At 41.8% G+C, this 72,089-nt stretch overlaps 2 protein-coding genes across 5 annotated transcripts; both read right to left on the bottom strand.

The window, feature by feature from the left end:
• Nucleotides 1–33,765: 33,765 nt before the first annotated feature.
• LOC139420403 (phosphofructokinase, platelet a) lies at nucleotides 33,766–63,770 on the bottom strand. 4 transcript variants are annotated; one of them, XM_071170466.1, is made up of 22 exons: nucleotides 63,498–63,770; nucleotides 54,340–54,413; nucleotides 52,930–53,010; nucleotides 52,562–52,751; nucleotides 51,729–51,894; nucleotides 51,580–51,624; nucleotides 51,310–51,418; nucleotides 50,509–50,604; nucleotides 49,373–49,465; nucleotides 48,544–48,669; nucleotides 48,075–48,139; nucleotides 47,356–47,425; nucleotides 46,779–46,925; nucleotides 44,804–44,874; nucleotides 42,316–42,403; nucleotides 38,002–38,154; nucleotides 37,235–37,399; nucleotides 36,809–36,870; nucleotides 36,508–36,619; nucleotides 36,290–36,389; nucleotides 35,255–35,360; nucleotides 33,766–34,775 (listed from the first exon to the last, which is right to left on the bottom strand). In XM_071170466.1, the coding sequence occupies exons 1-22, from the start codon at nucleotides 63,592–63,594 to the stop codon at nucleotides 34,616–34,618; spliced, it is 2,376 nt and encodes a 791-aa protein (XP_071026567.1). In that variant the 5' UTR covers nucleotides 63,595–63,770; the 3' UTR covers nucleotides 33,766–34,615. The 4 variants fall into 4 exon arrangements, with proteins under 4 accessions (XP_071026567.1, XP_071026565.1, XP_071026564.1 ...); XM_071170464.1 differs by lacking the exon at nucleotides 38,002–38,154 and adding an exon at nucleotides 39,692–39,844 and having other exon boundaries at nucleotides 63,498–63,756; XM_071170463.1 differs by lacking the exons at nucleotides 38,002–38,154; nucleotides 50,509–50,604 and adding exons at nucleotides 39,692–39,844; nucleotides 50,913–51,008 and having other exon boundaries at nucleotides 63,498–63,737.
• Nucleotides 63,771–66,412: 2,642 nt separating this feature from the next.
• On the bottom strand, nucleotides 66,413–67,529 carry LOC139420559 (uncharacterized). The gene is made up of 5 exons (XM_071170751.1): nucleotides 67,416–67,529; nucleotides 67,200–67,277; nucleotides 66,808–66,937; nucleotides 66,615–66,697; nucleotides 66,413–66,514 (listed from the first exon to the last, which is right to left on the bottom strand). Exons 1-5 carry the CDS (start codon nucleotides 67,527–67,529, stop codon nucleotides 66,413–66,415), a joined length of 507 nt encoding a protein of 168 aa, XP_071026852.1.
• Between the last annotated feature and the right edge of the window lie 4,560 nt (nucleotides 67,530–72,089).

The following is a 72,089-nucleotide window of genomic DNA, read 5'->3' as shown; positions in this document are numbered from 1 at the left end:
ACCTCATACACTCTTTTCAACAAATTGAACTTTTCACATGCATTGATTCCTAGAATGGGCTGTACACTATTTTCCACAATCAGCAGCTGCACTCTGAACTGTTTTCCTTTGTGCTGTAAAGTTACTATGCAGCTACTTTTTTCTTTTTTTTTGACTGGTGCGGGTGTATTTTGCTCTTCACCTTCAGTGTTTTGTAGGCATCCAGCGACAACAGGTTTACCTGTGCTCCAGTATCAAGCTTGAATGGTATTATAGTTTCATTCACAGTCAATGGTGCAAGCCATTCAGCATTTATTGCATTGCATATTTCCACAGAATCAACAAACAAAGAATTCTTCAATCTCCTCCTCGACTGTGTGAACCTTTTTCTTTGTAGCCTCAGCTTTGCAGCATTTTGAGAAATTATTATTTTTCCCACAGTTGTTACATTATTTGCCATATGCAGGGCATTCTTTTGTTGTCTTGTGGATAAATCCACATTTTCCACATGTAGTGTTTTGATTTCTCTCTTTTGCTTGTTTTTGTTCTGTAAGGCGTTGTGTGTGGTGCTCCTCTCTTTTTATGGCTCTTTAGCGTGTGCTCTGGTGGTTTCAGCTGCTCGACACATATTCACTGCTTTATTCAAAGTTACATCTTGCTCACGCAGCAATCTCTCCTTGAGTCCATTATCAAGTATGCCACAGACTATCCTGTCTTTCACTAGTGAGTCTTTCAGATTTTCAAATTCACACGTTTTGCTCAGTGTGTTCAGCTCAGCCAAATACTGGTCAAAACTGACTCCCTGTTTCTGATCATGAGAGAAAAACGTGTATCTCTCAAACGTGACGTTCTGGCTTGGTACAAAGTACATCCTCAAATTTAGCCATTAGCACAGTCAATGTCAAGTTTGCCTCGTCTTGCTGAAAGCTATTGTAAATGTCCAATGCATCCTCTCCAATAACATGCAGAAAAAGTTTCAATTTGTCATCATCTCCCCCTGCACCACTGGCTGCTAGGTAGATATTGAATCTCTGCTTGAAACGTTTCCAATTGTCAGCTAAATTGCCTGTTAACTTCATAGGAGTAGGAGGACTAAGCCTATCCATGACGGAGAACAGGAACAGTGTCAATTTCTCTTACTTCAGTATGTTGCTCATCAACTTGCTCGTCAACAGATTCCAATGCAGCCTCGCTCTCGCTGCTGTCATTCTCGCTGCTGCGGCTCGTTGTCCTCGCTCTTGCAAGCTAGCATCTTCGACTACTCACCTCACTTGACTTGTGGTAGAATGTTCAATTTTCATCAGGAGATTTGCAGAGTTACTCCTTTCTTTTCTCTGTCTCATCATAGCGACTACCAATCTGACACCATGTTATGTTTGTTCCTTATATAATGACAAACCGGGGCGTAGGTTTAACTACTTTTAATGAACATATACTTCAGCTAGAAAACTCCATGTTTAGCCATGCAAGGCATTCTTGAACCATTTGCCTCCCGCATAGCCTGCTGGGTAACGTAGTCTAAATGTTATTAACACATAACAACACAGTATGCAAGTATAAAAACCATGGGACAACGCAGCCGCCATACCGCTCAGGAAGGAGACACGTTCTGTCTCCTAGAAATGAACGTACTTTGGTGCGAAAAGTGCTAATCAATCCCAGAACGAAAGCAAAGGATCTTGTGAAGATGCTGGAGGAAACAGGTACAAAGGTGTCTATATCCACAGTAAAAATAGTCTTATATCGACATAACCTGAAAGGCCGCTCAGCAAGGAGGAAGCCACTGCTCTAAATCCAGACTATGGTTTGCAACTGCACATGGGGACAAAGATCGTACTTTTTGGAGAAATGTCCTTTGGGCTGATGAAACAAAAATAGAACTGTTGGGCAAAAATCAGCATTTTTATGTTTGGGAGGCTTGCAAGCCGAAGAACACCATCCCAACCATGAAGCATGGGAGAGGCAGCATCATGTTGTGGGGGTGCTTTGCTGCAGGAGGGATTGGTGCACTTCACAAAATAAATGGCTCATGAGGTAGGAAAATGATGTGGATATATTGAAGCAACATCTCAAGACATCAGTCTTCCAAGAAGTTAATGATTGGTCGCAAATGGGTCTTCCAAATGTACAATGACCCCAAGCATACTTCCAAAGTTGTGGCAAAATGGCTTAAAGACAACAAAGTCAAGGTATTGGAGTGGCCATCACAAAGCCCTGACCTCAATCCTATAGAACATTTGTAGGCTGAACTGAAAAAGTGTGTGAGCAATGAAGCCTACAAACCTGATTCAGTTACACCAGCTCTGTCAGGAGGAATGAGCCAAAATTCCCCCAACTTATTGTGGGAAGCTTGTGGAAGACTACCCAAAATGCTTGACCCAAGTTAAACAATTTAAAGGCAATGCTTTCAAATACTTATTGAGTGTATGTAAACTTTCAACTTCAACTTTAGGTGTTCCCTTCGTCCGGGAAAAAGCAGTGTGGAGTGCAATAGAGATTGCATCATCTTAGGATCTGTTTGCGAATTGGAGTCTGTGGTTTGGTATGTGGTTTGATGGTGTTGATGTAAGCCATGACCAGCCTTTCAAAGCATTTCATGGCTACAGATGAGTGCTACGGGGCGATAGGCATTTAGATATGTTGCCTTGGCGTTCTTGGGAACAGGGAGGTCTGCTTGAAACCAGTAGGTATTACAGACTGGGTCAGGGAGAGGTTGAAAATATCAGTGAAGACACTTGCCAGGTGGTAAGCACATGCTCTGAGTACGTGTCCTACTTGTCTGCCCTGCGGCCTTGTTAATGTTTAAAGCTCTTACTTTAGTGGCCTTGTTAACCTCTTACAAGGTCTTACATCGGCTACAGAGAGCGTGATCACAGAGTCTTCCAGAAAAGCTGGTGCTCTCATGCATGGTTCAGTGTTACTTGCCTCAAAGCGAGCATAGAAGGCATTTAGCTCATCTGGTAGGCTTGCGTCACCGGCAGCTTCATAGTCGGTGTGGTAGGATTTGTCCTGTTCTGACGCTTTGCCTGTTTGATGGTTCGCCGGAGGGCATAGTGAGATTTCTTATCAGTGTCCAGATTAGTGTCCCGCTCCTTGAAAGTGGCAGCTCTAGCCTTTAGCTCAGTGCGGATGTTTCCTGTAATCCAAAGCTTCTAGCTGGGGTGTGCACGTACGGTCAATGTGGGGACGACGTCGTTGATGCACTTATTAATGAAGCCGGTGAATGATGTGGTTGTCACGCCCTGACCTTAGAGAGCCATTTTATTTCTCTATTTGGTTAGGTCAGGGTGTGATGTGGGGTGGGCATTCTATGCTTTGTTTTCTATGTTTCTTTATTTCTATGTGTTGGCCGGGTATGGTTCTCAATCAGGGACAGCTGTCTATCGTTGTCTCTGATTGGGAATCATACTTAGGTAGCCCTTTTTCCCTCCTTTCAGTGTGGGTAGTTATCTTTGTTAGTGGCACTATAGCCCTGTTAAGCTTCACGGTTGTTTTGTTATTTCTTGTTTTGTTGGCAACATTTTATATAAATAAAATAAAAATGTACGCTCACCACGCTGCACCTTGGTCTCCTTCCAACGACGGCCGTGACAGTGGTAAACTCCTCAATGCCATCGGATTAATCTCGGAACATATTCCAGTCTGTGCTAGCGAAATATTCCTCTAGCTTCAACAACTATAAATGTTTTCAGTGCACCGACACAACAAATACTAAATTCTACGTGATCCTTTTAGCGGCTTACCTTCCCTGTTGTGATCTGTCACCCATTACAGTTGGAAAAGAGTAGAAGAGAGAGGAGGACTTTGGTTTATTTCAGACTCTCACTACTTTATTTTGGAGCAGCCACCTGATATTTAACTCCCTTCCCATACTGGGAGAGGGGGTGTAGCCAAAATGGGTTTCCAAATGAAACTATTCTTTGCTTATCTCCTTTTCAGCCCTGCTTGAGTAAATGAAGAGTTATATTCTAAAAATGCTATATTGTGGATATCCATTTTTTAGAAATGTTTGTCAATTTACTATTTTTGTTAAAATAACTTTTGAAAGAGATAGGTGTATTTTTCCCCATCTAATAAAGGATGGGTTGTTAAATGACAAACACGTACACTACCGGTCAAAAGTTTTTCTTTAAAAAAAGGGGTTTTCTTTATTAAAACTATGAATTAACACATATGGAATCATTTAGTAAACAAATAAGTGTTAAACAAATCAAAATATATTTTATATTTAAGATTCTTCAAATAGCCACCCTTTGCCTTGATGACAGCTTTTCCCACTCTTGGCATTCTCTCAACCAGCTTCATTAGGTAGTCACCTGGAATGCAATTCAATTAACAGGTGTTCCTTGTTAAAAGTTCATTTGTGGAATTTCTTTCCTTCTCAATGCGTTTGAGCCAATCAGTTGTGTTGTGACAAGGTAGGGGTGGTATACAGAAGATGCCCTATTTGGTTAAAGACCAAGTCCATATTATGGAAAGAACTGCTCAAATAAGCAGAGAAATGACAGTCCATCATTACTTTAAGACATTAAGGTCAGTCAATGTGGAACATTTCAAGAACTTTTAAAGTTTCTTCAAATGCAGTCGCAAAAACCATCAAGCGCTATGATGAAATTGGCTCTCATTAGGACAGTCACAAGAATGGAAGACCCAGAGTTACCTCTGCTGCAGAGGATAAGTTCATTAGCGTTACCAGCCTCAGAAATTGGCACCCAAATAAATACTTCACGGAGTTCAAGTAACAGACCCATCTCAACATCAACTGTTCAGAGGAGGCTGTGTGAATCAGGCCTTCATGATCGGATTACTGCAAAGAAACCACTACTGAAGGACACCAATAAGAAAACGAGACTTGCTTTGGCCAAGAAAATGAGCAATGGACATTAGACCGGTGGAAATGTGTCCTTTGGTCTGGAGTCCAAATGTAAGATTTTTGGTTCCAACCACCGTGTCTTTGTGTGACCCGGAGTGGGTGAACGGATGATCTCCGCATAGTGTATTTCCCACCGTAAAGCATGGAGGGTTGAGGTGTTATGGTGTGGGGGTGCTTTGCTGGTGACACTGAAGAATCTCAAATATAAAATATATTTGGATTTGTTTAACACTTTTTTGGTTACTACACGATTCCATACATGTTATTTCACAGTTTTATGTCTTCACCATTATTCTACAATGTAGAAACCTGTAAAAAATAAAGAAAAACCCTTGATTGAGTAGGTGTTCTAAAACTTTGACCGGTAGTGTATCTGTTTAAAATCTATCACTTTGATGGTTTCACTCAAGGGAGACAAGAAGTCATATATATCTGCCTCACTCACAGAGAAAACAGTTAGTTTTACACAGTCAAATGTGACAAATAATTACAATTTACACATGATACATTATGGAAATCAATATTTACATATATACATATATATACATACATATAAAACATATATATATACAGTAATATGAGATCTGGGCTCTGGTCAAAAGTAGTGCACTATATATATGGAATAGGGTGCCATTTGGGACAAGGGCTAACTCTAACCAAACCCTATAGCATGAGGCTAGATTAATGATGTGATGAATTTATGTTATATAAAGGATACGAACATTCCATTCCAGCAAAAAAAATGTATACGTTGCTCAAATCTATTAATAAATAATCTGAGGACAGTAATATTTTACACACACATGAAGGTGTCCAAACACATATGTAAACAATGTGTAGATATAGCATCTTATAAATAAACAGAAGGAGATCCACACACCGCACCTGTAGAAATACTTAAAATAACAAGACTCGGCTATGGCTCCTCTGTAGCGTTTTCTGTTAAAAACCAATCCATGTTTTACTATCATTGATGAGGAAAAAAAACGTTTTAATCATTTTAGAATAAGGCTGTAACGTAACAAAATGTGGAAAAAGTCAAGGGGTCTGAATACTTTCCGAATGCACTGTAGATAAAAGCAGCTAAAGCGAGACAACAGCCTGCTAGGTCTCCTGGTGCAATGCATTGAATACTTTCACAGCTGGAAAACAATACCACAACAAATAATGCATGAGGGGCTATAGCGGAGAGAAGGGGGGAGTGCTGTGCATGCAACACAAATATAAATGATTCCTCATACACAGCCATTCAATGAGTGAGACATCCAGCAGCATCCAGTGAATATGCAGTGATGTGCCTAACAAGTCAGATTCTGTAGAATACCAACCAAACCGTTTCCCTCTCTGGGACATGGCATATCCCCCACTCCCCACTCTCCATACACACAAAACAGATGGGGAACCAAAACATGGTACTTTATCATAAAGATACCAGGCAGTCAGTGAGAGCCAGACTAAAGCCCATTTTCTTTACAGCTGAGAAATTATTCAGCCGGACAGACGTTGTTTTTATGCTCAAAAAAACTGACATGCTTTGCTTTTTCTCCTTCCAACCTAACTTTCTTGATAGGCATTATGCGTATGACAAGACTCAATTCTGAGAGCACATCAATCATGCTATGCCATTAGCCGTTCAAAAGGCCAATTATGAAATCTCCGAAGCACTCAGAGTTACAAACGCAGGGCTTCGATTGGAGCTTGACCTCGCAGCAATTTAGCCTGCACAGCTAAGCATCAAATAATACAAGATCTTTAACATAATTATGTCTTAATGGGTATCAAAACCAGCCTGTCTAAAGTTGATCTGCAGACCTCAGGAGCATTTAAGGACAATTTGACAGAATGCATTTATCAACACTATGCTAGAGGGGGGAGGCACCAGTCTCAACTGTGAGGTCTGTGTTTCCTATCAAGCAATTGTGTCCAGTGAAACATATAGTACTCAGAGAGGATTCATATTTAATCATGTTTCTGCTACTCTATTGACAATGCTAGATTGAGAAATGTCCAAAATGTTGATCTCGATGATTGCCAAATTTTCATGTTGTTGGCCTCTAGTTAAGTAGGTAGACTCAATGCCATCCTCTCAAGGTGACCTAAAGTGTGCGTGTGTGTGCGTGTGTACGCATGCACACGCGTGTGCTCCATTTAATGCTTCTAGAAATAGTTTTCCTGAGTAAACTTCATTAAGTCTGAAATAATTGTGTGTGTGTTCTCCATGGTGAATATTTGATATTCTGTTTGCCCTTTGCCAGCGTACAGACCAGAATAATCATTCAGGCCGTCTGAATGAAAGTAGTGGGCAGACAAAGCTGTCGGCCTTGTGCTTTATGGCCCAGTCACCCGCCAGACCAATTACTTTATTAATTATTAATTTATCATAAAGGTCGCCCTCCCCTCTATTATCCTCTTGAATCTGAGCACTGTAATGTCACAAGTGTTACAGGTCAATAACCAGGCGTCAGAGAGCTAGACGCAAGCAGCACACAGCACAGAAAGGCTGTCTGGAAAAAAAGGTCACAAAGGTGCAATTACCTAAATGCATAAATACAGAAGACATTGAGGAAGTGTGTCCATCAATCTACAAGACTTCGGTTACTATGATATGCATGGAACTGTCCCTGAACCTCAATGCAGAAATACAGACATTGATGGAGTTTACATTTCAGAAGAAGAAGTGCCTATCAACCTCTCAATGTTATTTGATAGCAGACAGCCCATGTATAGTTTACCATACAGCCCTGCTACAAAGCATGAACACAGTGTAGTAATGTAATCCTGCTACATGGTTGTGCCATTGACAGTGGGGCAGTTTGTAATGTTTAATGTGTCTTTTGGGTTGACCTTTAGCTAATGGCGTTGCCACTCTTTAGGAAAGGTCACACATGGTTTCTGTAGACCAGGGCTGCATTTGAAATGGCCCCTATTTCTTATTCCATATATAGTGCCGCCAAAGTAGTCGGACACAGGCGATTCATTGAGATGCACGGTAACCCACAACAACCATCTCCATTTTAGCCCCCTAACAGCGAGATGTGACATGAATTTTAGCCAATATAGAAAATGACCATTGATTTATTTACTGTATATGTACAATACAGAAGGTCACCTGTCTGTATAGAACAACCCTAACAATTGCTACTTTCTTGATGCCATATATATTTTTCATTTTAAAAAGAACACATACACATTTATTGAGTATTGTGTAGTGGGGGTTTGGGGGGGGTTGCTAAGCTTTTTGATGAATGTTAATGTAAATGCATTTTTGCGATTCTTATGCAATGCATGTTAATCTGGTCCTGGTAAATTATGATTGTCAAGGCTGTCTTCATTTAAATCAAATTAATAGTCGTATTAGCATTAAGTGCATAATTAAATATGATTATGGATAATTATTCACATAAATTAGATTTAAGCCAAATGATTAGTCGAAAAGCACAGTGAAAGGCTATTTAAGGAATAACAAAATGACATTTTAGGTGCATTTTTCTTTCATCTACATTTGCTGTTTAAATCACAAACAATGTTGGTGACAATCATTAATATTCTTTTCCCATAATCCCCTCTGCTCAACAGTTTAGAAAGTCCTTAGCTAACTTTCTTGTGTCATAGTATCATCTTTTAACATTACAGTGTTATTTGAAGGAAAAGTATTGGAGCTCATTTGATATCACTATCTATTCTTTAATAACTAACCAGAATTCATTTCTCAAAAAAGACAAATCCAAGATAAAGCATAGCCTAGATCAAGGAGAATTGCATTTTTGTCAAAACAATATCGACATAGACGATTCAATTTCTTCAATCCAAGGAAAGCGACAAATAATCACACATTTCTTTCAAGTGCAACATAATTTGTTTCATTGTAAAACCAGGAGGAAAAATCACCTATGAAGAAAATATTTGTGGTGTGTCAGGTTGTCATGGCGATGCTAAAAATACATTTTAAAAAAGACAACAAAGTGTGTCTCCTCTATTTGAAAAGTGTTTCATAGTGCTTTTCTTGACTGGGTGGGTGAGGAGGTGGATAAGCTTTAACGAACAAGGGGTAAGAGAGGAGACAACGGTTGGCTTTTAAAACAAAGCATTTCCCCCTGCGTCTGTGTGAAACTGCTGACTGATGAAATGTGTGGTTTCTTCAAGGGACTCACGAAACCATGAAAGCATTTGATGACAGAGTCTGATGCATGCACTGAATCACTCAAGAACACACAGTCTCTAGCTAGTCTCCCTCCCTACTGCCTTGCAAAAGCGACTGTCGCAGATGGAGACACTTTGGCTACAAATTGCCTTGGTGGAGTGGAAGCTCCTGAAATGGTGAGATGCAGTTTAGAGATAGAAACTGTGAACTACTGTGGTTTTAAGCGTTAGCTTTAATAGTTTTATCTCACTGGAGTACAGCAGATACTGTCTGTTTCTCTCAGAGAATTGGGTTCTGCTGATCTGGGTGGTTTACACATTAGTACCAAGCCACCAGTTTGGACAAAAAAAAACAGCATAAAATAAAAAATGAAATTAAGCTTCATATATGTTTTTGTACACGGACGCATAGCATTTTTGCTTGTTCACTGTTTTTCACGCTTATTTTGATTAAGAACACCAACTGATAATTGTTTTAATATTTCACCTTCATTCAACTAGGCAAGTCAATTAAGAACAAATTCTTATTTTCAATGACGGCTTAGGAAGAGTGGGTTTGAACAACAGATTGTCAGCTCAGGGGTTTGAACTTGCAACCTTCCGGTTACTAGTCCAACGCTCTAACCACTAGGCTACCCTGCCACCCCAATGAAATCACTGTGGCTCTAAAAGATTCTGACAAATTTGAGCTGAGCTGTTTTTTCTCATCTTGATCCGCGGGACTTGGGTTCGATGTTGTTTCTTGTAGCCCATTCCAGCAACCCGCCCTGTGAGTTGAGAGTTGAAGCCCGACACAAACACTGAGCCCTGGCTGTAACATGTAGCCAGGAGATTACCCCCCGGAGGAAATGGGAGTGTGTAACAGGGGTGAACCTGAGGTTGAGTCAACTTGAGGCCACAGTGAACGGCTAGTTGAGGAAGGATGATTTCCAGACCGGTTTTGTGTTACCTGGGATTGGTGTCGGTATGGATAGTACAAGCAATCATGTCTCCTAAGCCTTGTAAATAAAAACACTTTGGTCTTTGTTTTTGTTACCTGGCTGGCATTGATCTTACATTAAGTAAACCCATGAGCTTTGTGAAATAAAAACATAACACTAACCCTTTGGTTTGGCTACTATGAAAGGAGTATCTGTGATTGTTATTGTCATGGTGTTAGCTAGGCTAGAGCCTGGCTTTAAGCAATGGAACCAGGTGCTACTTTGGGCTGCACATGCTGATAGTGCCAGTCAGCCACCAAATTTCCAATTACCCTGAATGTAGCTAACGTCTGTACAGAGACATGATTGCTTGATTGGCAGTTGTTATTTCCGTAGCAATTATTTAGATTTTGATTATGTCAATCATTTCACTCTACCAGCACCATGTGGCATCGCCATCAACTAGACCTGTTCACCTGATGATGTGTCTGGGTGGCTGTTTAGAGGTGGATTCTGTTTTTTACAGCAGTGAAAACTTTAAAAAATTCATGGGTCTGTTCGCTGCCTATTACCTGGGAGCTCTGTAGCTCTCTAGTTCATTCTCACTTACTAATGGGTCTGTATATTGTTCCTATAATGGTTATTTCATCTCCATCACTAATGCAGTGCACTGTGATTGCTAGATGACGGCAATTTCAGGCAATTCTCTATTCTTATTTTATGTCCCACGTTCTTACATTATTAATTGCAAAAATCTTTGACTGCTACTACAACCACCATTTAAACTACCTTTACTCCTATTAGATGATATCTCCATACTGCTACTACAGCCAATAATAGTCATCATTTCCAACATAATCATCATCACCGCCACCGTCATTATCATCTATTTACTACATGATGCGATTAGTGTGTCGTCAGATAAAGGTCATGGGAGAGTTGGGTAATCACTCCTTTGAATATATTTCTTTTCAACAGGGATTTTTTTACCCCCTTCTCTTTGCATCTCAGAAGAGGGGAAATGACCTTGTTTTCCATTTCATACTAAGGACAACTGTTTTATACCAAGGACAACTGTGCGTGTGCACTTTTAAATGAACCTAGTATCCATGGCAACTGATATGTTTTGCCCATTGGAAGGGAGATCGTGACTGTGACGTTTATAGAGTTCAGTGATATTCAATTTGCAAACATATATTAAAATAATATGAAGAATGGCAGGCTAAACTATAACACTTTATGTTTCTGTAACAGGGAGCAATACTTTTGAACAAACTATTAGCTTATCTGAGCAAAGCAATCTCATAATTGAATTAAATCATTGTTTATATGGTTCCCTGCTTCTGCAAATGTTGAATTAAGTCAGGCCCAGCATTTTCTAGCTAAAATAGGTGTACCAAGTTATTTACCTGAGCAGCAAAGATCAAGCTAAATAAATTAAGATTCTTTATAGTGTATGAAGTATTTTAATACTGATCTGCCATTCAAGTACTGTATATACTGCATGGGATCATCCAACACATGCTATCACCAGAAGTGGAGCTAACGTCTAGCGAGAGTTCATATTTTCTGTTAGTCTGAGCTGATATTGAGAGCTCTCCTGTGATGTGTTGAAGTGTGCTTGCTATCAACTCGTTTACCAACACTGACCTGTATCTGGACAGATGAAAGAGAGCAGACCCTACAGCCACCCTTACCACACCACAGCTGTTTTGTCTGAACGTTGGAAGTGAAGTAAGGAAAAAACCCTACTCGAGCTGCACAACACACACGTCTGACAGACTCAGTGTGTGTGTGTGTGTGTGTGTTAGCGTACTGTACACTCTGGTACAGGGGCTCCGCATGCACTGGAGTGGGCCGGAGAACATAATCATCAACACCCCCCGCCCCACACCCCCACAGTGGTGCACCCCCCCCCCCCCACACAGTGCTGCACACACACCCCCACAGTGGTGCACACACACCCCCACAGTGCTGCACACACCCCCCCACAGTGCTGCACACCCCCCCCACAGTGCTGCACACCCCCCCCACAGTGCTGCACACACCCCCCCACAGTGCTGCACACACCCCCCCACAGTGCTGCACACACACCCCCACAGTGCTGTACACACACCCCCACAGTGCTGCACACCCCCCCCCCACAGTGCTGCACACACCCCCCCACAGTGCTGCACACACCCCCCCACAGTGCTGCACACCCCCCCCACAGTGCTGCACACACCCCCCCACAGTGCTGCACACACACCCCCACAGTGCTGCACCCCCCCCCCCCCACAGTGCTGCACACACACCCCCACAGTGCTGCACACACCCCCCCACAGTGCTGCACACACCCCCCCACAGTGCTGCACACACACCCCCACAGTGCTGCACACACCCCCCCACAGTGCTGCACACACCCCCCCACAGTGCTGCACACACACCCCCACAGTGCTGCACACACACCCCCACAGTGCTGCACACACACCCCCACAGTGCTGCACACACCCCCCCACAGTGCTACACACACCCCCCCACAGTGCTGTACACACACCCCCACAGTGCTGCACACACACCCCCACAGTGCTGCACACACACCCCCACAGTGCTGCATGCAGTAGAGTATGACCCCCCTTGAGATATGGATGTTTTTTTTTTTAAACACCCCTCTAATTATGGACTTCATAAAGGAGCTCTGGAATTAATGTAATCACTGTCTAGTCTATATACTGTACTGTATATCTCTAAATATAATCATAACCCATATACTCTGTGAGAGAAAAAAGATTTGGGACGTGTCTTGGAGTAAAACAGTTTAAGCTTGTTGTGAGACTAAAATGTTATTTGATATGAATGCTAAATACATAGCAGCAAAGGGCTCTTGGGGGTATTTATCCCAATGTTATAATGAGATGTGTGTGTGTGAGAGAAAGTTATGTGCATTAAGGGTCTTTCTCTAAGTTACATACATATTTGATTGTGTGTGGCTGGAGGGAGGCATACGTTTGGTCTAATTCACTCACACTCGTGCACTGGGGCTAATTTCCTCCAAACAAGCGAGAGATGCCACTTCCATGTCAGTACAGCAGTAGTCCACCCGGCCGCTCTTAAAGCCAACCAATTAGTAAAGGCTTCTGTGTCTGTCAGGCCCCTGAAAAGTGATCCTAAGGTTTCTGAAGCCCTTGGAGGATGAATGAGGTCTTGGTTGCATGAAGTGTGGAGGGGGCATACTGTAGCAGTAATAAGCTGTATCTCTCTCCTAACATGAAAGACGTCACACGCAACATCAAATATATAATGCTTAAGCTGGCCTTGCCAATTAAAAAAATATATATTTAGTGACAAATCTCCCCCAAAATTAGCTCTGAATTTTTACAAATGAACCATTCAATATGGTCCAGTTTTAATTACCCTAGAGTTGCATTACATTACTAGGCAGACTGAAGCTTTGTTGAAAAAAAAAGAGAAAAAAACTTTCCCCTTCTCCCTTCTTTTTGGTCTAAGCCGAAACACATTTAGGTGTCAGGCTGCCTGCTGGGTTGGCTGAAAGGGAACTCGACACTGTGCAGAATTACAATGGTTCCACAAAGGGAATAGTTAATTGGATGGTAATTAATGGCCAATGATAAATACCTTCGTTGTGAGGGAGGCAGGCTTTTCAAGGACGAGGAAGTTAGGATAGGAGAGAGAGCTAGAGAGATAGAGAGAGAGAGAGAGAGAGAGAGAGAGAGAGACACACCTTTTCTTCGTTCTGTCAGTTGATCATACTATACTACCCACCCCCCCCCCCACCCTCCCCACCAGCCCTTCCCAAATTCACCACACCCCCCGCCCATCAGGACCCCACCCACCCACCCCCTCATCTCCTGTGCCCCATCTGACTAGTTTCCATGGAAACCTGAGAATAAAAAGAGTTACTGCTAGATTAAATGAATGATTTGAAGTACCCCAAACATTTTACGAGCCTTTTGAATTGTGTTCCACAAATTCCTGTTATTACCCTTTATTCTCCTAGACATGGCAGGATGAGTTTCACAACCTGGGATCAATTTAATACAACCACAATGGTTTGTCTTATTGTGCTCACTGCTCTATTATAGCACCTATTCACTTGTTAACAGCATTTGGGCAGAGAATTGCAAAGATTTGTATTTTTTTTGTGTCTTGTTGTTCCTGTGTGTGTGTGTGCGTATGTGCGTGTGTGAGAAATATCTCTCCAGTTGGTTTAATTTAACAGGCTTATTGCAGATGAGTAAGCAAACGACAAACAGCCAGGATGACATCAATAGCAGGTGAGGCTTTTAACCAGCCACTGAGTGCAGTGTAGTCCTTTACACATGGCCGAGCCCTGAAGGAGATGGACTGGTAATATTACCTGGCTGGCTGCAAGGACACACACACACACACACACACACACACACACACACACACACACACACGCGCGCGCACACACACACACACACACACGCACACACACATGCACACACACACGCACACACACACACACACTGCTTATTACAGGCAGACAGGCACACAGAGCGGATCTTAATCCCAGGAGAACTGGAGAGTACTCTTACCGAAAACTATGATTTCACATGTGGAAAATCACATGATTTCACGTGACATTTCCACAGGTTTTGCACGAGTGTTTTTGGATGATGTGGATTTGTGGATGATGTGGATTTTCATATGTAAAATAATTTTTGGAAGACTTCACGTGATCACACAACATTTCACATGTGGATTCACATTTTCACATGAGATTTCACAGGTGATGCCTTGTAATCAAAAATGTGTCTCTATGATACACACAGTGCTTTTAACTTACATATTTGGCACACATGACTAAATTTTGTACATTTATTTGTACAGTAAATATTACTCAACGTGTCCTTTCTTGGGATTTGAACTCTCAACCTCTTGGGTCACGGCAATCTGATCTTCCTGCTACACCACCATGTCTGTCAGTAACTGATTTCACCTGTATTTCTACACTTTGGATGTCAAAGTAAATCTCTGTTAAAAATACATTCAAGAAAACCATTATATTTAACAGAGTGATTCAGGAGTAACATTAAAACAGAATAATATGCCTCACCAACAGAAAACCCTCAAATTGCTGAAATAAGTCTATTAAATCAATAACGAAAGAATAGTCAGAACAACAGATAACTAAAATAGCAGTGCAGATGGCACTGCACTGCGATAACCGAACACCCGCATAGCTGGTGTTTTGGCGAATGTCGGAGCTGTAACTGCGTTAGAGCTGTCAAATCGACGTCACGAATGCCACACCTGTCCTACTAGCATTCACATTTCAGAATGAGAAAGTGTAGGCTCCACAGAAATAATGACACTTAAGTTGAAAATCATTCATTTGAATCTTGAGGATTACTGTCAGTCTTATCGAGGTGTAGATTACATATCACATTCCAGTATCTCAGAAACTATGTCTAGGGTTTACTGAGAATGGTGCGACAAACCAAAAAACATCCAGTCAGTGTCAGTCCTGTGGGCGAAAACAGCTTGTTGATGAGAGAGGTCGCAGGAGAATGGCAACAGTCATGCATGCTAACAGGCGGGCCGCAAACAGACAAATAGCAGCTTAGTAAAGCAGTGGTGTGCAGAATGACATCTCGGGAACTCACAACTTGTCGATCCTTGTCACAGATGGGCTATTGCAGCACACCGGGTTCCACTCCTATCAGCTAGAAACAAGAAGAAGCAGCTCCAGTAGGCACACGATCACCAACCCTGGACAATTGAGGAATGGAAAAACAAAGCCTGGAACATGACAGCGAGTTCATTTTACTTGGGCGGCCTGCACAGTCCCCAGACCTCAACCCAATAGAATAGAGCATCTGTGGTATGAGATGGAACGGGCTGTTTGCAGCGTGAATGTACCACTGTCAAATATGCATCAATTGCGTGATGCCATCACGTCAGCATGGACCAACATCCGGCTGTTCTGGAGGCAAAGGGGGGTCCAACCCAGTACTAGATGTACCTAATAAACTGTCCGGTGAGTGTGTATCCAAACACTCAAAAATAAGAGTATGACTACTGTACAGTGTTGTTCTCTGGTGTACAAAAAGGTCAAAGGTACACATAAGGTATCTTCAGAGGTACACATAGGAACTCACATGGTGGTTTTCGGTACCTTATAGGGTACGGTTAATTTAGTATAATGGTACATTTTTCTACCCAATATGTAAAATATAATGCTGTGTTCGTAACCATGTGGGAGGTCGAAATTTACCAGTTGTGAAGTCATAAATACAAGTTGGATGCATTCACGTGCTTTGAAATCATTGGGAAACGATAATTTGCTAATGGCCAATAAGCTGTGTCAACCATAAACTGAAAGTACAGCCTTCCTACTGTAGGTGACCTCAAAGGTCAGCATGTGGGAGTAATGTCAGCAGAAGTCAACATGTTTCCCAGTCATATGTGGTAAATTCCCACTTTGTAATGAATGCAGCATTAGGTAGGCTCATTAACATATTTACGGGCACGGTCTAAAATATGTTGTATTTGTGCAACCTGTCAGTTGAAATGTTGTACCAGTTTAAGTGGTGTTATTGTTATGTTGATGAACCGTTGTCAGTTCTGAAATCTTTGTAATAATTTGTGACATTCAAGAACTGCACTGTAAAGAGCAGAGGTGTGGACTCGAGTCACATAACTTGGACTCGAGTCAGACTCGAGTCACAAATATGATGACTTGCAACTCGACTTTGACTTTAACACCAATGACTCTTAACTTGGACTTGAGCCTTTTGACTCGAACTGACTTGATACCCTCCCCAAGCCCAAATATTAAAAATGATGCTATTAAAAAAAGTGTGCAGCGCATCAACTCTTCATTTACCGAATTCCAGTTTGAATCGGACAGCAGCCAATCAAATTGTGCCAGCTGAGAAAAAGTTGTGTGCTCCATTCAGATGGAGCTTTTGGAAAGATGATACCCAAAATTATTATTTTCGGATATAAAGACTACGTTGTATCAACAGAAAACGGATCGCAACTTGCAAAACATGCGGGAAGAAAACGACAGACGGAGGCGCAACAACTTCCAACTTTGTTCAACATTTGTAGCTGCACAAAGAACGGTAAGTTGTGGCTAATATAGCCGACAGCTATATCATTCATAACTTTGCTAGTGTAGCATGTAGGCTAACGTAACAATAAATCAATGAGCCTCCACACAGTCAGTCAGTGCGGGAACATGATCATTGCACCCAAGATTGAGCTACAACTGGCTAGGCAGTTGGTAGCCTAAATCCTGCCTGATGTTACTGCTGTTCCTAAAGCCATTGACATATTGTATGTTAGCCTACTGTAACCACACACACAGTAAACTTTATATTTCCATGGAAATACATGGGTAGCCATAAGAAAGACCCCCCTCAATAGCGATTGACTATCGTGCGCTCGATTGCGTGTGTGCGCTCGATTGCGCACCATAGCGATCCTCGATAGTCAATCGCTATTGAGGGGGGTCTTTCTTATGGCTACCCATGTATTTCCATGGAAATATAAAGTTTATTTGGAAAGTAATAAATATATTTTTTTAAATCATTCATGATTTGCATAAATGTAATATTCAAACTATTACTCTTGTTAAAAATATGAAATGGTATTACATTTGGTGAAGAGCACATTATGACTTGTTTAGGACTCGAAACTCAAAGTTTAGGACTTGAGACTTGACTTGAGAATTGTTGGTCTTGACTTTAGACTTGACTCGGACTTGCCTGTCTTGACCTGGGAATTGAGTGAAACAATGACTTTGTCCCAACTCTGGTAAAGAGGTTACTGTGCATTTTCCTGTAGCTTAATGGCAGCTGTTTCACAGGAAGTTAGTGTTTACCTTTCAATAACTTACTGTCAACTAGTTATTGTAAAATTCACAGTAATTTGCTGTGGCTAATTCCTCACACTCACTGACCTGATGGTCTGGTACCAAAGTGATGATTACAATTACATGGTGACTAGCTATAAATGAAGGCTGCAGTACTGACAGTGTACAAGCTTAATGTTAATGAACAGAGGGAGGACATTCCCTTTTATATGAGCCCCACCAGTACATTGCCCCCACCTATCAAAGCTCAGTGACGATCATAACTTACATTCAAAATATTGGGTAGAAAAATGCCCCATTGAGTTCATGTGTCCCTGTGAAGTGTGCCTTTGACCATGTACCCCAGGTAATCATACACTTATTTTGTGTTAATATATGTTCCAAGCAATTAGTATGAACCTGGTGGCACTGCCAATCAGAATACAGCAGCATAATGTTACAGTGCCTTGCGAAAGTATTCGGCCCCCTTGCGACCTTTTGCCACATTTCAGGCTTCAAACATAAAGATATAAAACTGTATTTTTTTGTGAAGAATCAACAACAAGTGGGACACAATCATGAAGTGGAACGACATTTATTGGATATTTCAAACTTTTTTAACAAATCAAAAACTGAAAAATTGGGCGTGCAAAATTATTCAGCCCCCTTAAGTTAATACTTTGTAGCGCCACCTTTTGCTGCGATTACAGCTGTAAGTCGCTTGGGGTATGTCTCTATCAGTTTTGCACATCGAGAGACTGATATTTTTTCCCATTCCTCCTTGCAATACAGCTCGAGCTCAGTGAGGTTGGATGGAGAGCATTTGTGAACAGCAGTTTTCAGTTCTTTCCACAGATTCTCGATTGGATTCAGGTCTGGACTTTGACTTGGCCATTCTAGCACCTGGATATGTTTATTTTTGAACCATTCCATTGTAGATTTTGATTTATGTTTTGGATCATTGTCTTGTTGGAAGACAAATCTCCGTCCCAGTCTCAGGTCTTTTGCAGACTCCATCAGGTTTTCTTCCAGAATGGTCCTGTATTTGGCTCCATCCATCTTCCCATCAATTTTAACCATCTTCCCTGTCCCTGCTGAAGAAAAGCAGGCCCAAACCATGATGCTGCCACCACCATGTTTGACAGTGGGGATGGTATGTTCAGGGTGATGAGCTGTGCTGCTTTTACGCCAAACATAACGTCTTGCATTGTTGCCAAAAAGTTCCATTTTGGTTTCATCTGACCAGAGCACCTTCTTCCACATGTTTGGTGTGTCTCCCAGGTGGCTTGTGGCAAACTTTAAACAACACTTTTTATGGATATCTTTAAGAAATGGCTTTCTTCTTGCCACTCTTCCATAAAGGCCAGATTTGTGCAATATACGACTGATTGTTGTCCTATGGACAGAGTCTCCCACCTCAGCTGTAGATCTCTGAAGTTCATCCAGAGTGATCATGGGCCTCTTGGCTGCATCTCTGATCAGTCTTTTCCTTGTATGAGCTAAAAGTTTAGAGGGACGGCCAGGTCTTGGTAGATTTGCAGTGGTCTGATACTCCTTCCATTTCAATATTATCGCTTGCACAGTGCTCCTTGGGATGTTTAAAGCTTGGGAAATCTTTTTGTATCCAAATCCGGCTTTAAACTTCTTCACAACAGTATCTCGGACCTGCCTGGTGTGTTCCTTGTTCTTCATGATGCTCTCTGCGCTTTTAACGGACCTCTGAGACTATCACAGTGGAGGTGCATTTATACGGAAACTTGATAACACACAGGTGGATTGTATTTATCATCATTAGTCATTTAGGTCAACATTGGATCATTCAGAGATCCTCACTGAACTTCTGGAGAGAGTTTGCTGCACTGAAAGTAAAGGGGCTGAATAATTTTGCACGCCCAATTTTTCAGTTTTTGATTTGTTAAAAAAGTTTGAAATATCCAATAAATGTCGTTCCACTTCATGATTGTGTCCCACTTGTTGTTGATTCTTCACAAAAAAATACAGTTTTATATATTTATGTTTGAAGCCTGAAATGTGGCAAAAGGTCGCAAAGTTCAAGGGGGCCGAATACTTTCGCAAGGCACTGTATTTTATAGAAATAACACCTTCAAGTTGTTGTATATATTTACTTTATTTTACTGCAACTTTAGGCAAAGTGCAGATATGTATTCTTGCCAATCTCCATGATGTTCCCAGATCTGGTGGACCAGCATTAACTTAAGGTAACTATCAGGGAAATCCCAAGAGAGGTTGAGTCCCAAGTAAACTGCATACTGTCCATTAACACCTGAATTTAGCTGTACAAATACAGTAACTAGATGTACTGTATTTTCATCGCAACTCGATAAAACCCTCCAGGGGACCATGACATAATATTATTAAAAAACTACTTGGGGACGTCCCTGAAGCAAACCGGGAGCTAGACAAAACCTGCATGGGACCATGACTGTTTAAATTGAATTTATTTCAATTATGCCTTTTATAGTAAACTACTCTAAATTACATTTGACACTTGTGTTTTCATGTGCTCAAATGTTGTCACGTGTAGTGTTATGGTATCACATGTGGAAATGTTGCATCTCCGTTGTCACATTTATTTAACATTTATTCAACAACATCACGTGTTCACGTGAAATTCATATGGTTTCTCCATACGGGTAGAGATAGCCGGCAGGAAGTCGCCAGAGACTCATGTTATACAGATCAGACTGTACTGTAGTGTCCATCTTTAAAACCACAGTCTGTAAGATGTCCAGTCTTATCAACAACTCAAATATACCCCTCCATTTTAACTCTCTAGCCAGAGTCATGCTACCAGACCACTTCACCATCTTAAATACCATCTTAAATACCAGTCATGACCAGTCTGTCATGTTTCAAGTACATTTAACTCTTGAAATTTGATTTGAAAGAATGTGACTTATAAATACCTTAATGAGATTAGTACAACTGTCTAATATCTAATCTAACACCACAATAGCATAGCGTAGCACCCCGTATTATCAATAGCATAGCGTAGCACCCCGTATTATCAATAGCATAGCGTAGCACCCCGTATTATCAATAGCATAGCGTAGCACCCCGTATTATCGGCATATTCAACAGCGTTTAACTATATTACCTTCAACAGTGTTACCTTGTGATCAAGCTATCAATGTTTTGTGATCATTATTGTTGTAAAAATGTTAGCTAACAACGGGTTAGCAATTAGCATGTTTGACTTATCAGTGGAAATACTACTCCGATCAGCTTTTTGATAAGCGGCTTTGCAAAACAAATATGTCCCGAATTATCAGCATACGGTAGGTCCCCAGTTATTGGCCACCTAATTTTGTTCAAAAAAGAGACACCAACCTCATATCCGAAGTGTTTACTAGACAGTTGACTTGTAGGTTAGCCTTAAAGTAAAAAAAAAAGGACCTGCCTGTCATTTTATCAAAGCGTAGCCAGATGCACCCTCCTTGGTTCTTCACCAACATCTTCTTCAGTGTTGTAACCAAATGATGTCACATGGTTTGTTTTACAGATTAATCTTATGTTTTGAGAAAGTAGATAACAGTTTTAATACTAACATATAAATGAGTATGAATAATTTAGGTAGAAGTTGGATATTAAATGATGTGTGGTCTGTCGTGCAGTCGAATGTTACACTATACAGCATGTCCCACAAAAGGTGAATATATATAACTTTTTTGAAAACTCTCCAAACCTAACTTAACTTACATAAACTGCAATGAAAATTGGTGGTCAGCTAGCTAGAAGGTTGTCTTTAGTCACAAAATGTTTTCCAGGCCATTTAAATGTTGAGCTCCAGGTGATTTAATCCTCCAACCGCTAGAGAGTGTCCGAAGTTCGGGGGTGTCTGAAGTTGGGGGGAAATTAGCTACAGTAATGCTGAATAGGGGTGACGATTCGTTACAGTGTGTTACAGCACTCCCCTTTAGTGCTTCGTTAAATACGCTTTAACTGCTTGTCTGCCCAATCAATGGTGCTGATACTGGGGGTTCCAGTGTCTGTATTCCAAATGGCACCCTATCCCCTATATGGTGCACTACTTTTAAACAGTAGTGCACTCACTACATAGGGTATAGGGTATAGGGTGCCTTTTGGGATTTAGACAGAGAGTTAACGAGTAACCCTGTGAGAGAATACGAAAGGAATGATTTACTTTGTCATATCTACCTCAATTACCTCATAACTCTGCACATGGACTCGGTACTGGTACCCAGTGTATATAGCCAAGTTATTGTTACTCATTGTATATTTACTCCTCTTGTAATTGTTTCTATATTTTCTTTTTCTCTCTGCATTGCTGGTATAAGTAAGCATTTCATTTGTAGTCTACACCTGTTGTTTATGAATGTGACAAATAAAACTCTATGTGATTTTGGATTTATCGTCTGTTTTCACACAGGGACCTAACCCGAGCAGCCATTGAAGAGGAGTCAGTTCATATTGGCATTCCTTACAGTCCGTCTCCCTAGAGGAATATCCACCCTGGGTAAACAGAGCCCACACATCAGATGGTGTGGATGATACATGGAAATAGAATTACTAGAATGGTAAATGGTATAAAAAAAAACAGAAATTGGTCCACCTATCACAGCACATTGACTTGAATAGGAATTCACGTTCTAGTGATTTTATTTCTATGGTCCAGCATACCTCTGGATTATGGACAGGTCACTGTGAACGACTGGGGAATAATTACATTTTAGCACTCTTTGACACCACCACCACCACCGACTGAACTACAACACCAGCTAGGGTCGAGGTCAGCCTCCCGTAAATATCTTCACACTTGTTAACGTGTCAGGGCCTTAATGCGCCAGCTAACAGCCCACGGGGGACCTATGGAAAAATAAAAATGGGTGGCTTGAACTGTCAAACAGGACTCTGGACCATCGTTATTTTTAGTCTTTACGACTCAATTTAGCTGTCAGGATATAAAACAAGCAGGTATCAAGCGTCAAAATAAAAGCGGTCCATGTCCAAATGAGTTATTGTCAGTGGAGGTCTCCTGTCAATGATCTCTGCATGGGGGTGGAAGGGTGGAGGAGAGGAAGCGGGAGGAGGATGGGAGGGCCGGCTAATCAACGGGTTTATTTAGATCAGCCTATTTAGCCTTGGCTTCAAATCCTGCAGAAAATCAAAGTCCACTGGGTTATGTGGATGGGGAGATATGGGACTCATCTCTGTTGGTCAAACAGAGAGAGAGAGAGAGAGAGAGAGAGGCCCCTTCACTCATTTGCTGGGTTGACATGTTCTAAGGGCTCCAACCAAACACCATCTTCTCCTCCTCCTCAATCTACACCTTAATTATCCAACCGATTTCAATTAAAAACCCACATTTTAAATGCAAATGAACGGACGCTTTAAAAAAATATGTTTTCCTTTTTCATTTCCCTCCCTGTCTTAATATTCCAAACTGGATATTCCCCTGCTAAGAATTGATTAGGTTTTTGCTTTTCTTTTTTTTTAAGCAGGCTTAAATGGTAGCTTTGCTGCCTGTGTTAATTATTCTCTGATATAGCTTTTATATCACTCCTGATAGCTAATGTTAATGGCACTGTCTCTCCCTTCAGAAAGGCCTTTTCTGCTGTTATTTCAGACCAATTGGAGCGTACTCTAAAGGAAGGGAGGAGACGATCTGTAATTAAAATTCTGTTCAGCATGACAACGCTGTTTCATGGCTCATTTTACACACGTGTGATGAATGCCTAATAAGCATGGTAACTACAATGGGTAAATAGATACCGGTAGTGCTAGGATACAGATTTACTATTATATAGCCACACCTACATTACAGCTCATGCTTATCTATAGTGGATACAGAACTTATTAGGTTGTGTTTACACATGCATCCCAATTCTGACCTTTTCCCACTAATTGTTCATTTGACCAATCAGATCAGCTCGTTTGCCTATAATTGGGCAAAATATCAGAATTGGGATTCTTGTGTAAATGCATTGAAATAATGAATGTGTTTGTTGTTCTGAAAGCTGGACATCTTTAAGGGGACAGTGGTGTGTGAGAGAACTGAGGTGTGTGCGTGTGTGTGTGTGTGTGTGTGTGTGTGTGTGTGTGTGTGTGTGTGTGTGTGTGTGTGTGTGTGTGTGTGTGTGTGTGTGTGTGTGTGTGTGTGTGTGTGTGTTTGTGTGTGCATACTGATTATGTGATGTGTTTACACGGTTAGGGGCAGCAGGGAGAGAGATAAACTCCTGGGACGGTGTCCACTGGGCTTGTCAACTAGTGTCACTCACTAATCAATGTATGCTCCTCTGCCTCTGAGCTGGTCTCAACTGAACAAAGACAGCATCCAAGGGACCAGTCCTCTTCAGTATTTAACCTCCACTGTATCCTACCACTCTCTTTTTTCCTCATCAAAGCATTCTGGCTATTTTGTTTCCCAGCTCTGCAGAGAATTATTGCTCATGACAACGATCGCAGAAGTTTTTTTTCCATCTCCCTCTCGACTCAATGCATGCTGGGATTGTATTACCCTGTGATATTCTACCGCTACCTATTAAATATGCATGAACCCTGGAGATGAAAAATAATTTTGGGAATGCTGCTAGTAGACTGTCTCCCTCTCTTTGAATGTTCAAATATGCCTTCATCGTCTTTTGTATCAAACCTTGAATTCATTCTTTAATTTAGGATGACGGGGTATAACAGAAAGATGGGTAGCATTTTGCTATTGATCTCATTAAAAAAGGAAGAAAGGGAAAAAAGAAAGAGGTCCGGACTTAACCAGATGCAAGAAAACGAGAGGTTTGATCCACCAAATACGAACAACTTTGCCCCAAGCTCCTACCCATGAATATTTAGGAAATGAAATTGGAAACAATAAATGAAATTAGGTACAGTATGTATGACGGGTGTAAATGTGGACCACCATAATGTGGTTAGTGTTTTGCAACATGATCCTCTCCTTTTCTAGCATTGAATTAGATTCATCATACAGAACAGAACTACATGCAATCATCATGCAGTCTGATGTTGACCTCTGGTCCAAAATGTAAACTATTCATGTGGTTGTTTTGTATGTTCATCTGGATAGAGTTAAACAATTTTCTGGACACAGTTTGAGCCCTGCTATGCACAAAAACGTTATGTCAATCAGCGGTTGGAACAGGATCAGGGAACAGAACTGAAAACTGGAAAATTACAAAACTTTTCTTGCAATAGAATCATAACAGTGATCTATACTGTTCCGGAACAGAACCTTTGTTTTAAAAGCATGGGAATAATAACTTTCAGGGCATTCATTTTCAGCCCTACACTTGTCTTTCCGTAACGCAAACAACTATAGCTTTCCCACTCCATAGCCAGCTGATCTATCTGCTCTGATTGGTGAAGTAATTTAATATTGAGCTATTTCAAAGGTTTAAAAAGGAACAGAAGGCCTCCTGGGTGGCGCAGTGGTCTAGGGCACTGCATTGCAGTGCTAGCTGTGCCACCAGAGACTCTGGGTTCGTGCCCAAGCTCTGTCACAGCTGGCTGCGACCGGGAGGTCCATGGGGTGACGCACAATTGTCCTAGTGTCGTTAGGGAGGGTTTGGCCGGTAGGAATATCCTTGTCTCATCGCGCACTAGCGACTCCTGTGGCGGGCTGGATGCAGTGCATGCTAACTAGGTGACACATTGTGTTAAGAAGCAGTGCGGCTTGGTTGGGTTGTGTTTCGGAGGATGCGTGGCTTTCGACCTTTGTTTGAATTGGTTCAGAACTTTATTTTGCTGGTCAGAACAGTGGAACGGAATTTAAAAAAAGTATTTTTCCAACCCCTGCTTCCAATGGTGATGTCCCACTGAGCAGGTACAGGCTATTGCAATCTAGGTCCAGGAAACTGTCCCTAAGTGTAATAAAGGCACCACCTTGGAAGTTGTGGGAACTTAAATTCTTGGTTTCCCATTGGTTCTGGGATCGAAGTTATGGGAAGGTACGCTTTTGGTTTCCCATTGGTTCTGAGAACAAAGCCCTATGCTTCCTGACCGGTAAAACATCGATTTTTTTTACGTTCTGAGAACGGAAGTGAACAGTTCTGAGAACTTTTTAAAATGGTTCCCTGAACGTTTTCCTGGGAGGTTTTATTAACTTTGTGAGAAGTAAAATGATATGTTATTTGAAGGTAGGTATTTAAATAAATAACGTTTTGGAGAATATTTTCAATAACACTTTAAATAACACTGCTAGCTTACAGTAGGCTAACTGTTTGACTTCTAAGCACAGACAGGACACATTAATATTCATTTGCTTAGGCATTACTCATGCAAACACATTTTTTTTTGTGGCACAGCGTCAGTGAGATTCAAACCTATGATCTTCTGTTCTCTATCCATGGAATTAATCCACTTCTCCGCCAGGATTGAGCTACTGTAGCATGCCATGTTTTTTTTATTCATACAAATCTGTTAATTTTAGTCTATTCAAACATTCCCCATTTCAAAGTAAACAAGTACTAATTATGATCAGGTGTAGCCAATTAGTGTGCGTGGCCAACACACTTAAACGCACTTAACAAGTTAGAGGATAGAGAGAGTTTTGTTGATGCTGTGTTAAATGTTAAATAACATTCGTAGAACGTTCTCTGAACATTACTAAAGTTTGCTTCTGATTTTTATATACATTTTTCTTAACGTTCTCCAAAAAATGTGAGAACATTACTTTAAATAGAACCACGAGGAAACCTGTTGGAAACACTATGCTGAAGAACTGAAATTCCCACAGTAGAACAACCAGTTGAAGAACGTTCCTAGAACATGACCAAAATGTAAATGAAGTGTAAGCATGTTTGAAGATTTAGGAAACGTTCTGTTAAAGTAATGAAATAGAAAGAAAATCATGTTTTTTTTTTGTCAAGTTCTTTAAATGTGCTGAGAATGTCCTGAAGCCAAGCAACTATCTTGCACCATTCCAAGAAAGTTGTGGGAAGGTTGTATGCAAAATAACCATAAGACAACCACGCTCTCACCAAGCTCTAAGAAACATATGGTTCTCAGAACATTATGTGCTAGCTGGGCAGTTTCCTCTGTCTCTGTCTCATTGAGTTATTGGGCACTCTGTGTTCCCTGTCTCTATCTTTCTCTGAAATGTTGGGCATATATACACATTGTTTGTTATGTCATTGGCTCTGGCTCTGAAGCCTTCCCAGCTAGCATATACATTTCTGAGAACCATATGTTTCTTACAGCTTAGTGAGAGCCTGACTGTCCCTTGGTTATTTAGCATACAACTTTCCCACAAAATTCTGGGAATGGCTAAGGATAGCTGCTTGGCTTTGGAACATTCTCAGCACATTTATAGAACTTGACCAAAAAGCAAAAAAAAATTCTTAGCATTTCATTACTTTAACAGAACATTTCCTAAATGTTCAAACATGGTTACATTTCATTTACATTTGGGTTGTTCTCGGAATGTTCTCCAACTTGTTTTACATTGGGAATGTTCTCAAATAGTTCAGAGAACGTTAAGAAACAACATTCTTCAGTGGGAATTTCAGTACTTCAGTATAATATTATCTACAGGTTTCCTCATGGTTCTATTTCAAGTCATGTTCTCACATTTTTCTGAGAATGTTCAGAAAACTTTCCAGAAAAACCACAAGAAAACTTTAGTAATGTTCAGAGAACGCTCTACAAATGTTACTTAAAAACATATACATTCCATTCTCGTCATCAACAAAACTCTCTCCATCTTCTAACTTGTTACTTTAGTGTGTTCAGGTGTCCACTAATTGGCCGTACCTGATCTTAATGAATGCTTGTTTCCTTTGAAATGGTGTCTGTTTGAATAGACTAAAATTAACAGCTTTGGCGCAGTGGGCTCATTTCATGAATAGAGAACAGAAGATTATAGGTTTGAATATCACTGATGTCGTGTCACAATAAAAAATAAATGTGTTTGCATGATTAATGCTTATGGAAATTAATTTCCATGTCCATATCGGTGCTTGGAATTTAATTGTTTATACCCAAAACAGGCTAGCAATGTTATTAAAAGTCTTATTGAAACAGTCAGTGAAGGTTTTAAGGAAGTTATTTAAAAACCTTCAAATAACCTATCATTTCTGTTCTCAGTGTTAATAAAACCTCCCAGGAAAAATTCAAGGAACCAGAGTAAAATGTTCTCGAAACCTCCCTGCAACCTCAAAATAAACATATACAGAACAGGTGAAATTTTCACTTCTGTTTTCAGAATGTTCAACAAACTTTTACCGTTCAGGAAATGTATGGCTTCGTTCCCACCAACAATGTGAAACCAAAAACATATGTTCCCACAACTTCCAAGGAATCAAATGTGCTAGCTGGGTTCTGTAGGTCACACACACGATGGTACAGTACAGTAGGACCAGCCTCCCTCCCTCCCGCGTCGACCCACCAGCCCCCTATGGGTGGCATTCATTCACTCCAAACCACATCTGCATAACTGCATCTTTCATGAGCAGTTCAGCCATGCCGAGTCCATATTGTATGGAGAGAGAGCCCAGCAGCCCCAATTAGTCCCCTTTCTACCAGAGAGACAAATCACCATGATCCACACCATCCAAAGACCTGCAGTGGAGAGGAACTGCCTTTTCATGGACAATTAGAAGCCCTTCCGTCTCTTTATCACCCTGGTGCTGGTTAGTACTGGCAGCTTGTTTGTGGCTGGTCAATATTAGCTGAAGAGGGATGTGGCCACTAGGTAGTGGGCCACCTCAGGGTTCTTATCAACTAAAGTGGTTTTTGATTAGTGTTAATGGGGGAGGCCTTTAATGGCATTTGGCTGTAACACCCAACGCTCATGAATCAAGTCTGCTTTCAACATTGTCATTGTGTGTGTGTGTGTACTTTGTGTGTGTGTGTGTGACTTGAAGCCTTTTGCAAGTCAAGGGAATGTGGACAGCTGCACCATTGAGAGCATCTTGACTAGCTGCATCACTGCTTGGTATGGCCACAGCACCACCCTCAATCGCATGGTGCTACAGAGGGTGGTGCGGACTGCTTCCACACGGCAACCGGTTCCGGTGCATCAAGTCTGACACCAACAGGCTCCTGGACAGCTTCTATCCCCAAGCTATAAGTCTGCTAAATAGCTAACAAAATGGCTACACGGATTATCTGAGTTGACCCTTGTATTTAATTTTTTATTTTTGCACAGTCTTTATGCACACTCACACACACTGACATTCCAACACAAACATTTCATTTGCTCACACACAAATAACACGCACACACATTTATACTGACTCTACACACACGCACACACACTCACATACAATCATCATATATGCTGCTGCTACTGTGTTTATCATACATCCTGATGCCTACTGTAGTCACCTTACCCCTATACATATCTACCTCAGTATCCCTGCACATTGTAATTATGGTACAGGAAATGACCCTGTACATAGTTCTTATTATTTCTTATTTCTCATGTTTTTGTTCTTCTACCTTACACTCTTAGAAACAAAAGGTGCTAAGTAGAACCATATATGATTCCTCAGTTTGTCCCCATAGAGAAACCCTTTTTGGTTCTGGGTTAGAACCCTTTGCAGAGGGTTCTGCCTAGAACCCTCTAGGAACGGTTCCACCAGCCTTATTTTCTTTTAAAATTGTATAATCTATGAGAATACGTTATATATATATCATAAGGAATTTCTTTGAGGGCCTAGTTACAGTATAACCTAACAGAGTGGTGTTAGGAATCTCCTGGTCTACATGCCACATTAGGCCTGCAAGTCACATTATGCTGGCTTGCAAAGTGATGTGTAATTCCTATTACAATTCCAACAAGTGGAATTGTAAATTACCCACGACCTGCATTCAGTATGACTGCCAGGGTAGGAAAGATAGAACTTTGAGACTGCCTCAATCATCAAATCTGGAACAACCATCTCAGTAATGGGTGCAATAAATCCAACAGATTGGATTTATTTCAGAAAACTGTAGGTTATTTATCTTTGTGTAGCATAAAATGTATTAACCAATCAATGTAAATGCAAAAACACAAATATTACAGTAAAACGAAAAAAATCTGAAAATCTAGCACATGCCGGGAAATATTATATGGTTCTTTGTAGAACCCTTCTTGCCTTCCACGGAAACATCAAATAACCCGTTCTTCCAAAAAGGTTCCTTAGGATGTTAAAGGTTCTAGGTAGAACCCTTTGCCTTACAAGAACCCTTGTCTTCCAAAAAGGATTCTTCTGATCAAAACAGTTCTTGGTGTAACCCTATCCCAATGCAAAGAACCCTTTTGGAACCCTTTTTCTAAGAGTGTATGTTATCTTTAGTACAATACTGAACAAAAATATAAATGGAACATGCAACAATTTCAAAGATTTTACTGAGTTACAGTTCATATAACGAAATCAGTCAATTGAATTAAATAAATGAGGCCCACTCTATGGATTTCACGGCTGGGCAGGGGTGCAGTCATGGGTGGGCCTGGGAGAGCAGAGGCCCACCCACTGGGGAGCCAGGCCCAGCCAATCAGAATACATTTTTCCAGACAAAAGGGCTTTATTACATACAGAAATACTCCCAAGCTCTGTTGGACATTCCTGCAGTCAGCATGCTAATTGCCCGCTCCCTCAAAACTTGTGACATCTGTGGCATTGTGTTGTGCGATGAAACTGCACAATCTACAGTAGCCTTTTATTGTCCCCAGCCCAAGGTGCACCTCTGTAATGATCATGCTGTTTAATCAGCTTCTTGATATGCCACACCTGTCAGGTGGATGGATTATCTTGGCAAAGGATAAATACTCAAAAACAGTGATATAAACAAATTTGTGCACAACATTTGAGTGAAATACGTTTTGTGAGTATGGAACATTCGAGGGATTTTAATCCAGGTCATGAAACATGTGACCAACACTTTACATGTTGCGTTTATATTTTTGTTCAGTGTACACTGATATTGATTACTGCATTACTTGTGCACGTGACATTAAAACTTGATTCCGCCTCAGTTTTGGTCTTAAACCTGTTGCCTAATCGATACCCTTTCACTAACGCTTTTAGCTATTCAGAGAATGCTGTTGGTCAGAGGGTATCAGTGTTGCAATACATCCATTGGTTACAATACCAGAGCAGGATCTTTGTCATCTTTTCACAATGTGGGCTATTTACGTCTGGGACTGTGAGTGGAATGAGGGTTTTCTTGTTGTGCATAGCTTCAGGATGCACTCATAACCCCAGAATGAAACAGGGCCATGGCTCTGACTTCCCAAAATGCCTGGCGTCTGGTAAGCTTGACAGCCGCTTGGCATACTAATGGCAAGTTAATATTATTCTTATGAACTGCGAGTGACTTCACATGTTAGCGAGCACTCTGTCAAATTAATGTCAATTCCATTAATGCTGCCTTCTATTCCTCATCGCATGCCGCGCCGGGTCTCGCTCTCTCTCTCTCACACAGACCCACACGCAAAGTCATGCACAGACCCACACACACAGACATGCGGATGCACACCTGCCCACGCACACGCTCACACTGGCCCACACACTCGCCCACACACACACACACACACACACACAGTTTTGATTCTTCACACAGAGGAAAGGAGAGATGAGACAGAGAGGAAAATGAATGTCCTGAATCATTTATCATACAGGTCCAAAAGTATAGATGATCCTGCGATGAAAATCTGTCCTGAGAAATGTCAGGATGATATTAACTCCAATACATCAAACGACAGCTGCAGTCTCTGAGCTGACTGCCAACTAAAGCTCCTCTCCTTTCATTAAATACAGCAATACAACGCCACCGTCAATATCATCTACTCTGTTCTCTCTATCTGTCACATACAGACGAGTAAATAAAGACACAGACTCCAAGTCGCTTTCTTCAAAAGATTAACATTTTAAATGATGCAGAGCGAACATCATTAGCGGCTCCAATACAATTCCTTATATCTGTCCGATGCCACTGAAGTGTGTGTGAGAGAAATGAAAGAAAATTGCTTTTCCATGTAGATTTCTCATATCAATTCTGAGGCAAATGCCACATAATGGAGTGATGACTATGTTAGGGATGAGTGGACAGGTAGCAGGTTAAACAACATAGAGACCAATGTAAAATTACAGCTTTTCATGCCCTCATGGAAGCCTTAATAGCCAAGTGTGATGACCAGTGACCAGTCTCCAGTATCCACTCATTCAGTAAATTGTAAAAATACTCAAATGAGGTTCAACTCACTGCACCTGCCTAAGCCAACACTACACTTCTCTGTGCTTTGCAACATGTTCAATATATCTTTCAACTGGGTCTGAGAACGAGAGCTGTGTGGTTCTAAATCAACCTGCACCACAGTAGTATAACTATTCCAATCCTGCATGGATCCAGAGAACAGAGGAATTGTACTTACAATCCATTTCCACAGCTACAGCTACAGGCAATATGCATGTTCCTTCATGGGGCAGATATTTGTGCTGCAATGTATTAGCTATGCTAGTATTTTTAAATATTAATCTTTCCCATGTCACTTATACATGATTTATCTGAAAGGAAAATATTGTTTTTTTAATAACACAAGAAAAGATTTATTGGCTGTCGTTACTCTTGTAATCACAATACCTTTCAAAGTAATCTGTTTTAGCCCCATGGTGGGTAGACTTTATCCACCATTTACAGCGAGAAGAATTCTCTGCCAATATTCCTCATTATCCCTTCAATTCAAGTGTATGAACTTAAAGAGGAAAATGTGCTTTTCATCTAGTAAAGGTCAACATAGCAGCCCATTTCAGTGATTCAGTGTCCCATCTTGTAATTGGGCCTTTGGTTAAAGAGAATGCAACATTAAATGAAGACAAAGTTGCGGCTTTGATACATAACTAGAGAGAGGACCCTTCATTTGCAACCTTTAATCAGCCCGATGAGATCAGGTGTGTGTGTGTGTGTGTGTGTGTGTGTGCGTGTGTGTGTGTGCGTGTGTGTGTGTGTGTGTGAATTTACAACAGAAAGAGGGGAGAAATGAAAGGTAATGACTATTGATTACCTATGTGCATATGACCCCACAGGCGCCCCCTCTGCATTCTTATATCAACTCAAATTATTGGAGTTGCTAATTTCGTGCTTTAGGAGGGTCAGAGAAGCAATGGGAGAATAATACCTCCCTCTAACCCGAGCCCCCATCACTGAAGGTGAGGAAAACAATATGATGATGAAAAAGCGAACGCTTTTGTAAGAAAGCATGAGTGACTTACACTGTAGTTTAATGTATCATATTAGTTTGAGTTAAAGCTGATTCCCAAGGGAATAGAGATGGTGGTTATGGGTAACTTTTATGAGTAGAATTCATATTTCGTGTTGCTGACTGTCACTTTGCAGTGGTCTTAGCCCTCTGTGTACACGCTCACATAACTGCTTATGATTAGCAAAGCAAATCCATTTAGGTGTGAAAAAAATTACCCTATTACATGTATACACATTTAATACACCTCAGGGAAATTGAAATTCCCTTTAAATTAAAAGATAAATTCATTATTATCGTGGCTATGTAGACATACAAATTCAGGCACATGCTTTCATGTCTTTTAAAGAAATATATATATATTTTTTTACAAGAGCCCATGCTCTGAAATGGTTCTGAATGGAATAGGTAGAAATTGTAGGGAGCTTGTTGGAAAACGCCTAGTTGGAAAATGTAGCCTCGGCTACACTGCAGGTAATGTTATAGTGAACAGAGACAGTACTTTGCTGCCATCAGGTGGCAAAGAAAATAAAACCAATGAACCCAATGACGCATCTAATGCATATGGGATCTTATCGATTCATCATCAGGGTCTTATTCATAAAGAGTCTCAGAGTAGGAGTTCTAATCTAGGATCAGTTTTGTCTTTCAGATAGAAATGAATAGATTACATGAACAAGGAGAACCTGATCCTAGATCAGCACTCCTACTCTGAGATACTATATTAATACAGGCCCAGGAAGGTATAATGAAACCCATTGCATAAGGCTTTTAAAATGACTTTTTAGTATGTTTGAGTAAATACACAAGTATGTGACCATTGATACAACAAATGCAACGACTTCAGTTCCTTTGTATTTCCATGTTTAATAATGTTTATTGTGTGGGGAATATTGGCCTTACACATTTAAATTAATGGTGCATTACATTTGACTCCTACTTTAAGTAGTGTCTAAATAGTAGTTGTATAATATATCCATGTTTCAAGCAAATTAACATGAAGTTAAAACAAAAACAAAACAGGTGTGATGTGAAACTCACAGCCAATATCAGCATTGTATTTCATTCAGTCTTACAGGTACGTAAATATGGCCAGTAACTTCACACTGGCAGATCTACCGTATGGTGTTACCTATTCTCAGACGGGTTAGTCTTGGGAACAGACATCAGGGTGTCAGAGGAGGAAGGAGAAAGTACAGTTCAACACAAAGGGTCACTGATTGACAACACAGCCACAGTGACTGACAAGGGCAGGGGACAGACACGACGACTGAGTTGTCGCACAGAAATAGAAATTGCCAGTGGTCTGAGGGGGTATGGGTTGTTGGAGCAGGCGGGTCAGTGTGAAAACAGACAGAAGCGCTGGAGTTGGGCTGGAGAGCTCTCAATGGTGACAGACAGACATTCCTAGTCCTACTGTATACGCTGGTTTGTAAATAAAACAAAAAAAGGAGGGACTTTTACACTGGGGACGAATGAAAGACAGACAGAAAAATAAACAAAGTGACTGATAACTGACCAACGGAGGACTTTTACACTGGGGACGAATGAAAGACAGACAGAAAAATAAACAAAGTGACTGATAACTGACCAACGGAGGACTTTTACGCTGCTATTGGTTGTTGCTAGTTGGTACTCTTTTACGCAGACAGCCCCCTGTTCTAAAGGGGACAATCAGACAGACCTATGACAACAGACGCTCACATGGCCCCGGAGGGGTCCGACTCCTTGGGCTGGATGTTGCGGACCACGTGCTCCAGCTGGCCAGAGTCAGACACGTCATAGCTGGTCTTGTACTTGGCCAGGATCTTCATCAGGGGGCGGAGCTTCAGCCACCACTGTTCCTTAGGGATCCTGTGGCTGCAGGGGGACAGACAGAGAGGGAGAGATTGTACAGTTGAAGTCGGAAGTTTACATACACCTTAGCCAAATAAATTTAAACTCAAGTTTTTCAAAATTCCTGACATTTAATCCCAGTAAAAAATCCCTGTCTTAGGTCAGTTAGGATCAACACTTTATTGTAAGAATGTGGAATGTCAGAATAATAGTAGAGAGAATGATTTATTTCAGCTTTTATTTCTTTCATCACATTCCCAGTGGGTCAGAAGTTTACATGCACTCAATTAGTATTTGGTAGCATTGCCATTAAATTGTTTAACTTGGGTCAAACGTTTTGGGTAGCCTTCCACAAGCTTCCCACAATAAGTTGAGTGAATTCTGGCCCATTTCTCCTGACAGAGCTGGTGTAACTGAGTCAAGTTTGTAGGACTTAAGGTGTAGGTGTTGCTGTCAGGGGGTGCTGTACAGTGACAAAAGCTGTCAGAGGTAAAGTGACCTACACAAAGTCAGTTTCATCCTTCAGCTGTACGACGGGCTGGAAGACCAGGGCCCTGCGACGCATCCCCAACAGACAGCACGTGTCTTCTGTGTTGGCAAACACTCTCCCTACAAAACAACAGTCAGCAGTCACACACTCATCCATGGTTTATATGCCACTTCACGGTTATGGTCCAAGTTTCCAGTACATTATTATGGTAATGGTTGGTAAGTCAACTTCCTACAATTGGAATGTCACTATACTGTCTACATGGATCTAGGATAATGTTTGAATGGGAAAGGGGAATACTGTTCTAATTTAGGTTTGACAGAAGGAAACATCTACGAGTCTTGCAACAGTGTGCTGAATAAGAGCAAACCAAAGAAAAATACACAGATCCAGAAATTATATCAAAATATAATACCTGCTCTAGTTTTTCTAACAGAACCTCCAACTGCTACAAACACCAACTAAACTCTATTTGAGACATGTAACCCTACAAGGGCATGATGGGTAAAGGGACATGGAACTAGATCTAATGAAATAGATGGTCATGGAGCCAGAGTCAATTAATTAAGTAATTTACCTTCATCTTATGTCATCCATGTGCACAAACAAATAGACAAAAAAACAAAGAAGAATGTAATGTTTTAACGTTAGCCTTAATCAAGAAACTAGTATAGTACTTATTTTACTATTTATTTACTTAGTAAATAAGTAATATAAAAAATGATTTACATGATGTGGTATGCACTTATAGTGCAGTATAAGCGCAATTGTCACATTTATTATGGAATAGTTACTTGCAATTTCATCATGCAAAGTGTTCAACATAGCCCTTACACATTATATTAAATAACAAATATGCAAATGAAACCGGAGGGAATTTGAAATCTGCTGTGTGATGGATGCATTGTGAACAAAACTACCTAAAACACCCCAAAATGTTATTGAAGGACTCCATGACAGATCCAGGTAAAGGTGCTGCATCACGATCACAATCTTCTCCGAGGACACTAGGAATCTACTGGCATGACTACAGTCTTTACTACTGTACCTTGTCTGAAGGTCTCGTTCATTTTCTTGGTGAGCCATAGCATGGCTTTGGCCGAGATCTTTGTCCCAAAGTTGCGGTCGAAAGGAGATGGTGCCCCTCCCTTTCAAAACAATCACAACAGCTGTCACTATATTCTCCTCTTCTCAAAAGTAGTGCACATTATAGGAAATAGGGATCTGTTTTGGGACGCAACCACAGAGTATTCTACAGTTACCTACCTGCTGCATGTGTCCTAGTACATTCTTCCTGCAGTCGAACACTCCTCTCCCTTCCTCAGAGTAAAGCTGGTAGATGAAGTCTGTCGTGTAGTTCTCGTTGCTGTTCTCATTTCTGCCACACCAAAATGAGAATGAGGGAGTGAGTGAGGGTGTGAGTGAGGGAGTGAGTGAGAGAGGGATTGAATGAGACGGTGAGTGAGTGGATACGTCCCAATTATCTCTCCTTTCTCCCAAAGTGTACACTTTTCTCTTGCCTTCACCGAAAAGGAGATATTGGGACACATCCAGTGCACTGCGTTACCTGAGGACCAATCCTCTTTGAATGGCTCCCTTCATCTTCTCTGTCAGATGCTCAACGTTGGACTGAAAGAAAACATGCTACGAGTCAGTGTTCCTTCTCTTGACCAGCAAAAAGCATAACTGCACCTTAAAAACATTGATCTATATTGGGCACAAATCCATTCTGTTCCACTTACACATGATCTACTATAATACTGCACTGCTAGCCAAATAGAGCAACTTGAGTATCTTACCTAAACAACAGTCTCTGCAAAGGCAGATGGTCATAACCTGATGTTAGCTGTTATAACTGCTTAGGACATATTCCATTTACAGTATGTCATGGTTATGAGACTGCTATGAGGGTTCAAGTTGAAGGTTTGGGAGAGGTGTTTCTGAATGAACTTGCACATATATTCCTGTTTGTTTAAGTGTGCGTTTGTCTCACCTGAAGGTCCCTGATGTCAAAGGGTTCTTCGTAGATGTAGGCAGCGTCCGCCCCAGCAGCCAACCCCCCGACACTGGCCAGGTACCCACAGTACCCTCCCATGGTCTCAATGATGAACACACGCCGCTTGGTCCCGCTGGCAGACTGCTTGATGCGGTCGCATGTCTGACACACACAAACACACTCGCAGAGTTAGACAGACGCCGACAGCATTAGTCGGGAGATCAAGTGAACAAACACACCATTCCAGGCAGACTACTGCCACAACAGAAGGTGCTTAAAACATGTGAACTCATTTTCTTTCTCATTCTGTTCATACATAATAAGTTGAGAATTCCTGGGTTGTTCACGACACTCTATGTTTACCCATCTGATGTGAACAAGTCAACCCAGGCTTCGTGATAGTACATCCCTCATCATAGCGTTACTCCGCCCTACTCATAACAGACAACCATAAAGCATTCTGATACGGCCGCAGGTCATTGAGTGGTTATGATACCAAGACACGGCTTGCTTGCTATACTAAGCACACATAGGCCCGTTCGTTCTAAAATGTTCTATTCCCCAAAAGACTGGAGACCTGCAGAAGGCTAAAAAAGTATATACCGTTTAGTGGTAAACATGTTACATTACATGCAGTGTGTGATACAGTCTAAACATTGCACATCTAAATGTTGTGATATTTTGTAACAGAGGTAAAACATCTAGAAGAGAGATTTCAATCGATAAGTCATCAAAGTAGTGTGATCTTAGCGGGGGTCCCTTACCTCCACGATGGAATTGAGGGCTGTGTCTGCCCCAATACTAAGGTCAGTGCCAGGCACATTGTTACTAATGGTGGCAGGCAGCATACACATGGGGATGCAAAACTCCTCATAGCTGGACCGAGCCTCATACAGCTGCAGAAGACACTCAAGCGCCTGAAGCAGTAGGCAGTAGTACAACACGCATTAGACAACCAGGGGGAGACTTCTGACTGAGAGACAGTCGAACACACCTCTCGGAGACACTGATCGAGTGTACCCTGCTATTCCGGGCTCTTTCCGTGTGATAGCAGCTATGGCTTCCCATTGGCAGAAAGGGGGAGGGCGGGGAACGGAGGGAGGGAAGAGAGAGGGAAGGATGGAGGAAAAGGCTACGGTAAGGAGCTGGGAGAGGAGGTAGGGAGGTGAGAGGAGGGGGTGGAGAGGTTGGAGGGTTGAAAAAATAAGGGATTCATCTGATGGAGAGGCAGAGAGAGGTCTGTTTGGGTTTCGCAGCTCAATGCAGCCGGTGACACTGCCTACAGTACCTCAGCCAATCGAAACGGTGGCTGGAGGCGGGGCACACAGGTGGCAGGGCAAGCACGGGTCAAGTCCACAAACAGAGGATGAGGATGATGACAGAGGGGGGACGGAGATGAAGGAGGAAGAGATGTCGGTCAACTTGTAGCCCAGACTGGTCCTCTGCCTTGTCGTTTCACAACATGCTGTTTGGACTGCATACAACAACGTTGTGATGTTGTGCCTAACTGCTGTATACAATCCTTTAAAAAGAGGACTCTTGTACAGTAACTCTATCACAAGGACCTTTGTAAAAAAAAAAAACGAAGTGGACTAGATTCTGGCGGATGAATAATCACTAAAGTATTTAACCGTGTGCTAAAAAAAAAAGAACTGTTCACCATTTTGCTGTAATCTTTACACAAAACACTTACTACGGGATCGTTCTAAAAACAAAATGTTATGCAAACTTAGCAATAGCACACACGTAGTATCAATGTGAGAGCTTCAACAGCTACTAACTACTTAGCTACCACGACCTAACAACTACAGCATGTTAGTTTGTGCCTTTTAGAGGGTAAAAGAGCATTCTATTAAATACTAAGCAGTGTAAAGCCTGAACGTTGTTGACCGTTGGTCTTTGTTAATGAGGTAGGTACACACACAGTCAAGGGGCAGGCTGGAGCAAACATGGTGGCCACCACGACACATAGGTACGGTCAAAGCATGCCTCCATGTCATTACGCACTTACCTGGGAGTGCTAGGGACAACTCGGCTTTGGTTTACCAGCCATCCAATTTCCCCTCTGGGGATCAATAATGTTTATTCAAATTCAAACTATGTGTAATGAATGTTTATCTGTTAGTTATAAACTGAGGGAAATATTTAGCCAACATTCACTGCATGGTTGTTAATTTCAGCAACGGTGTTATTGAATCAATTGTTACATTTAGTCAAATTTAGTACAGTAGATAAATATAAAACATTTTCCTATTCAGGTCCAAAACCTTTTGCCCTGTCAACTGTATCAATGCAAATGTTGGCCAGGATAGCTGATCGTGATAGCTGATTGGCTGATGCTGGTAAATGGAAGGCCGAGGGGGTTGGTCCAGGTCAGCGTTGCCCCTTTATGTGATTGGCTGAGCCTACCAGGAAGTAGGTGTGGCTATCTCTTTTTTTTCCAGCCTCGCTTACATCAGTGATGGCGTTCAGAGCTGTGTCAGCGCCAATGCTGAGGTCTGAACCCGGCACATTGTTGGAGACAGTGGCTGGCACCATGACCATGGGCACACAGAACTCGTCATATTTCCCACGGGCTTCTAACAATTCCATGAGTCCCAGGTAGGCCTGCAGGGCAGAGCCAGAGCCAGGGGTTTTAGTTACGAGATGGTGCTGATAAAGCAGACTGACAGTCAGGGAGGAGGAGACATGAAAGGATGCCAAGGGGAGAGCCAAGTCTATCACAACGGACAGCAGCGTGAAACAGACAGGTACCACTCCAGACATACACACAGTGTTCCTACACACACGTGCATACACGCGCACAGGCACACACAAACTCAATTGAACACACTCTTACATACACATATATAGAAAGCTGGTGAGCCTAGTGCACAGGTGTGCGTGAAATGACGTGTGACTTAATGTGCATTCTGTGTTTTCCAGTGGGACCAAATGATCACTTATCTTTTAAGTTTCAGACCGTTGGTTCACTATTCATTTGAATGTTTTGAATGCCTCAACTAAAGGATCTATTCTAGGTTTTGAACTGAAATCAAAAACTGAACAATGAACCAACTGTTTTTTTCAAATTCTTAAATTGAACTGATTATTCATTTACTTATGCACTTGATGCAACAACAAGTACCAAATAATGTGCATGGCTATGCATTAAAGCAGGTGGGTACGAGCCAACGCTACAAAGAAGCAGATTGATGGAAAGGGTTGGCAAAATCAACATAACAATGTTTTCTATGATGAACTCACACAATAAGCATTACAAAGTTATATATTAGTTATATATACATATTAATACTTTACATCTACAGTATAATACATGTGAATGATTCATTTGAATCATGAATTTAATTACAAATACAGAGTACCAGTCGAAAGTTTGGACACACCTACTCATTCAAGGGTTTTTCTTGATTTTTTATTATTTTCTACATCGTTGTAGAATAGTGAAGACATCAAAACTATGAAATAACACATATGGAATCATGTAGTAACCAAAAAAAATCTAAATATATTTAATATTTTTCAAAGTAGTCACCCTTTGTATTGAAGGCAGCTTTGCACACCCTTGGCATTCTCTCAATCAGCTTCACGAGGAATGCTTTTCCAGCAGTCTTGATGTAGTTCCCACATATGCTGAGCACTTGTTGGCTGCTTTTCCTTCACTCTATGGTCCAATTTATCCCAAACCATCTCAATTGGGTTTAGGTCAGGTGATTGTGAAGGCCAAGTAATCTGATGCAGCACTCCATATCTCTCATTCTTGGTCAAATAGCCCTTACACAGCCTGGAGGTATGTTGGGTCATTGTCCTGTTGAAATACAAATGATAGCGCAAACCAGATGGGATAACCAGATGGGATAACCAGATGGGATAACCAGATGGGATGGCGTATCGCTGCAGAATGCTGTGGTAGCAATGCTGGTTAAGTGCGCCTTGAATTCTAAATAAATCACTGACAGTGTCACCAGCAATGCACCCCCACACCATCACACCTCCTCCTCCATGCTTCACGTTGGGAACCACACATGCGGAGATCATCCGTTCACCTACTCTGCGTCTCACAAAGACACTGCGGCTGGAACCAAAAATCTCCAATTTGGACTCATCAGACCAAAGGACAGATTTCCACTGGTCTAATGTCAATTGCTTGTGCTTCTTGGCCCAAGCATGTCTCTTCTTCTTGTTGGTGTCCTTTAGTAGTGGTTTCTTTGCAGCAATTCGACCATGAAAGCCTGATTCACGCAGTCTCCTCTAAACAGCTGATGCTGAGATGTGTCTGTTACTTAAACTCTGTGAAGCATTTATTTGGGCTGCAATCGGAGGTGCATGTCAAGTAACTCTAATACATTTTCCCTCTGCAGCAGAGGTAACTCTGGGTCTTCCTTTCCTATGGCGGTCCTCATGAGAGCCAGTTTCCTCATAGCGCTTGGTGGTTTTTGCAACTGCACTTGAAGAAACTTTAAAAGTTCTTGAAATGTTCCACATTGACTGACCTTGATGTCTTAAAGTAATGATGGACTGTCGTTTCTCTTTGCTTATTTGAGCTGTTCTTTCCATAATATGGACTTGGTCTTTTACCAAATAGGATATATTCTATATACCACCCCTACCTTGTCACAACACAACTGATTGGCTCAAACACATTAAGGAAAGAAATTCCACAAATTTACTTTTAACAAGGCACATCGGTTAATTGAAACACATTCCTGGTGACTACCTCATGAAGCTGGTTGAGAGAATGCCAAGAGTATGCAAAGCTGTTATCAAGGCAAAGGGTGGCTACTTTGAATAATCTCAAATGTAAAATATATTTTGATTTGTTTAACACTTTTTTGGTTACTACATGATTCCATATGTGTTATTTCATAGTTTTGATGTCTTCACGATTATTCTACAACGTAGAAAATAATGCAAATAAAGAAACTCTTGAATGAGTAGGTGTGTCCAAACTTTTGACTGGTACTGTATATATTGTAAAATACATGAAAAATGTGTAAAAAATAAAATCTAACACAAAGCTCAAAATTCATGAAATAATAATATCTACTATATAGCAAAAACAACAGGCGTCAACATACCTCGAATCCTCCGATAACTAACAATGCATTTATGTTATGTGCTCGCATCTGCTCAGCAATTTTTTCAACATGCTTTGCAGGGAGAGTTCTGAAAAAAGAAAATAGGATAAAGCAACAGAAGAGTTAGACAGTTTTACATTTAGTGTGTGGGGTGGGGAGGAGACCCTACCTGTGTACTGTAAAAAATAATTGCACTTCAGCATGGTTTTGAGGCACAGTCGATGCCACCCTGGGCTACGGGCCAGAAGGTCGAGGGTTCACTGACCACCACAGTCGAGTTCACATTTCCTGCCCGTCTCATTACACTACAATCAGAGCTGGCTGCAGACAATAATCATCTAGGGGGAATCAGTTTTTCTACATTTTGATGCTATATTTATAATTATATAAAATAAATTCAATGATTTTCCACCAGCGGGTTTCTGTGCCAATGCACCACACACAACCAATAAGCAAGGCATAACTGCATTCCGATTACCGACTCTGAGCGCTTCATCACGGTTTGTATTTTCAACACCACAATCAAATGCAGTATGACAATCTCGACTTACAGAAAATACATCCCTCTCTACTCAGTTTCAAAAGCTTGGCAAACTCTGAATGTTATTAAACTTTCTGGTGTTTTGTGACAGATGTTTCTTTCCATTCACCGAATGGCCGGTGTGCAGTTTGGATGCTGAAATGATATTAGAATGGAGTCGAATGTGAACCGGTAGTCTACAGGAGACTTTTGAAGTAGCCTAATCAGCTTGAAACATTATGACTGGTTGCGTTTATGCCACACAAAAAAAAAGGTCATACATTTTAAAAGTTAAAGATGTACTATGCAGAAATCGCTCAGCCGTTTCCTGGTTGCTAAAATTGTATTAGTTCGTCTAATTTCAGTTTGTGACAAAACAAGTAAGTGTAGTGTAGATAATCATTGTACCATCTAAACTGCTGTGAAATATATTTTCCATAACGCAAACAAATTGTATTTTTGGCTGTTTGAAGCTGGTGTACAAAGGAAAAAAACGCACAAACTAAAGTTAAACACGGGAGGCATAGAAATAGCGCACATTGAACATATCTAGCGCTTCTTAGAATTGCTTTCAATGCAAATGACATATATATAACTCATATTTCTATGTGAATTTGGTCGGTTCGCCCAAAAAAGAGTTACATATAGCAGCTTTAAATGACAAATATTTAGGCTATATTGAAACATTAGGTTCTAGGTCAAGGAACAGCCGCTCGGATCGGAAAGGAAGCAGAACGCTTGTTAAGCTTTCCTGAATAACTGGGCCTGCGGTGCGCATAGATAGGCCTATGAGGCCGAAGGACAACTTGGAAGAATGATGATGGGCAACAGACAGCGCATCCATATCAGAAGTAAAAATACAGACCGATTGTCCTGTACTGTGCCTTTCTGGACTGTATAATCTGTTGAGAGTAGACCCACAACTGTTTAAAATTGAATTAATGGAAGTAAACATTTAAATATCAGGGCTTTTGTGCCATTATTCAAATTACATTTTCACTGCAGTTTACAGCCTAGAGTAGAATTGTACTCAAAACAATAATTGTACAAATATTCATTGCATTGTAGTGTTGTAGGCTAGTCTAGGTAGGATAATTATATTGTCCCATACACATTTATTTAACTGTATAACAGATTTCACTGCATAACAGTCAGCGAGAGAAAAAAATACAATACAGGCTGACTACTAGCATCTATTGATTTGCAATGTCCGATAAACAGAATGTCTAAATCAACTTAAAGTATATACAAAATTAGTTTTACAGCAACAATTCAAAAGGAATGCTACAGCCCCCAACATTTTTTTTTTTACTGTTTGCGATTCACAATTTATTATTTTGATTCCCATCATTCGATTCACGGGATATAACCAAACCCCAACTGCATGCACATCAAAGAATTGTTAAAAAAAATATATACTTTCATAAAAATGTAATGTACTTTTTTTATTTTTTATTTTTTTTTACTATTTTGAGAAATGTGAAGAGGGGCATCCGTTATATATCAAATGAAATGTGTATGGCCTAAACAAGATCAATACGGGAGCTTTTTGAGCTGTGTGTCTCATGTGTTTACTGTTCTTTCATGCGCAATGACGCACCAGCCTCTCTGCTGCCTATCAGCTACTCTTCTATGTTTTTCTTGTGGATTCATATTGAACATTTGTGCAGATTTGAATGACTTTCTATGTGATATGACTGCTAGTTAACCTATTGCAGATCTGGACAAACAATCCACCTACCGCTATTGTCACTAAGCATAGAGGGCAGGATAGAGTTGACTGTATAGTAAGCGTACAGAAAAGCGCAGCACATAAGGGAAGTACCAAAACACCTTGATAGGGGAAATTTGGCTATATGGAAGAAATTATATAGCTTCTCTAAATGCTGTATTATAAACTATTATAACATTATAATCAAGTGAGTGATATTATATCAAATAAGTTTGCATTTGGGATGGAGACGTTACCGTTTTGTTCCCAACAGAGATCCACCTTGCCCTGTCCATCCTCCGACATCTGCCCATTTGATCTCTTTTATCTGAAGGGACAAAAACACAATCAAAACAAACCAAATCACATTGTATTGGTCACATCCACGTTTAGCAGATGGTGTTGCTGGATGTAGCGAAATGCTTGAGAAAATATTGGAGCCTACTGTAACTTGTATTGGTTGCCCTTACAGTTGCTTGCGAAAGTATTCACCCCCTTGGCATTCTTCCTATTTTGTTGCCTTACAACCTGGAATTAACCTTGATTTTAGGAGGTGTTGTATTGATTTACACAACATGCCTACCACTATTTGTTGTTTGTGAAACAAACAAGAAATAAGACAAAAAAACGGAAAACTTGAGCGTGCATAACTATTCACCCCCCAAAGTCAATACTTTGTAGAGCCACCTTTTGCAGCAATTACAGCTACAAGTCTCTTGGGGTATGTCTCTATAAGCTTGGCACATCTAGCCACTGGGATTTTTGCCCATTTTTCAAGGCAAAACTGCTCCAGCTCTTTCAAGTTGGATGGGTTCTGCTAGAGTACAGCAATCTTTAAGTCATCCCACAGATTCTCAATTGGATTGAGGTCTGGGCTTTGACTAGGCCATTCCAAGACATTTAAATGTTTTCTCTTAAACCACTCGAGTCTTGCTTTAGCAGTATGCTTAGAGTCATTGTCCTGCTGGAAGGTGAACCTCTGTCCCAGTCTCAAATCTCTGGAAGACAAACAGGTTTCCCTCAAGTATTTCCCTGTATTTAGCTAAATTCCTCCTTGCTGAGCGGCCTTTCAGGTTATGTCGATATAGGACTTGTTCTTACTGTGGATATAGATACTTTTGTACCGTTTCCTCCAGTATCTTCACAAGGTTCTTTGCTGTTGTTCTGGGATTGATTTGCACTTTTCGCACCAAAGTATGTTCATCTCTTGGAGACAGAACGCGTCTCCTTCCTGAGCAGTATGAAATAATGTGAAATAATCTGTCTGTAAACAATTGTTGGGAAAATTACTTGTGTCATGCATAAAGTAGATGTCCTAACCGACTTGCCAAAACTATAGTTCGTTAACAAGAAATTTGTGGAGTGGTTGAAAAACAAGTTTTAATGACTCCAACATTAGTGTATGCAAACTTCCGACTTCAACTGTAGCTGCACATAACCCTCTCTAAGAAACCTGTGCATAGCTGTCTAAGAGACCTAGGAGGGGATTCTAAACTCACCAGTGATTATTGTCAAATACAGCTATCTAGGGACTACTGGGCAGGTGCTTCAAATCCATGTACTGAACTGTTCGTGTTACCGCAGTGAATTTAGATCCAACTAAAGCTGAGACTGAGAATTTCTAGTTCAGTACCAGTAGGGAAAGACCAGTAGAACTAGATTTACAAGATACATCATGGTCTTTCATTGGAATGAATCCCCTTTTATAAATGAATGGCACAGGGGGACAATAACAAAACAAGCCTACTCCAGTGAAGTATTTGTATTACGCGTCAGCCATGTCACGTGCAGAGGTGCAGAGTGGTACTGCTCTTACTTGGGAGGGGAAGTGACATCATTGACCAAGTAATTGATTTACAGTAATCTGGTCAGATTATCCTACTGCTTGTACTACCTATCAATCACCTCAACATTAACGGCCATGGAGTCAGTGGACAGCTAAAGGTGACATGGCTGTTCAACTGTCAGCTAGACTGTCAGCTAGACAGCCATCTTTTCTCTTTTTGTTTTTTTCTTCATTCATGTCCATATTTTATCTGCCCATTTCATACCAAAATGGTACATAACAGAGATATGAGCGATCCTGTGGCGGCAAACCGTGTTTGTTTGCAGTCAATCTAATCTAGAGTACATTATTGTAAGTGAATCTCTGAGTCTGTGTGGCATCTTCTAATCCAAATTATAGCTGTTATAAATTGTTAGAAGAACATAAGAATATTTGTTTATGATTACCTGTCCCTTGTAGAATCCCTCGAAGCCATCGTTGACAGCGAACATCTTGTGTCCCTCAGAGATGCCCACCCTGACGGCAGAGCGGACAGCAGCGTTCATGCCCGCTGCGGGGGCTCCCACATTCAGCACAGCAATGTTGAAGTTACTCTGCAGGGAAAAGGGGAACAGGATACACCATTACCAAAACTGTCAACTGAAAATATATATATATTTAACTTTTAAGCAGGGGGTAACAGAGCTAGGTTGGGAAGGGGGAAAGGGGCAACAGAGCTGGGCAGGTTAGATAATTGTTTTCTGGCCCTATGCACACATGTTAAGGCTAGGTCATAGGCATACCCCCTGCTAGCTCAGACAGAGATAGACCACGCTGACACATTAGAAACATGTTAGAAGAGGCAACACTGATGAAAAACATTCTCAACACTGGAAAATGGACTTGGAGTGTAAGTTGTGTGCAAAATAAACATCCTTCCTGTTATAGATTTTATAGGAATATGGGGAGGGGAAACTTGAGCAAACATAAAACAATGTTGACTTTCTGTCATCATGCAGAACTCATGACCTGTGATTGACTTACATGTGGGAGTTCTGATTCTAGTTTACGGTGAGCCAGGAGCTTGTATGTCTTCAGATTGTTTTCAAAACTCCTGCAATCAGACAAAAAAAGGAAAGATGTCTTACAATATAGATATTACACAAATACTAAGGAACAGAAATCCACTTAGGCACGTTAGCACAAAGTGAGACCAAAATGACTGATAGAATAGGGCCCTACAGCCCGGTTCAATTGATCCTAGCATTCTGTTAATATGTGGAGCCGGGAGTGATTCATGACCACGTGACCAGGAACACCTCTAGGTTCGGCAGTAGTTTCAGGTTATAACTAGGGTCCAGAGTGTTTCCTAACCAGATCAGGTGGTCAGGAAAATCTCCTGTCCCTAATAATAACAAGTTCCTCAACATTAACCCACTACTTTTATACTGTAAATGGGTAAGCATTGTCCTAACTGGTGAAGAGGATGTCCCTCAGTGAACTCCAATCATTCCAAACTGGGTGACCCTGACATAATATAGTGATCTAATTTACTGCCTGACCAGGTCCTTTCATGCTGGCTGCTGCTCTCTCTGTGTATGTATGTGTGTGTGTCAGTGGCCCAGTAGGTCACGTGTCAAGAGGCCTACTAACATCAGCACGAGAAACGGGTCACTGTCCCTAATATTTCACACTGGGCTGGGGGTTGTGGCTGTGGCTGTAGCTGTACAAAGCCACTACAGTGGTTGGTGACGTGGCTGTACCTGCCGCGCAGCTTCACAGCCTCTTCAAACTTCTTCTCATCCATGGCTTTCTGCACCTCTTGAGTCTGGTGAACCAAAGCAGATTCATATTTGCATGCAAATTAGCAGACGCTTTTATTCCGAGTGACTTATACATTTTTCTAATGTGTATGTGATTCCTGCCTTAGTAGGACATCAAGTCGATGCAATCTAATGGTAGGTATCTAGGTAAGATCCGAAGGGTTTGCAGTGCAGTCATTGAGAGCTGCTCTGTGAAAGCAACCGGCAGCCACATGCCTTGGATAGCGATTAACCAAAAAACACCTCACTCAGAGAACAAAACAACATTCATCATTCACCCACTTGATGCACTTATATTTCCCATCAGGCAATTCTCTCATTCCTCCATGTGTGTTTGTGAGTGTGAGGGTGCGTGTGCCCGCGAGTAGCAAGCTGCCTTGTCCTGGCTACAGTACTCTTGTCTACCTACCATCTGTACACACTCCATGAGAGGCAGTCTCACCGCCTGGTTTCCACACAGAGAGACCACACAGGCCGGTGTATTAGCTGTAGTCTCCAACAGGGCAATGACAGCCTCCACACCCATACGACTGGCCTGGAGAGAACACACAGCCACACATAATAAAGATAGGAAAGATGCCACAGCCAGAAACATTTCTCCAGAGCAATGTACAATACACTGAGTGCATGTTAGTACATGTACAGAATGTGATCCCTGTTGGAATTCAACCCAAGACATTGGCACTGCTAGGGTAATGCTCTTAGCAACTGAGCCAAACGGGACCACATTAAACATATACTGACATCTCTTCCTCTTTGCCTGAGCTCACATAGGGATTATCGCCATCCCTCTCTCTGTTTCCCTCACTCTCCCTCTTGTTTTCATGCTCTCTTGCTTCCTCTTTTCATTTGTTGTATTTCAGAGGATGTAGGCAAACTGGAAGAGCTTGCCAGCCCTGGATTTCTCCCACTTTCTATGATAGACCAGTACGCCGAGATCAACACATGTGCCATGTCCTCAAATCTGTTAATGTGCTTAGCCTAAAAGCAGCAGTTGTTTCCTCCCCAGGCCTAGTGAGTGCATGTCTTCCACACGATTAATCTCGTGGGACTGCTGTACACTACTAGCCTGGTCCCAGGTCTGTTTGTACTGCCCTGTCAGCTTTTATGGTCATTTTGTCACGCCAAGCATAGGAGTTGGCAAAACAGCACAAACATATCTGGGACCAGGCTAGTACACGATTGCAAATGTGGGGTAACGGCCAGGAATGTGGTCAGAATACGGTCAGAATACCTACCAGGATACGGTCGAAGGCAGAGGGGGTTCCTCCTCTCTGGACGTGGCCCAGGATTGTCACACGGGTGTCAAACCCCAGGCATCTGACAACAAGCTGGGACAACAGGAACCATGTTTTAGCTAGATTGAGGTGGTTTTAGCGGCACTCTTTTAAAGTCTGTCTTATAGTAATGGCATAGGAGTAATGGTCATGCGATACACTCATGCAAATGTTAGCTCTAATACTAGGCTAAATACTGAAATGTTAGCTCTAATACTAGGCTAAATACTGAAATGTTAGCTCTAATACTAGGCTAAATACTGAAATGTTAGCTCTAATACTAGGCTAAATACTGAAATGTTAGCTCTAATACTAGGCTAAATACTGAAGCAAGTAGTGTTGTATCTTTACGTACTGCAAGTAAACCATCAGATATTATTTGACCTAATATATTCTAGACATACACATTTGTACTAAACACGGAGAAAACACTCCCACAAGCTGAAGAGTTGAGCAAAGGGAAAACACAATGCACATGCAACCCATCCTCCGTATTCCAGTCATGTTTGTGGGGTCTTTACAAGACGCACAGATCCCAAGCTTAAAAAAAGGTTGACTTTCAAAATGTGACACAAATAAATAAATAAGACATTCAAGCACACGCTGGATTAAATGCTTTGCCTCAATTCCTGAGGGCCTAGAATGAAATGGTAATATGCTGTGTCATATTGTGCTCAGATTATAAAAGGACTTCATTTTCGAAACGATTAACCATGCAACTCAATTATTTTCCATTTATAGTGTATTTGACAGCGGAAGTACTGATGCGTTTTGTACAAAATGTACCTCTTTTACAACGCGTTCCATAGGCCTGGCTAGACATGTACAGTAGGTTAATCAAATGTATCTGCTAAAGCTGTCACACAGCAAATTAAGAAGGTAGAGGGAAAAAGCAGGTTATCAGCTGTAAAGTCAGTTTGAGGCCACTCAGGAAGCAGTCTTACCGCAGGGTGTGTGTGTGTGTGTGTGTGTGTGTGCGCGTCAGAGCATTCAAACCAGAGTGCACAGTCAGCGAGTGAAGCCACACCAAGGGCAGCACGGTAGCGATAGAGGCCTAGCAGGAGCTGTCTGCTATAGGTCTGAGTTGCTGTACTTACATCCTTGACATGGTCTGTCGTTATGGGCTTGTTGTTACAATCAATTGCCCCCTCGGCTACTATTATGATATTCAGCCTTTTCATTCCTGCCCGGTTCTATATGAGGGAGGGGGGTGGAAGACACATGACAGAAACTAAAACAGAGGTTTGGCATGGGCTCGCAAAAGACGGAGGGCCCGACAGTGAAAACATTGTCCATGGACCAGAGAGCAAGTGTTGATTCTTGGTGGCTTATTAACCAAAAAATGCTCACAATCTCTTTGTTTGAACATGTCCTTAATATCACATAATTTACTAACTTGGTGTCGACACATAATACTCTGCTTGTTTGCCAGTGGACTATTTTGACACTGTTGGGCCTACGTACTTTTGGTTTTGGCCCTGTAACACACTAAGGTACTCACGTCCTTGACAACACTACCGGTTATAGCTTTCCCATGTCTGTCAATGGCTCCCTCAGCCACTATGATTATGTTCAACCTTGAACCCCTGGAGCGAGTCTGGACCATAACATTTTAATTCCAAACAGAAAACAGCATATAACACACAGGTAAATGACCGTGACATGACCAAATAACTGCAGATCAGATCGTATCGCAATGTTAGCTTCATGTGACATTGAACTGAACTTTTTCCCATTCTTGGTAAGGTAACTTCATTTTATTCTAAAAGTAATCATTTATTGTAAATTGTTCAATATAAACAACAACGAAACAGAGTGAACTGGATAGTGAACGAGCATTAATTATTACAGTGAGAGAAGTGTTGTGAGGTTAAAGGATTGCTGAGTTAATACGTTACCGCAGATAGCTTCTGACACATCTTCTCCTCCCAGCCGTCCTCAGGGGGCATCTCAGGAATCAGCACCCAGTCAGCACCACACGCCAGGGCACTCACTAAAGCCAGGTATCTGGAGACGCACACACAGACACACAAAGACGCACACACAAGTCAGACAACAGCACCCATCGGCCCCACAGGACGGATCTGAACTCACACACAAGGTCACACACATAAGGTGTGTTAGCATATCAGTTTTTAAATAAGTTTAAAAGTCTGTGTCTGTCTTACCCACAATGCCTGCCCATGACCTCCAGCACAAATGTCCTCTGGTGGCTGAAAGAGAGATGAGCGAGTGAGAAGATGACATTTGAGAGAATCATATGCTCACAGACAAAGTAAAAACCCAAACAACATTTGCTAAAGCTACTATTGCTAACCTCTGTGCGGTGGTCATGATTGCATCCACCACCTCTATGATCCTGTGCAGGGCAGAGTCCGTCCCGATTGTCATGTCGGTGCCACAGAAGTCGTTGTCGATAGACCCCACCATCCCGACGATGTGCAGGGCTGAATACTTCTGGACAGCATCTTCATCAATCAACCCTGTGGCAAAGTTTAAGAACAATGCAATTATATACTTTTGTGACTAAGATTGAAATAAAGGAAAGCAATTTATTCCAAGATCCCTGACTCTTCAATGTGAGGTGGGATTAGCCATAACTTCTAAGCAGAAAGGTTAACTTGACATTGGAGCTTCATTCTAAGTTAGGATACGAAACATCCAACACGGGTACACAATGAGAAACTACGACCAATTAATTCTCAAATAAAAACCTTCTTTGTCTTCCCGGACAAATCCTTTCAGATGAAAAACATTTGGGGATTTATTCTCCTGTTCTAGCAGCAAGCTCACAATGGATTACCTCATCTGCAAATACACTTTTAAGACTGTTCAGCTTACCACAATACCAATCTTGACATTTCCACTTCTTTTCAGTGTCAATATGTCACCCTGTCAGTATGACCTCTCTCTTTTACAGCCCCATACCTTTCTCTAAGCTCTCTTTCAATGACCCCTACATCATGCTCCTGTCTGTCCCCGCAGCAAACAAACCCTTCTGCAGTACTTTTCTCTCTGCAATCCCTTTCTCTCGTACTTCTCTCCTGTCCCCGCTTGAAGTGCCAGTCCCCACCTTGCAATCTTTCCAAATCTTCGATCCCTAACCCCTCTCCTGTCCCCGGTAGAAACAAAACCAGCCCCATTCCCCACCCTGCTGGACCAGTTCCTCCAGCAGTCCGCTCCACTCCTCTCTGAAGAGGTTGGCCCCAGTGAGGCTGCCGTCCCCTCCGATCACACACAGGTTGGTGATGCCACGCTGCACCAGGTTGTGGGCTGCCTTCAGACGCCCCTCGTGGGACCGGAACTCCTTGCACCGGGCACTGCCAATGACAGTGCCACCCTGGCATGGGGGCATTACACAAACATTGAAGTGGATGTAAAATACAGCCCAGATGCAAGATGCCTACTCACACCAATCAATTATAGCTCTGTCTATGTCTACTGGTTTTGTAAATAGGCTACTGTGATTCAGTGTGTGGTCATCTATTTCTGTCCTACATGGATGGTACAGTACTCACCATTTGTAACATGCTGGAGACACTTTCCCATGATGCCTCCTTTATGTTCTCTTCTCCACCATCTACCATACCCTGATATCCCTGTAGATGCAACACAGATGTCACAAAGTACACACGCACACGCACGCACGCACACTTCCTAGGCTTAACAACCCCCCACTATTTCAAATATATAAAAGCCTCCTTCATTTTTTTACTTGTAAAACTTCCACTGTCAAGTTGTCAACTTGACTTTGAACCCTAACCCTGTCCTACAAGAGTTGCTGAATTTCCTGTTCACCCTCACAGGTGAGTTGAAATGATACAATGCACCAACTTTGTACCGCTCAAATAATTATGCAAATGTAACAACAACCAGAGCGTAGGCCTACTGACAGGAAACGATACACATGTAATAACTTTGCTTAGGCCTACTGACAGGAAACGATACAAATGTAATAACTTTGCTTAGGCCTACTGACAAGAAACGATACACATGTAATAACTTTGCTTAGGCTACTCCAAATGGCACAAACATCATTTTGCCATTCAATGTTTATCTGAGTGAATATACTTTGAGGCGGACTGGTGCTAGCAAATGAAAAAACTCCAGGCCGCACAGACTACCAACGCTTATAGGAGCATAGCCTATGCAACCAGAATGGTCGCAATTTAAACCAAAGAGCTATAAAACAAATATGTCCTACTGTGTATCAGGTCTTTGGCTTTCACATCCTGTTTAAACGGACCCGGAAGCCAAACAGATTACCTGAGCAGACCCGAAAGGGAACACACATGTGATCTGTCGACTAATGCCTTTAGTCGTTGATATAAACGTGTAGGCCACCATGTACACAAATGACAGAATGAGCAGGCATTTTAGGCCCTGGCCTGCCCAGGAAGTCAGCTGCATAGAGGCTTAACATATCATAATTCATTCAACATATGCATCATCATTAGACCCGAGGCGTAAGCGAAACCCGGCCCATTTGTCAGCGTGTAGGCTATATGTGAAATAGATGGTCTGGTTCCATCCAGATGTTAGAATATGCAACACAAACATTGCCATGTACTGTAGCCTACTGTAGGCATGTATCCTTGTGTTTGTAATTCAGCTTCCACATTATGGATGCAAGAGCTGGTCAAATGCTGGGCGGTAGCCTCTAATCGGCTAATTTTGAGAAGATTCCAAATGTTGATCAGTCATCCTATATTGGTCTACATACAAAACCACCCTGGATGGAAGGAACATACTCAGCTCAGTAAGGTGTTTACAAAGTGTTTTGTCCCAGGAATAAAACTCAAGATAAATACAGAGTGCTCCTTGTCTTGCTTTGCCCGGATAGTCCCACCTGTTGACGTATCCTTGGGTAAGGAAGGATTTTTATTGTTTCTAAAACAGTGCTGTGTGTACAGAGTGTCTAGACTCACCTCGCGAATGAAGTAAACTTTGGCTCCCACATAGATTCCCATTCGAACGACTGCCCGGACAGCAGCATTCATTCCTGGCCAACAGAAAACTCACTTGAATAAGGCATTTTTAAATAACAACATTTGAATACTGCTTAAGACTCCTGTAGCGATGGGTCCTACATCGTCTAATTAAATCAACAAGAGAACATATGGCCAAAGCACATGAGTCCTGTGCATACACTTATGAGCGTAAGTGGTGAATAGCTCAACATGTAATGTCATGCCCCCTTTCAGGCCGAAGTCTGAATCCTTTATCACCATAAGAAAGAGCCTCGCTTCCAAAAAATACCAACACTGTGCAGTCCACTTCCAGTTGCCTTGGGGAGAATTGTAAAGATGGTGTTCTGTGCCTACAATTCTAATGTCAGGTTAACCTACTGTAACTTCTTAGACAGTAGGAATAATGATTTGTGTGCTTTAGACCAGGCAGATCCATGGAACTTGGCTGACGAGGCCAAGGCATTTATAAACAATCTGATAAACGTTTGGTTTCACAGTGTAATAGTTGCTAGGCTAAGCTGTTACTAAGCAACACACTTCTGAGATTGACCATCAGGAGGATATGAAAGAAAGCAAGAAAGCAGGGGAGAAAAAAAAGAATAAGAACTGGCACAGACTTCTCTAAATGAACCTCATAGGGCCGAGCCTACATTGAGTGTGTTATAAAAGCTATTACATAATGACAAATCCATAGTTCTTCGTCCATAATCATCATAAAGGGATCATCAGATGCCACTTTACAAGTCAAGTGATCATCGCTGTTCTGTTGGCGTAACTACATGAATATGAATAGCATCGTTATATTCGTATTCCCTCTTGTAAACGATCTGATTATGAGTGCGGCAGAGCCAGAGAGAACATATGGGTATTGTAAGCTACAAGTCTGACGGACTCATCCCACAGGGCACAAACAGGTTGAATCAACGTTGTTCCCATGTCATTTCAACAACAACAATAATGTAATGGGATGACGTTGAATCAATGTCCAAAACGGATTTGCAAAAAGTAATCAATGTAAGGGACTGTTTTCTTTTTCTTCTCCCAACATTTAATCTAACTCCAATGATATTTTGAAATGTTTTGTTGATTTCACATTAGTTGACAACTCAACCAAATTTAAATCAACTGGCATCTGTGCCCAGTGGGACTTCTTTCTGAAGCTGACATTCTTGTTGTTGTTTTCAGTCGGCCTGAATGCTCTCTGATCCTCCAGATGAGTACTACAGTAGTTGTACTTTCTGAGGCCCGAGACTTATGTTTGGGGCCAAACAGAGGCTGAGCAGTAAGGCCTGCAGCTACAGTGAACCCTGCAGCGCAGTGAGGCAGACAACATTGCTTTGGCATTATAAAGCCTCCCACAGGGGATCGATCAGTGTACTCCTGGCCATTCCTGGCTGAGTCAAAGGCATCTTGACTGCACTGTAAGACTTTTCAATATAAAAACACTGTAGAATGCACAGTAACATTCATTATGGGTAAAATACTCACATTTCTGATATTAATTGGAATAAATAACAGAATTTCAGTATTTCTTTACAGTATGCCTAACGTAGATTAAAATGTTCCCTTTCAGGCACAAACCTAATGCTGCCGGGTGAGACACATAAAGCTCAGATTATTAGCAACAACAACAAAAAATGAAGAAAAAACTAATCACGCAGATAATAATTGTAATGATTAGGCTTCGCTCTACCGTAGCCTCTGGGTACAGTAGCCACCGTGAATAAAGCGCAGACTCGTGACTGTTAGGTTTGCACCATTAATACAGAGCAAATGGCTTGTTTCTTGCCCAAACAGTTAAAAATATATTTTTTTATTCTATATATTTTTTTATTGAATATTCGAAACATACAATATACTTGCAGTGAAGCCGCTCAACAACTACATCATACCAGTTATCCAACAGATTCCCATTCAGAGCGACACACAGAACCATCCAAGGTCAATGCCCTGCTCAAGGGCACGTTGACCAATCTACCACCAGGCCTAAAAACGTGAACCCGAACCCTCCAAGATCCCCCCCACAGTTCCCCAATAGCTGTCCCTCAACCATTCGAGACCCCTCCCACAGTCCACCAAGAAGAAAAATTAAAAATAAAATTAATTCCATTCCCCACCCAATGCACCAACAACCAAGAGAATTAACTAAAGAGAAAAAAGGAAAAGACAGAAGAAAACAACAATGCAAAAAAAGAATAAAACTAAATAATACATTTTAAACAAATGACATCAATGACAACTAAAATCATAACAGCAATGCCAACTGTAGGCCTTGTAAGTTGGTGGTTGAAGATATCCCTCTAGTGGTGTGGGGGCTGTGCTTTGGCAAAGTGGGTGGGGTTATATCCTTCCTGTTTGGCCCTGTCCGGGGGTGTCCTCGGATGGGGCCACAGTGTCTCCTGACCCCTCCTGTCTCAGCCTCCAGCATTTATGCTGCAGTTATGTGTCGGGGGGCTGTTTGTTATATCTGGAGTACTTCTCCTGTCCTATTCGGTGTCCTGTGTGAATCTAAGTGTGCGTTCTCTAATTCTCTCCTTCTCTCTTTCTTTCTCTCTCTCGGAGGACCTGAGCCCTAGGACCATGCCCCAGGACTACCTGACATGATGACTCCTTGCTGTCCCCAGTCCACCTGGCCGTGCTGCTGCTCCAGTTTCAACTGACCTGAGCCCTAGGACCATGCCCCAGGACTACCTGACATGATGACTCCTTGCTGTCTGTCCCCAGTCCACCTGACCGTGCTGCTGCTCCAGTTTCAACTGTTCTGCCTTATTATTATTCGACCATGCTGGTCATTTATGAACATTTGAACTTCTTGGACATGTTCTGTTATAATCTCCACCTGGCACAGCCAGAAGAGGACTGGCCACCCCACATAGCCTGATTCCTCTCTAGGTTTCTTCCTAGGTTTTGGCCTTTCTAGGGAGTTTTTCCTAGCCACCGTGCTTCTACACCTGCATTGCTTGCTGTTTGGGGTTTTAGGCTGGGTTTCTGTACAGCACTTTGAGATATCAGCTGATGTACGAAGGGCTATATAAATCAATTTTATTTGATTTTGATTTGAACTGTATAGGTTTGTGTGCATGTCTGGCACTATTACATGTATGTGTGTGTTCTTGTATGTGTTTATTTGAATGAGAGAGTGTGTATATTTATTTTTATTTTATTTTTACCTTTATTTAACTAGGCAAGTCAGTTAAGAACAAATTCTTATTTTCAATGACGGCCTAGGAACAGTGGGTTAACTGCCTGTTCAGGGGCAGAACGACAGATTTGTACCTTGTCAGCTCGGGGGTTTGAACTTGCAACCTTCCGGTTACTAGTCCAACGCACTAACCACTAGGCTACCCTGCCGCCCCATATGCATCTGTACAAACACCTACACGGCATCAGCCTTAAAGAAACTGGCATTAGTTGCAACAGTGTCATTCAAATGTACTTTTTATTATGTTTTATTTTGTCTTTTAAAAAAAAAACGTTAATCTTTGACCATCATTCTATCTCCCACACAGCAACTCCACTCCCACTTGTCTCCAATTCCACAAACCAACCCTCAGCTTCCCTCAGCCCATCCAATCTATCTCTGATGGCCACCCACTTTGGGTTTCTAGGCAACACATAACTTTCAACTATGCTGTGATGTTTAACATACAATTTCAATCTATCTAATCGAATAGAATCCACAGATTGCGAGTTGAAGATAAATACTTTAAATAAGAATAGTAGTATACTAGTAATTGACTGACCCGGTATCTCCAGATCTCCTAACAGTACTATTTCTAGGGTCAATTTTAGATCAATGCTATGCATTTTCAGCCATTCCTGAACCTGAGATCAGAAACAGGCTACCTGAGGTCAATACCAAAATAAATGGTCTATTGATTCTGTATCCTCACAACAAAATCTGCAGAGCTTCAATGATTTTATGCCCCAAATATTCAACATTTTGTTGGTGTCAAGGATTCTATATAATCATTTTAGCTGAAAAGCATGAAGTCTTGAATCTGCGTTGTTTTTCTTAATATAAACTCACACACCCTGTACCATGGAATCGGTACATCAAAAAACTCTTCCCAACTATTTTGCAATCTGTAAGGCACAGTTGTCCACATCCTGGTCCTCAAATGAAACTGGTATACTTTCCTATTTATGGTATTTTTATTCCTCCGCCAGTTTTGATCCTTTATATTGGGCAGACAGACCAGTTCCCTAAGAAGATATTACCCATATTACTAGCTGTCATACCCTGACCTGAGTATTCTTTGTTTTCTTTATTGTTTTGGTTAGGTCAGGGTGTGACATGGGTGATGTATGTGTTTTTTGTACTGTCTAGGGGTTTTGTAGGTTTATGGGGTTGTTGACCATCTAAGTGTTTATATATGTCTATGGTTGCCTAGATTGGTTCTCAATTAGAGGCAGGTGTTTATCGTTGTCTCTGATTGGGAACCATATTTAGGCAGCCATCTTCTTTGGGTATTTTGTGGGTTATTGTCTATGTCTAGTTGCCTGTGGCTGCACTAGTATTATGATAGCGTCATGGGCGGTTTGTATAGTTTGTTAAGTGTTCTTGGTCTTCATTAAAAGTATGTATTCATACTTGGTCTTCTCACTACGACGAACGTGACAGAATAACCCACCTTAAAAGGACCAAGCAGCGTGATTGGGAGGAACAGCGCTTAATGGAGAGATGGACCCGAAATAATTATGAATGGGTAACAACCTGGGAGGAGATTGAGTTGGTCGATCGATCCAGGGAGAGTGCCAGAGCCTGCATGGGATTCTTTGGAACAGTGCGAGGAGGGATACAGGAGAATGGAGGAACGGCGACGATATAAGGGTACACGGCTAGCACGGAAGCCAGAGAGGCAGCCCCAATCATTTTGGGGGGTTTTGGGGGAGGCACACGAGGAGATTGGCTAAGTCAGGTAGGAGACCTGAGCCAACTCCTCGTGCTTACTGTGGGGAGCGTGTAACTGGTCAGGCACCGTGTTATGCAGAGATGCGCTCGGTGTCTCCAGTGCGCATATCTAGCCCGGTGCGCTATATTCCAGCTCCTCGCATTGGCCAGGTTAGAATGAGCATCTAGCCAGGACGGGTTGTGTCAGCTTTACACTCCAGACCTCCAGTACGCCTCCACAGCCCAGTACGTGCTGTGCCTGCTCCCCGCACTCGCCCTGAGGTGCGTGTCTCCAGCCCGGTACCACCAGTGCCGGCACCACGCACCAGGCCTATAGTGCACCTCGGCAGTCCAGTACGCCCTGAGGTGCATGTCCTCGGCTCAGTACCACCAGTGCCGGCACCACGCACCAGGCCTACAGTGCGCCTCGCCAGTCCTGAGCGTCCGGCGACAGTACCCAGTCCAGAGCGTCTGGCGACAGTACCCAGTCCAGAGCGTCCGGCGACAGTACCCAGTCCAGAGCGTCCGGCGACAGTACCCAGTCCTGAGCGTCCGGCGACAGTACCCAGTCCAGAGCGTCCGGATACAGTACCCAGTCCAGAGCGTCTGGCGACAGTACCCAGTCCAGAGCGTCTGGCGACAGTACCCAGTCCAGAGCGTCTGGCGACAGTACCCAGTCCAGAGCGTCTGGCGACAGTACCCAGTCCAGAGCGTCTGGCGACAGTACCCAGTCCAGAGCGTCTGGCGACAGTACCCAGTCCTGAGCGTCCGGATACAGTACCCAGTCCTGAGCGTCCGGATACAGTACCCAGTCCAGAGCGTCCGGCGACAGTACCCAGTCCAGAGCGTCCGGCGACAGTACCCAGTCCAGAGCGTCCGGCGACAGTACCCAGTCCAGAGCGTCCGGCGACAGTACCCAGTCCTGAGCGTCCGGCGACAGTACCCAGTCCAGAGCGTCCGGCGACAGTACCCAGTCCAGAGCGTCCGGCGACAGTACCCAGTCCAGAGCGTCCGGCGACAGTACCCAGTCCAGAGCGTCCGGCGACAGTACCCAGTCCAGAGCGTCCGGCGACAGTACCCAGTCCAGAGCGTCCGGCTACAGTACCCAGTCCAGAGCGTCCGGCGACAGTACCCAGTCCAGAGCGCTTCGGCAGTCCAGAGCGTCCAGGCGACAGTACCCAGTCCAGAGCGTCCGGCGACAGTACCCAGTCCTGAGCGTCCGGCAACAGTCTACAGACCGGAACCTCCCATGACGGGCCGCAGACCGGAACCTCCCATGACGGGTCGCAGTCCGGAACCTACCACGACGGGTCGCAGTCCGGAACCTACCAGTCCGGATCCGCCAGAGTCTCCGTGCAGTCCGGATCCGCCAGAGCCTTCAACCGGCCAGGAGCCGCCAGCCGACCAGGAGCTGCCCATGCCGCCTGTCACGCTGGCGATGCTGGAATCTCCCTCCTGTCCGTAGCGGCCAGAGCCGCTCCTCAGTTCAGTGACGCCCTCTACGATGATCTTCAGTCCGGGGCCCGCTGTTTTGCAGTCGGAGTCCGCACCTTTGTGGGGGGGTACTGTCACGCCCTTACCTGAGTATTCTTTGTTTCCTTTATTGTTTTGGTTAGGTCAGGGTGTGACATGGGTGATGTATGTGTTTTTTGTACTTTCTAGTGGTTTTGTAGGTTTATGGGGTTGTTTACCATCTAGGTGTTTATATACGTCTATGGTTGCCTAGATTAATTGAGAACCAGAGGCAGGTGTTTATCGTTGTCTCTGATTGGGAACCATATTTAGGCAGCCATCTTCTTTGGGTATTTCTTGGGTTATTGTCTGTCTAGTTGCCTGTGTCTGCACTAGTATTATTATAGCTTCACGTTCGGTTTGTTTTGTATAGTTTGTTAAGTGTTCTTCGTCTTCATTAAAAGTATGTATTCATTTTACGCTGCGCCTTGGTCTCCTCCATACGACGACCGTGACACCAGCGCATCATTTTTTTTCCTCTCTACACTATTAAAACATGTTGTTTTTACAGTATTATATAGGCATACATTGTAAATCATACTGTAAATTCCAATGAAACATTGGTTTAACAATAGATTCCTTTAAAGAAGTACTGTATTTCAAATGGTACTGTAATTCCACCCCACAGAAGACAGTACCTTACCACAGTTTTGGAGTGCCAAAAACCGTTTGACCACTAGTGAGTGCATGGTATTGCTGTTTCTGGCTCATTGACATATTTTGAGGTATGCCTTGTAAGAGGCTACCAATGTCACTGATATGTGGTAGTAGTGCCCCAACAATTAAATGTGTAAAGGGGGCAGATTGGAGTGGCAGCAAGTCTCAAACCTTGAATGGTTGAGTATTTGTCCTTGGTCTGTATTGGACGTCGTTAAGGTTTCTAGAAGTGGAAGTGGTTCATACATTTTTGGTATATACTGTATATATAGATTGTTTTATACAATACAGCACTATGTTTTTCTTATTGTAAAACATTTTACAGCAACCCTGCTGTGGAGCAAAACTACAGTATTTAACTGGCAACTCCGCCGCTAGTATAATGCTGTACATTTACAGGGACGATTTTTACAGTGATGACCATGTTGTATCCTGCAGTGGGTAAGGGCATTTGGTCATCATTGTAGGGGTGTGTGGGTAAGGGCATTTGGTCATCATTGTAGGGGTGTGTGGGCAAGGGCATTTGGTCATCATTGTAGGGGTGTGTGGGTAAGGGCATTTGGTCATCATTGTAGGGGTGTGTGGGTAAGGGCATTTGGTCATCATTGTAGGGGTGTGTGGGCAAGGGCATTTGGTCATCATTGTAGGGGTGTGTGGGTAAGGGCATTTGGTCATCATTGTAGGGGTGTGTGGGTAAGGGCATTTGGTCATCATTGTAGGGGTGTGTGGGTAAGGGCATTTGGTCATCATTGTAGGGGTGTGTGGGTAAGGGCATTTGGTCATCATTGTAGGGGTGTGTGGGTAAGGGCATTTGGTCATCATTGTAGGGGTGTGTGGGTAAGGGCATTTGGTCATCATTGTAGGGGTGTGTGGGTAAGGGCATTTGGTCATCATTGTAGGGGTGTGTGGGCAAGTGCATTTGAAATAGATACTGCAGTACAATGTGATGGACCATGTGGAATATAGGTTTCCAACCATGGCTCATAAGTCAAGATTGCTGCAGTAGGCCTATAGTAATAAAGTTATATTTTGAGCAAAGGCCTACTGCAGCAATCTTGAAAGCGGTTCTGCTTTCTCTATGATTCAATCAAGTCGTTTGAGCTGATTCCCACTGCTTATTCCTCTTTTGAAAAGCATGTACACTTGCTGAAATAATTACAGTACAGCTGGTATGGCCCTATTTTGACTAAGGCACAAGTCACATTCATAAAGTGACAGTAGGCAGCATACGACAATGGGTTTCCTCTGACGCTGCCTGCAGGTCCTCACGTAGGCAACACACAGGCTAGGGCATCCCTGAAGCTTATAGCAGTCCCATAACTTATTTCAATTACATTCTCGTTCATAATAATCATAATAGTGAACGTCTGCTTTTTAGAGACAGACGTATTACATTTCAAAATGATGAAGATAGCAGCATGAACACTATCGTTTTTAGTGACTTCCTGGTTGGGAGGAGTCGTCGTGAACACTCATCCTCACTAATTCCTTTATCACCCCGATGTTATAATGTGGCATATTACTATGAAGCATACCAGTATTATTAAGGGACAAATGCTACAATACGTGATCACACGAACAGAACGAAACTCCGCAATGCAGTGGCAAGAATTCGAAAAATTAAATCACCTCTCCTCTCTCCACACTTCGACCGGTGTCATCGTTTTTGTTAATGTTGTGGAAAATCAATACAAATCAGATGATTGGCCTGATAATCGAATAGATGTCGAGCTATTTGGCTATGTCGGCATTTGTGTTTCACCTTGACGGGAGCCTGCAGCTAGCCTAGTGGTGAGAAAATGCTCCATATGTGGGTAATCAGAGCTAGCTAACCACCGAAATGCTAAATGCGCCTGTGATATCTGCTACTGTAACATTACTTCAAATAATTGCTATTTTTATTGAAACATGGTATCAAGGCTAGTTGATTCAATATACGATGTAACAATGTGTTTATTTTCAGTTCAAATTGGTGCTTTTCGCCCTCTACGGGCCTCTCCACTGATACAATGTCATAGCATACAATCTCTTGCGCTGTCATCTGTCACAGTACCTTGAGCATCCCCTCCGCTAGTCAGCACTGCGATGGATTTCCCTGCTCCCGACAGACTCTCAAAGAATCTCTTGCTTTGGTTGTCTGGCTGTGCCATTTTGGCGGCTTTCACTTCTTCTTATGAATAAATTGGTAGTTATACAGTTATATTTAAAACAGTATAAATTGTGCCGCTGATGGAGGGCTAAAATTGCTGTCCGCCCCCCTTTCCTCTCTTCCTTCCCGTGCCCGCTATTCTCCCACTGCCTGGGTTCCGCATGTACTCTAGTAAGCGATTTGCATAGAGTACAAGTTGGCGATAAATTGACATAATCGTCAGCAAATGAACTTTCGCTTCACGTAGACCTTTCCGTATTTGGACCAATCGGAGACTTGTGGGTGTGCAGATTAGGTGATGAAATGGGAGGTACCTATGAGCAGTACACGAGTAGGCCAACCTGACTGTAAAACCACTGAATGTGGCAGTACATTGAATAGGCCTAATCACATTTTAATGGCTGCTAACATTGAATGCATAAAGGCTGACCATAAAAGACAGGCCACTTCATGAGTTCGGTGCAGTGTATAGGATCTATGTTATTGAAAACTCAAAACTGTTGTGCAAAAAAATCAACCTACTCTGCAGATACCTGAGATGCTTCCATATTTAAAAGCTACCACTGGTATTTACATTCAGATTGCCTGACTCGCTCTCTATCTCTCTCTGTCTCTCTCCGTGTGTGTGTGTGTGTGTGTGTGTGTGTGTGTGTGTAATATCACATTTTTAGGGAATATGGAGCAGTACTTTTTACAGTGGGGATACACTGTATCTTACCTTCTCTCACATTATCTCTACCAAGTGTGTGTACTGTATGTGTGTGTGTGTGTGCGTGCATGTGCGTGTGTGTGTGTGTTTTTTATTTGTAGTGGTGCACCAGTCATAGAAAGGTAAGATCTATGTGATGCAGTCCATTAGGGTGGCTTTGCAGTTTGGAATGAAGACTCATATTTCCACACTGACCAGTTTAAACTGCCATTCTGATATTGTATATTATTCTATATAAAGTAAGACAACATTCATGCCACTATAAAAAAAAATGTATGTGATAAATTTGGCAAAATATTTGCACCCTCTAGTGGGACGTTTGTTCAAAATACATTGTCGCCATCTGGTGGCCCAATGCACAAACTAACAAGGATATCAAAGAACATAAAAATTACAGTTTCATAACAAACTCCAAAAATGATTGCCTACCTCCAACATTTAGATCCATGTATTTTTATTTGATAAACAGGCCCTAAGGCATGTATTTCCCCTTTTGTGATGGAGGAAATTCTCCAGTTTGTTAAAGCATGCAGTCACTGAATCATGGTCAGCATTTGAATGGAGTTGTGCCACTGCCTATGGTCAGAATAAATATGAGTTATAAGTAAATAAAAAAACACACGTGGAAAACTAAAATGTGAATATGATATTAGCAATACAGGCGAAATCTTGTTGTTGCCACTCACACAAGATGTTAGCCTATGTTGTGACATGGCCAATTGCTCTATTAATGCCCATGATTTTGGAATGAGATGTTCAACAAGCAGGTGTCCACATACTTTTGGTTATGTAGTGTATCTATCATCCAGAATGGTCAGATACATTCAAGAACATAATAATTTTGTCCTATATTGTTACGTTTTTCTATCAACAGAATGCACAAAAAATAAGTTAACTTTACATCGGAGTAGATGTCCTTTCTCAACAGTAAAATGCTGCGTCTTGTTCTTGTTACCTGATATAGATGGGGGTTTTGTGATGCCCTTCGTTGCAAGTCCATGGTACTTTTATACCAAATAGATGCGGTTTCTGGGATACCACACCTGTTGGGCTTGCAGAAATCAGTGTATTCTTCAAGGGACTTTGATACTGCTATACAATAGTAAACAAAGTATTGATCTATATATATTTTTTTAAATCCATAACCCCTGAGTTTATTGACAATAATATACCTACTTTGATGGTGAAAGAGGTCAAATGTGACAGAAATGCATACAGTACTAAGATAGTGTGCAATTATCTCAGTAAGTTTCCTTTCTCCTAAAATGATGTGTGAATATTTTGTCAAACTGCAACTGGCACTACAAGCACTTGCGAGCTGTTTGTGTGGGTGTAGAGAGGAAACCCTTCCCGGCTGCACCACTTGGGAGCCTCTTTCTCTCTCTCTCTCTCTCTCTCTCTCTCTCTCCCTCCCTCTGTTTCGTGTGTGGGTAAATTCACGTTTATAGGGAATATGGAGCAGTACATTGATCCTCATTTACTTTTTACAGTGGGAACACACATTCTCTCACATTATCTCTACCTAGTGTGTGTGTGTGTGTGTGTGTGTGTGTGTGTGTGTGTGTGTGTGTGTGTGTGTGTGTGTGTGTGTGTGTGTGTGTGTGTGTGTGCGTGCGTTCGTGTGTGTGTTATTTATTTGTAGTGGTGCCCCCAAACCTGTCATAGAAAGGTAGATCTATGTGATGCAGTCCATCAGGGTGGCTTTGCAGTTTGGAATGAAGCCTCGTATTTCCACACTGACCAGTTTAAACTGCCATTCTGATATTTGATATTATTCTTTATAAAGTAAGACAACATTTATGCCACTATAATAAAATATATGTGATGAATTTGGCAAGATATTTGCACCCTCTAGTGGGATATTTATTCAATATGAATTGTCGCCATCTGGTGGCCCAATGCACAAACTAACAAGAATATCAAAAACACAAGTTACAATTTCATAACACATTCCAATAAACGATTGCCAACCTCCAACATTTAAATCCATGTATTTTTATTTCATAAACAGGCCCTAACACATGTATTTCCCCCAATAAAACAATACAAATTCATTAAAATACAAAGCAATCTTTTTTTCAATGTTGATGGAATGAACAATTTGATTCAATCATCTTCTTCGTCGTAGTCCTCTGACGGTGCGTTTCTCAAATCTCTGAAGGATTTCTCTGACTGTGATGTGGATAATCTTCCAAGCACACTGTAGATGAGCCTGAATAAGAGATAACAGTTTATAATCAGCTTACTGCACGTTGTCATCACATTCAGTCTACCCAACACCCTCGTATCACTTGCAATTTTGTGACACTGACCTTTTTGTGATGGAGGAAATTCTCCAGTTTGTTAAAGCATGCAGTCACTGGCTCATGGTCAGCATTTGAAGGGAGTTGTGCCACTGCCTATGGGCGGAATAAATATGAGTTATAAGTAAATAAAAAAACACACGTGGAAAACTAAAACGTGAATATGATCTTAGCAATACAGGCGAAAGCTTGTTGTAGCCACTCACACAAGATGTTAGCCTATGTTGCGACATGGCTAATTGTTCACTGAAGCTGTCAAACTGAGGGCTTTTCTCATACATGGTCACAGCCTTCTTCATGATGTCAGCTAGAACTACTTCTTTGTGTTCTATCTGTTGAAAATAGAGAGAAGCACTTCAAACTCTGTATCTCCCTGATTTAATTATGTTAGCAGGCTATCAAACACATCAACCTGGATCCAAACTTAATTGCTCACAACAATGATAAAACCTAGCAATTGAAGTCGGACTCAGACTAATAGGCATCTAGGGAGCAGGTGAATTTGAGTGATCCCGTATTTTATTACAGAGGTCAACATCATATACATGGAAAGTGATTGACTATTTGATGACAATGTCAACCTGTTTCTCTTACCTGACCGAGCATCAGTTGAGGATCACAGAGACTGGCCTTGTCGTGGTGATGCACACACTCGTGGGAGATGTCTTTGCACTGATGGGATGTACAGAACATAACATATTGTCACATGGATGTGGAAAGGAAATCAAAAAATGTTTTGTGGAATGGTTATGCATGATTTTTTAAATGTGTTGTTGTTCATTATATTTGCCCATTGTGTAGGATATTTACCAAGATGTTTAAGCTGTGCAGTAGATCGCTCCATACAACACGTTTAAAGCACTCTTTCTGAGCCTTCACCAGGCTTATCAGAACACAGATGACAGCAACTCTTATCCAACACATGATCCCTGGAATAAGAGAAATATAGGTGTATTTAGACATAATTTTAATAAGATACATTGATACACGATACAGTGCATTCGAAAAGTATTCAGACCCATTGACTTTTTCCATTTTTTTTTTAACGTTACAGCCTTATTCTAAAATGGATTACACACAATACCCCATAATGACAAAGAAAAAACAGGTTTTTAGAAATGTTTGCTAATTTATAAATAATTTAAAACTGAAATGTTGCATTTGCATAAGTATTCAGACGCTTTGCACTTTGCTATGAGACTCAAAATTGAGCTTAGGTGCATCCTGTTTCCAGTGATCATCCTTGAGATGTTTCTACAACTTGATTGGAGTCCAGCTGTGGTAAATTCAATTGATTGGACATGATTTGGAAAGGCACACACCTGCCATAAGGTCCCACGGTTGACAGTGCATGTCAGAGCAAAAGCCAAGCCACGAGGTCGAAGGAATCGTTCGTAGAGCGCCGGGACAGGATCAGACCAGCTGTGTATTGTCACTTTCCATGTTGTCTATAGCTTGTGAGGTGTGGGAACACTTTGTTGCTTTAATGTATTTGGTTTTGCTGCTTTTGGTTCTATTTCTCTGTCTGCATGCTACATGTTGCTTGTCCTATGTTCCTCTGCATGTGCTCACTGCTCATTGTTTGTCTGTATTGATGTTGTAATTGTTTTTCATAACCTGCCCAAGGACTGAAAATTTGCCCATTAATGCCCATGATTGTGGAATAAGAAGTTCAACTAGCAGAAGTCCACACACTACATAACCAAAAGTATATCTATCATCCAGAATGGTCAGATCCATTCAAGATTATAATCATATTTTTGCCCTAAATTGTTACGTTTTTCTATCAACAGAATGCACAAAAAATAAGTGAACTTTACCTCAGAGTAGATGTCCTTTCTCAACAGTAAGATGCTGCGTCTTGTTCTTGTTCCCTGATATAGATGGGGGTTTTGTGATGCCCTTCGTTGCAAGTCCATGGTACTTTTATACCAAAGAGATGCTGTTTCTGGGATACCACACCTGTTAGGCTTACACAAATTGAAACTACACTGTATCTTTGTACCTTACCTGATGTTACTATTACTGTACCTCACGTGGAAATCCCAAACAAGGGCACAGAAAGGTGTTTTCACGTCACAATTTCAAAAATAGTGATCTGTAATATCACAAATGTTGCAGTCCAAACAACCTATTGTAAGTGCATCAACTTATTTTCATGCTGTTATATTAGAATCAGTCCTAATTGCTGTTATATTAGAATCAGTCCTAATTGCAGTTATATTAGAATCAGTCCTAATTGCAGTTATATTAGAATCAGTCCTAATTGCAGTGTAGGATTAACATCGTATTAAATGGGTTATAATATTGTGTAATACTTTGTAACGAATAAACTGGATCTGGAGTAAGAGCTCCTGCTCTTGTAAATCAGTGTATTCTTCAAGGGACTTTAATACTGCTATACAATAGTAAACAATAAAGTATTGATCTATCTAAAAAAGCTCAACAACCCTTGAGATTATTGGCAATATATCTACTTTGATGGTGAAAGAGGTCAAATGTGACAGAAATGCATACAGTACTAAGATAGTGTGCAATTATCTCAGTAAGTTTCCTTTCTCCTAAAATGATGTGTGAATGGGCACTACAAGCACTTGCGAGCTGTTTGTGTGGGTGTAGAGAGGAAACCCTTCCCGGCTGCACCACTTGGGAGTCTCTCTCTCTCTCTCTCTCTCTCTCTCTCTCTCTCTCTCTCTCTCTCTCTCTGTCCCTCACACACACACACACTCACTCACTCACTCACTCACTCACTCACTCACTCACTCACTCACTCACTCACACAGACGCAAACACACAGAGAGAGAGAAGGAAGGTTGCCTGAAGTAGCCTGGCATGTCCCAACATGCACTGCTGCAAAGTGGAGTGACAGCTGTAATTTCCCTGAAACTCCAATACCACATTCACAGAGAGCACTGAAGTCAAGCTACTCTCTCCTGTGGCTTGAGAGGAAATGAATGTGCCGAGCCTAGCGTATCTGTTGTAATAGTTACAGCTCTCTAAAGAGAAGGACTGTGCCCCAAATGGCAGCCTATATCCTATATAGTGCCCTACTTTTGACCAAGACCCATATGGGTGTCATTTGTGATGCGTAAAGGACTGTAGTAGAGGTTGTTTGTTACTGTAGAGTGCAGTTGTTCCATTTGTGATGATATATGTCAAGCAGCCTTTTCTCATTGCCATCACTATTGTTTGCATTGGGAATCCAGGGACAGCTGCATGTCAAAGACAGGTTCACTAGAGAAAACGTGCCTCTGCCATGTACAATATTATCCCCAGTTGTGGTCATTGAGAAAATGTGTCCTTTCAAGATACTATAGAATAGGTCGGCCAAGTCTGCTTGGATACTGGCGGGTAATTGTTAGTGAGTTTGAGTCATTGTATTGTGGTAGATAGATGAGTAAATATGTGGGACTTGGTCTTAAGCTAATGGCCACCACATCTCTCACAGGTCACTCCAGACAGCATTATTGACCCAGAGTCCTCTTGGGAGGAAAAACTCCTGTCCGATAGATTACATTGGCTGTTTGTGGAGATGAGGGGTATTATAAGGAATGGCTCACCTCTAAAATCATCATATGACGGTTGGCTGTGTCCAAAGGGAAATCACATACTATATAGCCTACACGCCAGTGGGTTTGGATTAAATTGATTACCTACTAAAGTTTGCCTTATTGCTAGTTGGAATATAGCTAGTGTCCAGGATGAGTTTGCTGCCAAATAGATGGGCTTCAAGATTGTCCCCGGTCCCCTGATACTGACTTGGGATTTCTAACTATTCTATTTAATGGATCAACAACCCTTTCCCAGTCAGCAATTTTACGCCTAGTGACAATTAGCCCACTTAGAATCAGCTGCACATGGTGCAAACCATTAATGGAATATAGTATTGTCTTTCTTTTCACAGAAAAAAGTAGCAAAAACTGCATTTGCTATTAACTAAGCAAAGCACATTTCAACACAGAGTCAGTAAAGTTGTTTGGATCAGTTATGATGACATGGTTTGCAGGAAATGTAAAATTGCTTTGTGCTGTAATGCTTATCAAGGTTGAGATCTAAGGCACAATGTCGATGACAAGTTTCCTTTTCCAGAATGAGAGAAAGTAGGATCTCATGATGAGATTTGGAGAGTTTCAGAATGAACATAGCTTGGGGCTTTGATGTGCCGGATTCCTGAGGTGGAGTCAATTTTTTCATAAGGTGTTTCTTCTAAATGGAAATGCTTTTAGGAATTTGTACTAAGTCAGTTAGTAATGCTATCGTACGAAACCTGACGCATTTACTACACATGAATGACATCATCATTTTATTGTACATACAGTGCACAGTACAGTGCATATAGTGCAAGTTGGTAGTTTGGGTTAATATTGTTGTAATTTCTGGTAATGTGCATTTAGTTGATGGACAATTCACATTAAGACCAACAGATCTTTCATTAGTCAGGGTTAGGGTCAATTCGAAGTAAACTTAAATTACAATTAAAATATTAAAAAATGTGTCTATTTTCAATTACTTCTCAATAAAGTAGTAGTGCTATTGAGTAGTAATAGCAATTTTTTCCAAATTTGTAATGTTCTTGCATTTTAAGTTCAAATTACTTCCTGAATTGAGTGCCTTCAATTTGAATTGATCCCAACCCTGCTATTAGTATGCGTAGTCTGATTGTCTTACCATAACCTTCACCTCCCTAATCGGGACAGGAGTAACACAGGATGACAGACATAAGTATCTGTCTCTCTATTACTGTGCTGATATGAGACGAAACAATGTGTCCCTCTCTAATGCATTAATAATTTAATGAATGTAATACTTTTGTCAAAGATGCACTGGAGAACTGCCTCTAGCTGAAAGTTAATTGGGGTTACATGGAGGTCACATCCCACAGTCACACACAGTGAATCTTGCACAGTTGGACTTCACTGATTTGTCAAGGGTAAAAACAAAAAAAGAGCAGGAAAAAAGGAAAGAAATGTATGAGTTTAATGTACAGATAATGGGGGAGACTACTTCTAGTCTGGACTGATTTCTCTCTCTTGCACTCTCTTTCACTCTCTCTCTTTCTGTATTTCGTAGATTGCCACATGGGAACAAGTGAGAGCGAATCAGATTTGCTGAACTGATTTTCAGGGGCCTGAGGTTGCTGATTAATGCAGTGTGTGTGTGTGTGTGTGTGTGTGTGTGTGTGTGTGTGTGTGTGTGTGTGTGTGTGTGTGTGTGTGTGTGTGTGTGTGTGTGTGTGTGTGTGTGTGTGTGTGTGTGTGTGTGTGTGTGTGTGTGTGTGTGTGTGTGTGTGTGTGTGTGTGTGTGTGTGTGTGTGTGTGTGTGTGTGTGTGTGTGTGTCTGTGTCTGTGTGTGTCGATAAAAAGACAGCACTGAGCAGCCGTACCCACTACCCAGTCTCCCACTAGGCCTTTGATTAGCCTAATCAACCTATTGTCACCCAGCACTCTCACTCTATACATCTTTTACCCAAATGAAAAGGGAAAG

This window comes from Oncorhynchus clarkii, chromosome 11, assembly GCF_045791955.1.
Source record: "Oncorhynchus clarkii lewisi isolate Uvic-CL-2024 chromosome 11, UVic_Ocla_1.0, whole genome shotgun sequence".
NCBI classification, from domain to species: Eukaryota; Metazoa; Chordata; class Actinopteri; order Salmoniformes; family Salmonidae; genus Oncorhynchus; species Oncorhynchus clarkii.
This window is presented reverse-complemented; position numbering and strand designations above follow the sequence as displayed.

Coding starts and splice junctions, on each gene's coding strand:
- LOC139420403 (XM_071170466.1), bottom strand. CDS start 63,594: ATGGCACAGCCAGACAACCAAAGCAAGAGATTCTTTGAGAGTCTGTCG. Junction 51,419..51,579: donor GTCATGGGCAGGCATTGTGG/GTAAGACAGACA, acceptor GTGCGTCTCCAG/ATACCTGGCTTTAGTGAGTG. Junction 48,670..49,372: donor CTGCCTTCGACCGTATCCTG/GTAGGTATTCTG, acceptor TGTTCTCTCCAG/GCCAGTCGTATGGGTGTGGA.
- LOC139420559 (XM_071170751.1), bottom strand. CDS start 67,529: ATGTGTTGGATAAGAGTTGCTGTCATCTGTGTTCTGATAAGCCTGGTG. Junction 67,278..67,415: donor TGCACAGCTTAAACATCTTG/GTAAATATCCTA, acceptor ACATCCCATCAG/TGCAAAGACATCTCCCACGA. Junction 66,515..66,614: donor ATTTCCTCCATCACAAAAAG/GTCAGTGTCACA, acceptor TCTCTTATTCAG/GCTCATCTACAGTGTGCTTG.